Source organism: Mytilus californianus, unplaced genomic scaffold, assembly GCF_021869535.1.
Source record: "Mytilus californianus isolate M0D057914Y unplaced genomic scaffold, xbMytCali1.0.p SCAF_6, whole genome shotgun sequence".
Taxonomy (NCBI): Eukaryota; Metazoa; Mollusca; class Bivalvia; order Mytilida; family Mytilidae; genus Mytilus; species Mytilus californianus.
In genome coordinates, this window is record NW_026262712.1 from 103,833,833 (window position 1) to 103,905,921 (window position 72,089).

Here is a 72,089-nt window from a genome sequence, read left to right on the forward strand (position 1 = left end):
AACAAATCCCATACACTATAGGTCACTATATGACATCTAACAATGAACAAATCCCATACACTATAGGTCACTATATGACATCTAACCATGAACAAATCCCATACACTATAGGTCATTATATGACATCTAACCATGAACAAATCCCATACACTATAGGTCACTATATGACATCTAACAATGAACAAATTCCATACACTATAGGTCACTTTATGACATCTAACAATGAACAAATCCCATACACTAAAGGTCACTATATGACATCTAACAATGCACAAATTCCATACACTAGGTCACTATATGACATCTAACAATGAACAAATCCCATACACTATAGGTCACTATATGACATCTAACAATGAACAAATCCCATACACTAAAGGTCACAATATGACATCTAATAACGAAAAAATCCCATACATTAAAGGTCACTATATGACATCTAACCATGAACAAATCCCATACACTATAGGTCACTATATGACATCTAACAATGAACAAATCCCATACACTATAGGTCACAATATGTCATCTTACTGACATCTAACCATGAACAAATCCCATACACTATAGGTCACTATATGGCATCTAACCATGAACAAATCCCATACACTATAGGTCACTATATGACATCTAACAATGAACAAATCCCATACACTATAGGTCACAATATGACATCTAATAACGAACAAATCCCATACACTAAAGGTCACTATATGACATCTAACAATGAACAAATTCCATACACTATAGGTCACTATATGACATCTAACATTGAACAAATCCCATACACTAGAGGTCACTATATGACATCTAATAACGAACAAATCCCATACACTAAAGGTCACTATATGACATCTAACAATGAACAAATTCCATACACTATAGGTCACTATATGACATTTAACCATGAACAAATCCCATACACTATAGGTCACTATATGACATCTAACAATGAACAAATCCCATACACTATAGGTCACTATATGACATCTAACAATGAACAAATCCCATACACTACAGGTCACTATATGACATTTAACAATGAACAAATCCCATACACTATAGGTCACTATATGACATCTAACAATGAACAAATCCCATACACTAGAGGTCACTATATGACATCTAACAATGAACAAATCCCATACACTATAGGTCACTATATGACATCTAACAATGAACAAATCCCATACACTATAGGTCACTATATGACATCTAACAATGAACAAATCCCTTACACTATAGGTCACTATATGACATTTAACAATGAACAAATCCCATACACTATAGGTCACTATATGACATCTAACAATGAAAAAATCCCATACACTATAGTAAGTTATAAAAGGCGCAAGCATAACCAAATGTTAAACACTTCAAAATGGAAAACTAATGGCCTGGTTTATGCTGAAAGCAACTAGAGGCTCTAAAAAGCATGTGTTGTTCACCTTGGACTATATGCATATTGAACAATGGATACTCTCCAACATTGTAGACTAGAACAGAATTCATGACAAAAATCTCTGTTTTGTTGATCTTGTGCAGTTGACATTTTTTTCTGTTTAGTTTCTCTCTATCTTCTTAAGTTTTTGCAAAAAACATAAAAGGAACAAAAATTGTCATTTAAGGGCAATCACTCCCATAAAGAGTCTACTAACATTATCAGGAACATTTGACTTATTTGTAGATCTTGTTTTGCTGATCATTTTTGCTACTACTATTTACAGTGTATATCCATCTTTAATAGTTTTCAAGATCTTAGACAAAAACATAAAAAATAGGTAAACATCGTCATTAAGGAGCAAGACCTCAAATAATGAGTCGAGTGACGATTTCAGCCTAGTTGACATATTTGTAGATCTTGTCTTGCTGATCATTTTTGTTATTTAAAGTGTCTAAGATATGCAAATAAGTCTTATGGCTGAATTCTTCAGTCGACTCGTTTTTTCCTATTATCTTGAAAATTGTAATATAGGTAGACGCCTTACATTGAATTAGCCACTCTTGTAGATATGTGAAAGTTAAAAAGGACAAATAAGGGAATTATGTGCACTTATGATATTACTTATATGTACAATTACTTAACTAACTTAAGACGTACTGGAAGCAGTAGACAGAGCATGGTACAAAATATGCGGTAATACACATGAAAAACCTCTACTACCTAAATATTATATATGATAAGGACTTCTTATTCAGACAAACATGTGGAATCCCAATGGGAGCCCCAATGAGACCATCCCTCAGGCTGGCTGATTCAAGAATATTTGAAATTATTGCAAATATTCTTGATTTATTTCCTTTTAAGCAACACTTAGCACTATTATCTATATACAAAGATGATGGATTCATTCTTTTCAATTCTAGTCGGGATAATCGTAATGAATTGTTCAACATTGCAAATAATATACACCCGTTTATTCAATTCACACATGAAATATCAAATTCGAGCATTCAGTTCCTTGACGTCACAATTTTTAGAGGTAACAGATTTCTAAACCTAAATATATTAGACGTAAAACTATATCGTAAACCTACTGATAATTTTTAGTATCTTGAACGAATATCAGCTCAACAATCTTCGGTGTTCGATGGATTCATTACTGCTGAAATATTGCGTTTTATGATGTCATCAAATAACAAGGATGATACAAAAAAAGAAGTTGAAACGTCCAAAACAAAACTTTTTCTGAGGGGATATCCTGAAAAGGATAATAACCCCATTATAACAAAGGCATTACATAAGGAAAGAAAAGATTGTCTAAGATACAAACTTATAAACAAAAACAAAACAAAATTGGCACCCAATTGAACAAAATGAAACAACAAAAAATATGTTTTCAACGCCTCCAATCATAGCATACAAAAGACACAAAAACTTGAAGGACCTACTGAAACAACATTCAAGGGGGAATTATATAGCTACCATGAGTGGCCGGTTCTAAATTGGTACCAGTTCGAGCATAACTGTTTTATGATCTAGAAATTGTTAATCTTCACTCCCCTGAAACCAGGAGGTGATGCGAATATGAGCCGAAGTATTTGGGGATCATGGCCCTCGTTCTCTTTAGTATTTATCCTGGAGGAACTTGAGCATCCATTGTCACCAATGGTGCACAGAGTGAGACTTGTCAATTAAATCAATTACGTCGGCATTCTGCTATCATGTCAGATCTCGACATTCGAAGTGAACTGTGGGCGCTATTTTCCACATAAATTGTTTGTTTGTTATGCTTTGTCCTAAACTTGATTCTTTAATTGACTACATTTGTACTAATGTATACAAATACAAGCAGCAATCTAAACACACAAATTACCAAATTAAAAGACACGGAAAGAGCAAACTACAGCCTTGAACAGTTAACAACACCCATGATCAAATATGTCAAGCTTTTCTCCTGAGTCTAAAAAATTATTAAGAATTCAGCAGAAACTATCAATTCCAAATTCTTCAAATAACCAAAGACAAAACTATACTAAAACAAAGACAACGACTAACGACATACATATATATATGGCGTTGTGAAATCTAGACTAAGTTAGTATTATAGCGATAAACATTTAAATATAGTATGACTTAGTTCAGAGGAAATACTAAGGCTATAATAAGTTAGGATCATCTTACAACGAGAAGTGTCATTGACATGTAAATACTTTAATCTTCTAATATATCTGACCAAGCTATTAAATGCAAAATTCTACGTCTTCTCCCAAGATTTATGAAATATAAAAACCGGATAATCGTCTTTACTAGGCTCCGGACATATTTATTTTTTCTATCAAAGGTTTAAGCAAAAACACATTTGCATAAAATACTTCATAACATATACGATGAATCATATTTAAGTTCCCAATTAATAATTTATGGGTATATTTGTAGTCCTTGTGGCATATATTACTATAGACGCTGATAATTAACACTTGACATGTGAAGTTTTGCTTCTAACTTCGAAGTGAAATATAAATGGTATTAAACAATTGGCCACGTTTTGTTTAATTGCAGAATCGTGGAGTCTTTTTGACCATATAATAGTTTAATCTCCTTAAAACAGCATATATCTGACCGGTCTTTTAACTGCAATTAACTGGGTCTTCTCCAAATTTGAATAATACCATCATCGTTTAATCCTCTTACCTCAGTAGATTCGACTCCAATTATCGGATTTTGTATTAGAAAAGTTATATTTTTCTTAAACCTGGAAGTTATTGTAGCTTCAAGTATTTATGTTTTGCGTTTATTCTCTACAATCAGTTTAACTGAAGAATTGTTCTTAACTAAGTGACTTCTTAGTGAAATTCAAGTTTAAGGAACACTTGAGTTAAGATGTTTAATGCATACAGGTTCTGCTCATATAAATTAATATTATAATATTTAGATATTGACTTGAATGTTACCATTTTCATAAAGTAAATGAAAATCATATAAGGATATGCCGAATTAACTTCCTACTGTCAGTCAAATCTCTTGTAAAAACAAAATAGACAAAAAGACAAAAATATATATTTCATTCATGTTAAAACAACAACTCCCGAAACGAAAGTTGATTTTTATCAGCTATAGTAAGAGGAGGGGGTAAGACGGTTGCGCAATGCTAGGCGGCGTTCTCATAGAAGTTAGAGAAAAAATTTCAGGTTCCAGCCCGGTTGGGGAAAAGTTAAGAATCGGATCTATTCTAACATTGGTAGATTGATTTCTAGGCACTATAGGTATACATACAAATAAGGAGATGTGGTATGACTGTCAATCAGACAACTATCCACTAGGGTTCAAACCACGAAGATAAAAGCAATTAAAGGCCAACGTACAGCCTCCAACAATGAGAAAAAACCCATACAACATAGTCAGCTATAAAAGGTGGCGATACAGCACAAAAAAAGAACAACTTGACTGTAAAAATCAGTTGCAAATGGCTTAACTCAACAGATCAGTCCTGTATATTTATTAAGTTGTTTGAACTTTTGATAGCGTCCTTTATATGAATGAATAAAGGAGAAAGTCGTAGTTAAGCTCAACGAACCTTGAAGCTTTTAATAAGTAAACTGCACAATTTTAATATCGACCTTGAATTCGTCGACAACAAGACGTTATATTGCACATTGCAGACAAGGTTGAATAAACTCGTAGGCACGCCATGTTAAAGTTCCCTCAGTCCATCACACCTACAGTGGGATGGGGGGAGGGGGTATGGTTTTTTTCCTTAAAAAATATTCTGATCCCCAATTGGATAAAAAAAATTATATTCTGGTCAAGCAGATGACAAAAAAAAAATTCCTCATACCTTATAGTGTTAAATTTAGAAAAAAATAATTTGATTGATAGCGTCGAAAAACTAAATAAAAACCACACCCCCCTTTGAAGTTAAATAGTTGCTCCCTAACACGAACACATACTTATGACAGGAAAGGTAACATGCAGGACTAAAGACATAAATTGCTTCCAATCATTCAAACCTTTTAACCAGCGAGACGGGAAAATATAAAACCAAATTGTCGAAAATTCATTCATTCATTCAACCAAGGGGTCTATATAATGAAGTTGAAGTCATTTTAGGACGCCATAATTTTTTGGTTTACAGTAACTGTTATGGAATATCTGTGTTACAGATAATCATGAATATATTATAATTGTTGTAGCAACTTTTTAGCTCACCTGCCCTCAAAGGCCAAATGAGCTTTTCTCCTTACTTTTACAAAAGTCTTCTCCTCTGAAACTGCTGGGCCAAATTTAACCAAACTTGGCCACAATCATCATTAGGGTATCTAGTTTTAAAAATGTGTCCGATGACCCCTCCTGCCAACTGGTCGACATGGCTAAAAATAGAACATAGGGGTAAAATGCAAGTTTTACATACTATTTTGAAAACTGCTATGAATAGAGAAAATCCAACAAAGGCAAAAATGTTCAGAATGTTGAGCTCTACCTATTGTTCGTTACGTCAAAACTGGCAGACGACTTCTTGTAGGAGTTATTGCCCTTAGATGATGCATTTTACCATTTTTTTAAATTTGCCTTTTATCTCGAAAATTATAATAGATAGACAGAAACTTTGAATAGAAAAAAAAATATCTGCAAGACAAGATCTACAAATAAGTAAACATTGCCGAAATTTTCAGTCGACTCCTCATTAGAGTGATTGCCCTATAATGATGAATTTTACATTTTTTTTGCTTTGCGTGTTTGTCTTATATCTTTGCAACTATATTAGGTAGATAGGAAATTTAAATAGCAAAAATGTTCAGCAAGACAAGATCTACAAATATGCCAACACGACTGAAATTGTCAGTTAACTATTGATAGAGATATTCCCCTTAAATGATGATTTTTACTCAAAAGTGGCCATTGTTGAAAATGCAGGCGAACGACACAGGGCTAGTTTTCTTGTGCGAGTAGTGCACCGGGAAATAATTACCCTTCCCTGAGTACCCTGGTTCATACCTTCTTTTTGCGGAAGTCCAATTGCTGTATGCGTTGTTTTCTATGTAGTGTTTTTTTTTTTCTGTTTGTCATTTTTTGTCATGGTGTTGTCTATTTTAATTCGACTTGTGGTTTTCATTTACTCTTTTATTTTTTAATCTTTAGAAAATCCACATGTTTTAGAGGCTTTTAGTTCTTGCTATGATTTATGGACATTTGTTCATTTGATGACTTATAATAGCATACATACATAAATAGAAAGATTTTAAGGGTATAACGTCAATAAGACAACGAAACCCAACAGCACGAATTATGAAAACACATCTTTAGATCATTGCAGTGTTCAACAATAACAGGGATTCTATTCATAAAAAAATCTCCCCACTAAAATTGATCGTAAGTGAAACCGAAATGTTTATGACTTATAAGTATTTTACTCGTAACATTTTTTGTGAAATGAGTCATATGTGTCTATACAATAAATCAAGTCCTAAGACATGACTAGTCAGGTTCGTTCAAACTGATATTTTGTGAGTGTCACTGTCTCAATAAGGATCACATCACACATCTTTATTAGTGTTCAACCCGAAAGTAAAGAGCCACCACATTGTTATGCCATACTTTCGATACATTACAAAGCTAATGATTAAGCTTTTGCTGAAGCTTTATTTAACGCAGCTTTATTACGCATTGTATGTAACTCTGTATGAATAAAAGAAGGCAGCAATCCAACGACAAAATAAAAGACATCTAACGTTAAAGAGGACCATGAAATACAATATAACAAGCTCCAAATAGGTCATGGTCTACAGAACATAAGTTAAACAGAATCGGCCAGGGTCTACAGAACATAAGTTAAACAGAAACAATTAAAGATTTGCCATCAACATCTTATTCTTCAAATAACAAAGGACTAAGGGGGGGGGGGGGGAAGAAACATAAAGACATGTTCGGTGTGAGCCAAGACTCCGTGTTGAAGACCGTACTGTGACCTATAATGGTTTACTTTTATAAATTTTGACTTGGATGGAGAGTTGTCTCATTGGCACTCATACCACATCTTCTTATATCTATGGCATAAGACAAACATCGACGAGGTTACTCACTGCTTGAAAGTGAAGTCTTCAGAATTGGAAATGAAAAGATTATTCATTCGCTTTCGATAATATTTAAATTTACTGTCTTTATTTGCGATTTTCCAATTAACAGTCAATATTAAATTATTAATAGACATAAAATCCAAAGAAAAAATCTTGTTCTACTTCAGAAGAAGAAACTTCCATTATTTTCTGTTAACGCTATTACAAGTTCTAATACAATTTTTTTTGTTCTGACAACAGTTCGTATGGACTAAAATTCAAATTGTAAATGACATTGTATAATTTAAGCTGTTTAAAATCACACGAATCAATATCTTCCAAACTTTGTCTGAATAATTACATGCGTTATTATGTGAAAAATCTCCTTTTTACTGAATATGACGCACTCGATCCCTAAGTTAAACATGATCAAGTATAACACTTTTATATCAAAATAGTTTATCAAACTAGTCATGGATATAATCATTTAATTCACCGGTAATAATTTACTTAAGTTTTTAATTCATTAAACTATTATTCTTAACTATTGGTTCGTTCTAATTCGTCCACCAAAACAGACTTATTTAATGAAACTTAATAAATACATTACTTCATTTCGATTAGGCTAAGTATCAGCATCGCTTTTAGTTCGAAATTGTTCCGTGTTTTATAACACGAAGCCAGATAAATAATTCATGTTTATTTCACAATGAAATAATTTTGACCACTAGGATTACAAGTTCCTGTAAATGGTATGATATGTAAATATATTTAATTTATTGATATGTTTGAGTACTTTATTTTCTTTTAATTATTTTCAATATAAAAATAAGGAGATGTGGTATGACTGCCAATGAGACAACTAGTAACCACCTAAGTGCAAATGAAATTGATGTAAGCTAAATGTTTATTTAGCAATTAAATATGTATTTTTTTGTTTCAATTATACATACACTCACATAGTTCGGTTGTTCAAGCCACGTAGTTCAAACTAAAGGAAATATATAAATAATGCCAGGAGAAAAATTGGAAAACTCTTTATGCAAACAAATATTATCAGTTCAATTTTTTTTTTAATCAAGATTTCTTCTCCAAAAAGTTAAAGCAGGGCTTTTTTTAAGTAATCATGAATTTTACAGAAAAGAGAAACGTTTAGAAAGCAGCAGGCTTCATATGGTTTAACAAAATAACAAGTAGTACATGTATAATATTCAAATTATACATTTAGACTTAAATATCAACATGGCGAAAGTCTGTACCATATATTGACTAAAATAAAACAAAACAATGTCGACTTCTTTTCAGGATAGACCCTTATCATCCCTTTCTACAGCAAGCATGCGACCCATATCATCCCTTTCTACAGCAAGCATGCGACCCATGGATATCAATTCCGCTCACTACTATGAAAAAGTAATCAGTGTTATAACAAAGGAACCCAGTGACAGATCAAATGGTGATATAAACCAAATCAAATCATGGTTTCAAAAGAAGTCGGATTTATTTAACCAGCTGAATGACGGTAAGCAATACAACCTTCAGAGACCATGATATTCAGTACATCATCATGTGTGATTGTAAATGTAAATCCCCTTTTCACTTGCATATGCCCATTTTTCAACATATTTTACACAAAATATTTACAAATTATTATAAGTTATTAAAGAGGTATATTTGTAGGGGTAATTTCACAGTAACTTTTTTAAATAAATAGACCATTTTCAAAATGGCATTGAATCCTTACCAAACCAGACATGGTTAAAAGTGTTATAGCTTCTGACAACATTGTCCATATTCTAAAGATTCGATCGAACTGGAAATGCTTGTAAATAGCTTAAAGCTGAGGTGTTGATAAATAATGGTTTCTGAGTATTGGTAGAGAAAAATGGCAGATCATGCCGATTTGAAACAATATTTCCATCTAAGTTTAAGCCACGTATTTCATTTAAGATACATGTTAAATAATTAGGTTTACGATCTCCTTCAACGTAAAATTCTACAAACATTATAAAAATGGGCAAAAGCATGCAAAATTTGCAATGTTTTATCAAAATTGTCTTCAAAGAAAAAGTATGGAGCTCCATGGTAAATTAAGGATATGTTGCATAATTGCCAATGAGAAGAGAAACTAACCCACCAGCGACCAAAGGACATGGATATAAACACCTATAGGTCACCGTACAACATCAATAATGAGCAAAAACCATACCGTATATACATGTACTATATATATATAAGGTCCGGCATGACTAAATGTGAAACGAGAATGTAGGCTCGTTATTCCTAGATCTCTAGGTTTCATTAACCTTCCAATAATTACTATGTGAGTGCAAGCCATATATCGTATTTTCCTATTCAAACAGCTTCTTCTTATTTTATACTTATTTGATGAGCTGTGTATGGCACATGTCAATATCTATGATGATGTTATAACGCATTCATATCAAAGCCCATATCAATCATCGACAAAAATCAGATTGAACCGTTGAACGTCTCGAATAAAATATATAACTTAGAGTGTGAAAAGCTCAAATTGATGTTCTGTATATTTCCTTCCAGAAATAATCCACGATTTGGTGAAAAATTGTGACTTTATGAAAACTGAACGTGACTTTCTTCTCATCGAGCAAGGTGAAAAAGGCGACTGGTGAGTCTATTTTTGTGCTTTTATTAAATGCATCAACATCCTTACTACTTGCACATTGTATGTACCCGTATAATGTATGTATAGTTGTAAAAATATTACTATAGTAGCTGCTTTGATGACATTGAAGTAAATTTGAGTTTTTTTTAACTTCATCTAAATAGAACTGTCGTATTGTAAAAAAATAACTAGACTTGCATGGATAATGCTGTAAATAATTTACATTAGAAACTGACGAATGTGTGGTTGTAAGTATTGTAAATAAAAGAAAAAGTAACGATGATATGTTCCATTTTATGTTCAAAATATTGAGTAATTGTTTTTTTTCAGCTTCTTCATTATATTAAATGGATCAGTATCTATATATATAAATACAACTCTGGAACTAGAAAAGGATTTACCAGATGTCTCCAGAAATCCGGACCCACTAGAAGAAAGGAGAGCAAGCATGGGTAAATTAGATGACGAGAAAATAAAAGAATTAGATCGATCAAAGTATGGAATATACGTTGGAGAAATAGGTAAGGAACTACTAGTCAGAGTTAAAAAAAATATTTGTATTGTAATTGTTATATTCAAATTTTATCTATGGCATTTCACAATTTTACCATAACACCTTTATGAATAGCCAAAGACAAAACTTAAAGATAACATAATTCTTAATATTGATAGCCTCAATGTTTGGAGAGAAAGAAAAAAGTACGTTATTTTACTATATTTTTAAATGAAAAAAAGACAAATGATACGATTTCCATACCCACAATACAATTTTATGGAATAACTTTTATCAGGTACATGTACAATGTATGCTCTTTGTTATAAGTTTGGAGAGCCAAAAATATAAAATAAAACAGCCAAAACCTTAGTTTAAGAATTATTACACACTAAGAACATGGATTAGAAATTTACAAACAAACTGTTTTTTTTAATTAACACCAAAACTAAATCACTGGCTATGCTGGAGCGGAAAGTATCCTCGGGGACTGATTGCCCTCCAGGAGCAGTACCGACAACGTGATTTAAACATATATTATTTGCGTGCACACAACGTATGTTTTTTAATTATTTTCATTAGATGAGCTCGAGACCAAAGTCTAATGAATTGCTTCGCTGAGCACAGCTGGATACGACCGCAGATGTCCAACCCTGAAAAGTTGGGGCCAAAATGGACACAATATTCACGCTTGATACAGGTCTGAATTTGGATTGTAATTAAATTTTTGACACAGCATAGGTTTCTGACACAGAATAACTGTAGTCAAAGAACTTCAAATTGGTTATAAAATTTGAACTTATATTCAAATATTTGCTTTTGTGCAATACACTATGCGAATTGACCCCCCCCCCCCCCCCCCCCACAAAAAAAAATTACCCCGTTTTTTGGCGTTTGTGCAATACACTATGCTGTTGAATATTAACCCCCAAAAAAAATATTTGAAGAAATTTTCTTTTAATTTCTGAAATCTGAAATGAGAAAAATAGTCCCCCTCCAATTTTTTTCACCTCCCCCTTTCCCTTATTCCAAAAAAAAATCTTTCCCTCACGTTATGGTCAGTATCTCAGACAATCATCATTTCTTAATACATAATTTACAAGCAGTGTAAGGGAGGTAATCAAACATTGTTATTTAAATTGATTTTGATTTTGATTTGGATTACCTCCCTTACACTGCTTTTAAATTGTCTCAATTGTCCTTTAACCAGAAAAACCCTTGTTTTTCCCCTTTTTTGCCCCTAATTCCTATATGGTTTGAGCCATAACCCCCCAAAGTCAATCCTAACCATCCCTTTGTAGTATGGAAACTTGTGGTATAATTTCAGAGAGATTCATACACTTTAACACAAGTTATTGTCTGGAAACTACAAAAATGTTTATTTGGGCCCCTTTTTTGGCCACTTATTCCTAAACAGTTGGGACAATAACCCCCAAAATCAATCCCAACCTTTCTTTAGTGGTTATTAACCTTGTGTTGAAAATTTATTGATTTCTATTTACTTATACTAAAGTTATTATCCGGAAACCATCTGTCTTCGGACGACGCTGACGACGACGACGACGACGACAACGTGATACCAATTAATATACGACCAACATTTTTTAAATTTTTTGCGGTCGTATAAAAACTAAAAGTGCCTAAATATTACAACCAAAACCTTTTATACCAATCTTGCAAAAGGGAGTTGCAACCTTCTTTTTATAGCAATTACATAATTTTATTATAACCAGTTGATTTAAATATAAACTGCATCATCTAAATCATTTCAATACCGAAGCATTGGTCACTGGGCGAGTGAGGCACCATGGACTGAGATGAACATTAACAACGACTCTGTTGGGGAAAACAAATTTCGATTCCCGAGCGAATGACAAGTATTTCTGGAATAATCGTCTGATTTGCAAGATATTGTTTTAAAAATAGTGACGATTAAAAAATAGACTTTAACCAATTCAACGAAATTAGCTCTATTACAGAGTTTTAATATGTTTGCTAAAAGCATTACTTTAACCAGAACTTTTGTTTCCTTTAGAATGTGGCAAAAGCTTCGGAGAACTTGCACTTATAAACGCTGATTGCGTTAGAAATGCAACAATAATTGCAGATGAGACTACAGACTTGATTGTGATTGGTAGAGATCTCTATAACAGATGTATAAAGTCTTTCCATGCTAAGGAATTTGCGGAAAGGAAACAGTTTGTCGAAAGTAATCCTATATTTGACAAATGGCATCCGAAGTACAAAAAACAAATGGCAATGAGCTTGAAGAAGGAGAAATTTCATTTTGAAAGCGTCATAATAAAGCAAGGAACACGGTTTGATGGTTTACGCTTTATAATCAGGTAATTATTGCTGTCAATATAAAATGATTGTATGTGGTATGATTGTCAATGAGACAACAATCAAACAGACTCCAAATAACGCATATTTAAGCACTTATAAATCACCGTACGTTTGCTACATTTCAAAGCTTGCAATTGCAGCTTATAAAGAAGTTATTGAACCTAGGGTTTCAGACTGAACATGAACGAATACCAATACATATGAACGGTTTTATTTGCAGAAAAACAACACGAAATATGCATTCGTTATAGTACATAAGAATCAATTACATACTTTTTATGCCGTACACTATTTTTTCAGTGGACAGGCGAAAGTCATATCAGATCCATACCAGCATTCTACGCAATATTCTCACTACTATCCTTTACCAGATATTGAAGACTTGAAGAAAGAAGAAGCACGTGAATCACTCAGAAGGTATATAGAGCTTTAACTATGTTACTTAATTATATATCGTAAAAAGGACAATACTGATCAAAATTAGCCATAGCAGGATTTAAACTTAGCACATACTTACAACTTCTAGTCCAATCAAATTGCTTATATTTGCCTTCTAATTTTCATAGTACATACTTTTCCCGTGTACTAAGTAACTACACATGAATGACCACAAGGGTAAGATTTCATTGTATCATAATGAAGATATTTAAATCAAAAATTGCCGCTGGCTGTTTTGAAATAAAATGCTGTGTTCCAAATTAAATTAAATAGTTTGTAATTAGTTTTCACGTTGATTTTTAAATATCCTGCTATTAAAATCTTTGGATCTAAAAAATGTTTTTGATAATTGCTATTTCTTTCATTTAAATAAAGGGTAATACATATGGTTCTTTATACCTTGATTAGAGTACAACGATATCTTAAAATTATGATAATGTAATAATGTATCATCCATGCAATTACTTTGTACACAAAAAAGTGTGTACTATGAAACCTTGTGAAGGGAAATTAAAGCAACTTGGTGATAATTTTTTTAACTTTCTTAAGGTAGGTGATCTATTTCGTCATGAATTGATTGATTTATTGATTATCGGTTGCTTAATTTCCAGTGGCAAATATTTCATGCATGTTCAGGACGATGTCATGAATTGAAAAATTGTGATTATGTCTGAAGATAATGTGCCAATTATATATATAAACATATTCTGATAAATCTTTTAGTTTTTACTTTGAAATAATAAAAAAAAAAAAAACACACAAAACCTATAATCTCTGATCTATTGATAGTTGCTTTTTAATGCCTATCTGCTAGACTATATCTATGGGGACAAACTATCTATATGTTTCAAATTTATTATAGCTTTAGTTTTTAGTGAAATTAAAAAATGTTTTCAAAACATGTAAAGCTTCCACTGCAATTTAATTATTGCCTGCTTTTGGTCAATTTATTTGGTCATCTTACCATGTAAGAAGAACATGTATAGTGAAACACCACTTTATATCAATATACATACTTACACCAGCAGCTACCATCTTTTCATTCTGGAGTCAAGGGCCTTTTGAAATCACATATTTTACAATGATACTAGTGAGTAGATTTACAAAACTTCGTTAATGAGCTCCGTTTTACAAACACCTGTGATACAAGTAGTCAGCCAAAATAAACTATCAATAGACCAATTAAAAGATTACTCGAGTTGTAAATATGTGCTAAATTGGATAGTCTATGAAAAGGTATATACTATGAAATTAAGAGCTCGGGGCAAGCCCCTCGCTCTAAATTTCATAGTATATACCTTTTTATAGACTAACCTAGACATATTATATTGTGGATACAATAGTTGCAAGTAAAATCATTTGAAATACGTGTTTGTTTCACAATCTTGACCAATTCTTTTGTATTACATGCCACTAACCAATTATATACGGTAAACGTATTTTAGTGAGAACGACAAGTGTTTGACGAATAGTAATCACTAGATTAGCTTGGGGCTAAGTAAAACAATCTATGAAGTAGGATCTACATGTATATAGCAAAATGTTTGCCAATACTGAGGTAATGGCTTCTGGTCGGTATCTACAAATAACTTTTTAGCGCGGGCATGACATGTCAATATTACATACAGATTTTGATGTAACCATTTTAGAACAAGACGCATCGACATGCACATTCGCACATTAAAAAAAACATTTTGCAATGAAAACATTTTCGTTTAGATATAAGGTAAAAATGATTTCCTCTAACTACAGGTTTGATTTAATCCTATTGGTGGTTTAGTTTTTCTGTTGTTTCAGGCGGTGGTATACTTCTGTTTAGTTATAATTACAACCCGAATCTGAACCTTCCGTCGGAACTGAGATCACATCCAGTTCTTGATGAGTTTTGTTCATTGTTGAAGGACGTACGGTGACCTATAGTTATCTCATTAGCAATCCTACCACATCTTCCTATTTTTATATTGTGATATAATTTTGTGTTTAGCAATAGGCCGTTGAAAACTGTTTGAAAGCCTAATGTTTGTTAATGTTTTTGTTAAAAGGGAACTAAGTGCACTTTCACGTGCCGATGTTTTAAACCAAAAGGGTACAAGCCGTCCGAAATCGTCTCTTAATGTTGTAACGAACAGCGAGTCCTCCTCCCCAAGAACGAGAGCAACGAGTGGTAGACGATCACCAATACCAACACGTCGTCAACTAGAATTCTGTTTGATAGCATCTCAAGAAATACTAGGTAAGATATTAATATATTGTGTCTAAGTAGTCATCACAGACTTTATATTATAACGCTCATTTATTATCTATTCTTTTTTTTTTTTAGTCATTTTCCCCATTTTTTTATTTTTTGTCTGTTATTCTATATTCTGTAAACTCCATCCAAATCCTCATATCATGCTCATCAGATATAATACTATGATTATAATGATCTAACGTTATTTTAGGCTGACATTTATTGTTATGTGAAACCTGTGTACTCCTTCACACACTTTGCGTTGAGCGTTCCAGATGAAGGTTAATCCAGAAAAGCTCTTCGGACTTACAAAGTGTTATTTTCATTTCTTAAGACAAAGTAATATATTTTACTTTGTTTTGAAGGAAATAAAACGTCTTCTTTCTAATCGCACGACACGTGTCAACGTAATTATTGTTTAGAATTCATATTCAAAAGAGACAACTTAGACTTTCGAAAAGAAAATACAACAAGGAACTATATTCCATAGTAATGAAACTTCAGCTTTTAAAACCCTTAACTTGATTCCTACAAGTACAGTAACTGAAAATGATATCAGACTCTAATTATGATTCGCAAGACGCATGTGCTCCTGTTAAAAATCACAAAGAACACTGACATCAAATGTTTGAAATAAAAACACAGGAAATCATACAGAATTTTCACAGTAAGAACGCGTACAAAGTATTAGCCTGGTATCTTTGATGAGTATTTTTTTTATACCTACATACTGTAAAAACCACCAAGGACTCACAAAGAGAGAGCACATAACATTCACAGGACAGTCGTATGGAGTTGGACCGAATTTTATTGAACTGTTTTTTATACCTACATACTGTAAAAACCACCAAGGACTCACAAAGAGAGAGCACATAACATTCACAGGACAGCCGTATGGAGTTGAACCGAATTTTATTGAACTGTTTTTTATACCTACATACTGTAAAAACCACCAATGACTCAAAAAGAGAGAACACATAACAGCCACAGAGCAGCCGTATGGAGTTGGACCGAATTTTATCTAACTGTCTTACTTCAACATAATATGTTCTACAAAGAAACTCATCTTAGATACCGAGATTAAAACTGTGTACGTCAGATGCGCTTTTGGCCTTTTCGTCTACAAATGACTCACCAGTGACGCTCGAATCAAAAAAGTTAAAAGGCTCAAATCAAATACAAATTTGAAGAGCATTGGGGACCCAAAATTCCGAAATGTTTTCCCAAATACAGCTAAGGTCATCTATTCCTGGGGTAGAAAATCCTCAGTATTTAGTATTGTTTTTTAATTGTGTTATGTCTATACATATACATTGATTTCCAGTTAAGTTTGCTTTTATTTTCAGGTGATTTTGAAGTTGCTATGAATTTGAATACATTTTCATATTCTGTTACATGCATGGAGGAAACAGAAATATATGTTTTGAATCAGAAAAATTTTGAAAGGTTAATCGAAAAACGAAATCCTCAAGTGATTAAAATGATCAAGAATTTCGTAATGGAGAAATACTCTGTTCGAATGACTTGGATGAAAGAAAAGAAAGATATTCCTTTGTTTCGTTATTTACTGTATAAGACTGAAGAGACAGAACGAAAAAAGAAACTAAGAAAGTGAAAGACACATGATTATGAAAACGATTATAAATGTTCTAGGTCTACATTAAACATTTCATTATACTTTTACAACATACTTCTTATAGTTTGGAAGAATGCAGAGGATGAATTATAATAAATTACTATTACTGGACTCTTTTTAGTTTAGGGTATCTTTTGATTTAAACAGTACATTATTTTACAAGAGAAATATCGTGACCAGTATGATGCGACCGTAATAAAAAAGATCCTAAATCTATGCATATTTACTACAGTACTATACTTTGATTTTAAACTATAATGTTTTTTTTTTATTTCCATACATACGTTAGTATTAACTAAAATGATATTTTTTTAGTTTACATTATTCTATTTCGAATATCCTTATAAAATGTTTTTGTCAATGGATTCATTTTCAAGTTACAGATTGTGCCTAAGACAGATAGTCTTTATGTCTCTGGTTGTGCTAAACTGTCATAATTTGTTAAGATTTAAAAAAATGGGGAACACAAAGATGTAAAAAAGAAGATGTGGTATGATTGTCAATGAGACAACTCTCCACAAGAGACCAAATGACACAAAAAAAAAACAACTATAGGTCACCGTACGGCCTTCAACAATGAGCAAAGCTCATACCGCACAGTCAGCTATAAAAGGCCCCGAAATGACAATGTAAAACAATTCAAACAAGAAAACTAACGGCCTAATTTATGTACAAAAAATGAACAAAAAACAAATATTTAACACATAAACAAACGACAACCACTGAATTTCAGGCTCCTGACTTGGGACAGGCACTTACATACAGAATGTGGCGGGGTTAAACATGTTAGCGGGATCCCAACCCTCCCCCTAACCTGGGACAGTGGTGTAACAGTACAACATAAGAACGAACTATAAAAAAGAGTTTTCAAACAAAACACGAGAAGATATTTTTTTGAAATACATTCAGAAAATGAAAAGAAAATATGCGGTGCATGGCAATATAAATTAAGTTACAGTACAATATATCATAAAATTAATATTCATCCGCGTTATCTTTCTTTTTAAGTCAAACTGAATTTATAAAACAGTTATTTTAAGCCCTTTATAGCTTACTGTTCGGTGTGAGCCAAGGCTCCGTGTTGAAGACCGTACTGTGACCTATAATGGTTTACTTTTATAAATTTTGACTTGGATGGAGAGTTGTCTCATTGGCACTCATACCACATCTTCTTATATCTAATTACCATAAAACAAAGAAGATTTTTTTTCTTTTAGACAACATTTTTACAAATAATAATAAGTTTATCGCATTTTACTATTCAAAATCAATTATATAAGACTTCATGCACAATATGTGTGTTCGTTAAAGATATTTCCTTATTCCATTGATATTCACAATTGACAGCTTAACAATTAAATAAACTAATGTTATGTAAATATAAATAAAATAAAAGTCAGTCAGAATTGGTTGAAGAACATATATTCCAGTTAAAATGCTTGTCAATTCATAAGTTTAATATTATAGCTAAGATATAACATTTCTGCAGTTTTTATTTCATTGTTATAATAGTTCCGTCCAAGAACTGTATCAAATGACCATGACACTTTCCGGTGACACTTTCCGGAGAACAAATATGATCGGAATGATCATTCGATAAATTTTTATAAACCTTTTATACCTCCGTGATTAGCGCTAGTTGGTTTTTAGTCAAGTAACACAGATACTGAAAACTGTGGCTTCAAAGTTCTTCAGCTTTTTTTTTTTTTTTTTTGACAATTCGAAATTATGTTTAACAAATGAAAGAAATGATATTTGGGGTTACATTGTCAATGAGACACCAACCCAACGACTAAAAAAACCAAAAGACATCTTGAGGTCAAAACATAGTCTTCAACAATGTACAATGTCTTAAGAGTGGCTACACTAAACGACTTTGAAAAGTCAGCTATCAACACCAATTATCCAAATCAAAACTTAAGACGACAACTTATGGTGCATATGAACAAATGGCCAGATTAAACTAGAGTCTTAAAAATTATACTTAATTACTCCAAGGTGGCAACTGAATATAAGATATACGGGAACTTTATATAAAATAAATTTCGCCGAAAATAGAAAATAAAGCTGTGCTGAAACTTTTATACGTAGACAACGCTTATAAAGACAGATATATTATGTAACGAGTTATATAAAAATAAGGAGATGTGGTATGATTGCCAATGAGACAACTATCCACCAAAGTTCAAATGAAGTGGATGTAAGCAATTATACACAACCGTATGACTTTTAACAATGAGAAAAACCGATACCATAAAGTCGGCTATAAAAGGCCCCGACATGAAAAATATGAAACATTTCAATTGAGAAAACTAACGGGCTAATTAATAATAAAACAATTTACGAAAAACAAATATGACAGACATGAACCAACGACAACTATTGAACTACAGGCTCCTGACTTAGGACAGGTACGTATAGAATGTGGCGGGGTTTGACTAGTTTGCTGGCGCCAAACCCTCCCCCTTACCTGGGACAGTGTTGTAACAGTACAACATAAGAACATATATAAGGTCTTTTGTTTGTAAAATAATGATTTATTTTACTTAAACAACTTCATTTAGTTATAAAGGACAATTGATAGGATCATGTATATATTTAAATGTCATATTGTGATGAAATGTCTTTTGGATATCTTTGTTTATTTGTGTGATTTGTCCTTGATATTCGTTATTGATTAAGGACAATTGTTCTTAAGAACAGAACATTCTGTAGATGTGAATGTAAAAGGAGGTGTATAAAGGACGAAATGGATAAAAAGTCTGTAAGTATGAAATACATATAAGCAATGGGTATTTGGAAAACGTTTTATTTTTCTTGCATATAGTCAATATTGTTTCCAATTTTATACTTGGCTGAAAAGAACAAAAAAATATGCTTTTTCAGATGGATACCATTCAGCGCTACACATTCATAGATTTTATAACAATAACTTTCTGTTCATATTAACATCAGTAAAATAAACGAGTATTGTGTGATCCCTACACGGGTGTCTAAATACAGATAATGTACACAGAGAATGAGCTTTATAACAAGGCGACAAAGAATAATAAGAAATGACGAAATAATACGAAATATATGTTTACATAGCACTAGATACGGACATATTCCCGATCTGTAATACCACCATTACAGTTTACGCCCAATTTTTGTGAACAGTACTACTTTCCTCGGAATGTTCTTTCGAGGAGTGATAAAGATTTTGTATTACCCTTGTATACAACGGGTGCTGATGAAAGTACTTAGATAAACATTATTCGAATGCTGTTTAGAATAATACTGAACAAAGCACGAAATGTAAGTTTTAAACACCAAAAAAAATGGTATTGGTATTTATTCAATACTTGATGATCATGTACTGTTTTCAATCATGACAAAATTATGTATTTGTGAGTAAAATACTGAAATTACTGCTATAGAAATCGTAATTTATGATATTATATATTCAAGACCACCTCAACAAACATACAATAAGCAATTGCAGTCAATTTTCAAAACAAAAATTACAATCTTTTAACATGAATTCTTGGAAAAACAATAAATCCATGTTAGTTTCGACAAAGAAACTATATGCTAAATCTTACATTTAGTACTTTTATATCTTGTACATGATTCTATTCAAGCTTATAAATGTACTCGATATGATAAATTAAAAAATATTTTTGTTAAGACCATGTATCCATGCCGAGATCGGCTGCTGATTATTTCATGATTTCATGTAAGATATGAATAAAGCGGAACGGCTTGTTGTATTCATACTGAAAAACGTTCATTGTCCTTCTAGTTAATTACAATATATGTATATGTAAATGGATTATTAACATACTACTGGACTTAAAGAGGGAATATCCACTTCCGACTTCAAATGCTTGTAGGCTGGTCCTCTCTCTCTCTCTCTCTCTCTCTCTCTCTCGATCGATCGACAATAAACTAAAGTTAGTTTTCTCGTTAGAATTGTTTTACATTTGTCATTTTGGGGCCTTTTATTGCTGACTATGTGATATGGGTTTTACTCATTGTTGAAGGCCGTACGGTGACCTATAGTTGTTAACTTCTATGTCATTTGGTCTCTGGTGGAGAGTTATCTCATTGGCAATTATACCACATCTTCTTATTATTTTTATATAACAACATTATGGCAAAAAACGAAAAAAAGACCAAAAGACAATTAAATAATAGTATGCAAAATACAACATAGAAAACTAAAGACCAACCAAAACGAAGGATATGCATAACTATAGACATATATCACGTTTCCGTATTCAGCTGTTGTAAACATTATTTGTTCAATGAATTTTAGTGTGTAAACATTGGTAATAAAACATATATATCTAACTTGATTGATATCCATGCACCTAGTTATCTACAATGGTTATGAGAATAAAGCTACAAAACAAAGATATTGTATTGCTTTTATAAACTAAAATTTAGTTCTATGTAGTATGTACATGTTTTCAAACTATCAATTTAAAATCCTTCCAATCGAACAATATGTTTCTGTCTTGAATGGCATCTGATTATCTTTATGATAGCTTTATGTGATATGTCAATAAACAGGAAGTTCATGTTTTATTCCTACTTTAAGCACAAAGACAAGACCCGATGTCCTGAACGTACGCTAAAAATCTTACATATATATGAAATAAGGACATGAAAAAACAAACATAAAAGAATTCAACCTAATTCATATAAGGCTTGGAAAATATTCATTGCTTACCTAAATTGATTTCAATTGATTATAGCTTGCATAACGTCATAGCAAATATGTCGTGAATATTCATAACGATGATATATGTACAATCAATACGATAGACAGTAATTTTGCCTTGCAACTAGGTACCCGCGCACCCATTATAGAGTTGTTGCATGGGTTCTCTAACTTGCAGGGAGCTAGTCACTCTACCTAAACGTGGCATTTGAGTTAACAGTTGGAAAGCAGGTCTATGCATCCTGCAAAGCCAAACAGATGCCACACTTTAGCCAGGGATATACAGCCGGATAGGAGAAGTCTAGGGATTTTTTCGTTTGAATTGTTTCACATCTTTTCATTTTTGGGGCTTTTATAGCTGACTATACGGTATGGATTTTGCTCAATGTTGAAGGCCGTACAACGTCTTTTATTTCATAATGAATGTGTTTCTATATCAGAGTCAACATTAGGTGTGATTACCTGGACCTTTCCATTGATTTATACCCGTGCCGAAAAAAAAACGTCAAGATGTATATGCACTGCCATTCTTGGTCTAATTCAATGCATTGTGTTGGAAGAAATCCACCGCTATGTACACGTTGAGAAACATTTACAATGCATCATTGGGGTATCTGAAAGTGACATTTTGCATTGCAAGATTTCTATTTTTATCTAACAAAACCCATTTATAATATCAAACAAAATTTCGTGCATGCATCCATCACTGCTCGACATTGATTTGTTGTTGCATTTGCTTTAGTTCTCAAATTGCACGAACTTATTGCATCTAGACGCTAATTACGTAAAACTACCAATTGAAACTAACAAAAGAATAGGAATTTACAAATACTATTGTACTCAACTCCGTTGAACTTCCAAGGAAAGGTCAATATACCTTGGCAATTCTTAGGAAACAGTAAAACATTCCAGGAGTAGGAATGGATAACAAATGAAAATGTTAACGGCGGTTATTTTTTGTAGTGATGTGATCATATATTGACTAAAACAGTCTTAAAACTAAAATATTTGTTGGGGATACATCTTACAAAGTCTAACCGAATTATTTTGCAAAGAATTCCACTGAAACCGGTGCTAGGGACCGTCTTAAACTTGCAGTGAGGTGAGAGATATTTTTTACTCCATGTTGAAGGCCTCACTATGACTCTGAGATGAAGAACAGCAATAAAAGCGCTGTTCCTTTGCTTTTTGTGTGTTTTTTTGCTGTGCATGTACTGATTTTGTGTCATAGATGGATACCCCATATTCTGTGTTTTTCTAATACAATGTATATGGTTTCATGTTTGAAAAACGAATAAATTATATATTAAGATATTTGAAAAGAGAACGCGTATATAAAGCATAATTATATAAAAGCTACTAGTAATCATATCCTTTAAAATTACATGTTCTTAGAAGATCGTATCATTCTTTTTATAAGCGTTGTTAATAATTTTAAACATCTTCAATATGTCAAAAACCACGCCAAAGTACACTCCACTGGATTTTGAAAACTTCAATTTATGATACAAAATCATTCAACTAAACTTACCAAAAAACCAAAAAGAAAGGAACTGCAGCTTTATTGCTGTTATTCGTCTATAGATCCAAATTCATACAGTCAAAAATATATCATATGTCAACTGATATTCTTATATTCTATATAAAGCTATGAAAAGAATGTATTTGTTATTTTCACTAGAGAATGTCAGCTTCTAAAGACGGAATTTCACGAAAGTTCAATCATTTTGAACTGACACGACCAACAGATCTCGCTGCTGCATATCATTATGATAAAGTTTTAGGGGTCTTAGCCAAAGATCCAAAAGAACGTTCGGATTCAGATATATACCAAATAAAATCATGGTTTCAGAAGAAGTCAGATTTGTTTAACCAGTTGAACGATGGTAGGTTCATTATTTTACGTGTCTTATATCGCTCTTATATGGAAATTGTCATTCAGTCAAAATTTAACCCTTGAAACTTACGTAACAGTTAATGAATTTATTTATTTAGCTTTAACAGTTTTGTTTTATTTGCTTTATATTGTTTTTTAAATCTACGTTCTATAAAAAAGCTTAAATTTAAGCGTTTCGCTGTCTACACACTTTCAAATGATTTATTGTTGTAGTCCTCAAAGAATTCTCATTCTTTTGAAACATCCAGATTTGATTGTTCGTTTCAAAAATACAATAACGTTTATCTTAACCAAGATCTATATCTATATTTTACTTCTTACATGCAACTTTAAATACTACATATACAATAAATGTAAAATCACAAAGGATAAAGTTACAAAGAGTAAAGTTATTGCTTTTAATGTATATTAACTTATTTGGTTTTCATTTCATATCGTCTCGAATTTCGAATAGAAATGCAAAACTGTCACGTAAATGTCCAAACTCACTTGGCTTTTTTTTTAAATGATACATTTTATATGCGGCGGTGACCCCACGTGTTTCAGGAATAAGAAATTTTCCAAAATATAAAATATATAAAAGAACCAAGTTAATTTAAATTTCATCAAAGGCGTTGTATTTATATTTTACCTATTATCAACTAGGGATCAGTATCTTTTATTCACATGTTCACCTAAATAAACGACTGAATGCTGTAATAGATCAACACATTCAACCTTGTGAAGTAACACAACGTTTAAAATTATCCTGATATAAGTTTGAGTTCGTTTTCCCCTGACTGCACTAACTACTAAATAAATAATCATATATATAAAAATAAGGTGATGCGGTATGATAGCCAATGAGACAACACCAGAGTCTAAATGACGTGAATATAAGCAATTACAGGTCACTGCAAGGCCTTCAATAAAGAGACAAAACATCCTGTATAGTCGGCTATAAAAGGCTCCAACAAGAAAAATGTAGAACAATTCAAACGAGAAAACTGACGGTTTTATTCTTGACAATTCAATTTACCAAAAAAATAAAAGACAGATATGAACAAAAGACAACCACTGAATTTACATGCTCTTGACTTGAAACAAGTGCATGAAGAATAAGGCGGGGTTAAACATGTTTGTGAGCGTGCATGATCAACACTCCCGAAACCTGTCCATGATATCTTTTTTTTTTTACATTATTTGTATTATAATTCTTGTAACTAATGAAATATGTCCCTGAGTCATAAATGTTGGGTGTTTTGTTTCCTTTCAGAAATAATTATTGACCTTATTAAGAACTGTGAATTTATAACAGTTGATCGGGATTGTGTTATTATCAAACAGGGCGACAAAGGCGATTGGTAAGTTTAAATACTGAAGATAAAAACTTATGATACGAATGATGTATAGAATGATACATAAAGGTTGACCAGTCTTGAATATAATAAACCTTTATAGTTACCTAGGACATTGAACTGCATGCACCAACAGGACAGTTAAAGTTCATGACTCATAGGCGAGGAAAGAAGATGAGACAGAGAGAGGAGAATGGCTACATGGTAACAGTCGAACAAATAAACAATAGCAAAACATAACACAATGTTGAAACCAGTTGATAGTGAATGGCATGACTGACTTTGTATTTATTTTTGACCAACAAAAAAGGTCGCCAAATAGAAGATGCCACTTGCATTCAATTTTTTTTTATTAAAATGGAGGTCAGGTAATACTATTGCCAAAGGAGAAAACACAGACAGACAGAAAAAAAAAAACAGCTCGCAAAACTCTACACAGAAAACTAAATAGTGAGCAACCAAAAACTACTGTGCGTTGTTAAGGTTAACAAGTAAACATCTACTTTTCCACTAGTGTCATTTCTACGATTTTAGTCATAACAATTAGCAACCATTGATTGCTACAATAAAATAAACAAAATAAATCTCGACATTGTGGATATATCCTTCATTAGTTTTAAAAATCTGTGTTGTAGATTACTAATACTAAATACTAAATGTTGTTCTCATATAAATGCACATCCCGACTCAAGATCAACCATGTAAAAATGTCAAGAACAGTTAAATTTGTCGGTATCCACATTCTTAATGCAAATTTGAATGTAATTTCATAGCTTCATTATTTTCAATGTATTTCATAGCTTCATTATTTTCAATGTATTTTATAGCTTCTTCATTATTTTGAATGGATCAGTAAGTATCTTCATCGGTTCAACTATTACAGCGGAAGATGGGCGTCAAGAAGGAACTTTAGAAGAATCTGAATCGTTGAAGAAAGACGGGGAAATAACTGACTTACAAGAGGATTTTAAACAAGGGGTGTTCGATCGTTCAAAGTTTGGAAAATATGTTGGAAAAATAGGCAAGAAATTACAACTGATTAAATATTGAGTCGCATCTACAACTAGTTAATACATTTTAGTCTTAAACGGTCATTTTGATCTTAACACAATCTGAAAAGTCTGAAGCTAAAAACAGTAATTCTTGTTTAGATTTTTAGCTATTTTTCAGATATTTTCTTCTTGTAAATTCAGTACTGTTCAGACTTTTTTGTTGCAGTCAATCCAGTACTTATCAGCACCTTTGCCATACAATTCATTATGTTCTTGTTACTGCTAAACAATCTGAACATAGACTGAACAGGACTTGATTGACTGAAAATGAATTGTCTGAACATTATTAAATTTACTATATAAAGTAAGTCTGAAAATTGACTGAATTACTGAATATAACATAATACTTTATTTTTTAGTCTTTCAAGAGCTGTTTAGATCGAAATGACCGTTTCAGTTCGAAATTGGTTTCCTAGTGATATATATATTCAATAACAAAATTCATGGCTTAATACTACAAACTAGTTCAAACTGAAAAGAGAAACTTTAAGGTGCTGCATTTTTACAGTATTTGTATTATACAGTGACGATAAGTTCAATTGAGACCTCTTTCTTATTCTATTATGCGTTTAAAAAGTATTATTTATAATTCCAAGGACCTAGGAGAAAGTATCAGAACTGAATACGGAAAACCCTGCTTTTTCGGTAATGCGTCCATCTCAAGTTCAGTCTGTGAATGATTTTGTTTCTGTCTTTTATTCATGAAGGAATCGTTGTTGAACTATGACATATGTGGAATTATTCTTAACTTATCCTGACCCTAGCTGGTTTAGTGTTCGACATGCTGAAAGGACTATTGTCAATTATGGAATATTCCGTTCATAATAGCATATTGTGTTTTGTACTTATTGCCCAACACGGAAGACTCCCTTATGTTGAAGATGCCTGTATTTCAGCTTAACAATCTTTTTCGCAGAAGCTTATTTTATCAAGAAATGTAGCTGTGCCGATGGTTTATTTAAGAATTCGTACTCGACGGAAAATCTTTTATTGCCTTAGATTTAATCATTCTCAACATATGTAGACTCCAGTCTGTTTATAGCTTAACATGTGGAAAGGGCATTTTTCAAACATCGAAGATAATATTATGACCTCTAGATGTCTATTACATTGTAGGTCAACATCGAGTGATTTTATCTTCGGTTATTTTTAGCTCTTTTAAAAAGTGAGCATGGTATTATGTTACTACCAAACCACTAGACGACCTTTATAAAGTAAAAATCAAACCCTTAGAGAAAACTCCTTTCAAGTGTGACATGTATTCATTGCAGACAACCATTATAAATCGTATATAAGGGCTGAATATTATTTCACTCAATTTTATTCAGAACACAATTAAAATACCTGCTGCATGTTTTCAATAGTTATATAATGATTGTTAGAGTTCTACATAATCTACCGACTTGAAACCGTATGTGTTTTAAAAAAGAAAAGACTAAGAAGATATTTAATTAATTATAATTTCAAGGAAAACACCTTATTTACTGAAAACACAATGAATAACGTACATAAACATATATATAGACATGGGCATTCATATGGGAGACATTTGTACCCTGAATACACAATGAATAACATACATAAACATATATACAGACATGGGCATTCATATGGGAGACATTTGTTCCAGACACTTATCGCCCCATTCAGTGGAGGCACTCTTTCAAATTTCAATGATCCGGAATATTCACATCAAACTTAAAATCAGATACAGAAAACTGTACAAATAGACAATATTGACGTCATGCATGCAGGTTTTTATTTGAAACTCCTGTTGAATCCGGCGTAGTTATGTTAATCAATGTACATTGAAATTTTATATGAACTATTTTTTAGAATCCGGTAAAAGTTTTGGAGAACTTGCTCTTTTGAATGCTGATTGTGTTCGAAATGCTTCAATTATTGCAGACGAAGCTACAGACTTGATTGTTATTGATCGAGAATTATTCAATAGATGTATCCGTTTGTTCCATGCTAAGGAGTTTGAAGAACGAAAACATTTTGTTGAAACTAATCCCTTATTTAAAGGATGGCTTCCTAAGTTTAAGATACAAATGGCGATGAGCTTGCGGAAGGAAAAGTTACATTTTGAACGTGTCATTGTAAAACAAGGAGATCGTTTTGACGGTTTACGTTTTATTTTGAGGTAATGTTCTTATCATAAGATTAAAATTATTTGCAATTCGATATAATAGTATTTGAACTTTGGAAGTGCAGTATAAACCAATCAAAAAGTTTTAGAAAGATATCATATATATGTTAGGTTAAACACAAAAGTACAATAGGGCAATGAAAAAGTGACGAGGGGAAAGACTGATAACACTATGTTTAAGAGAGAAACCAAACAGTCCATAAAACCCAAAGAAGGTTTAAGGTTGGACAATACAAAGTGCATCAAAAACAGAGAATTAACTAAGATACTCTAAACTCCGAAAGGGTGGATGGTTCTGCTCATTTTATGACACTCGTCGTGTTACGTCTATAAATATCAGACAAGAAGTGACTCTAAAAGCATAATTTAATATCAGATGGGTAAATGTATCTGGTCGCACATTTATACATTATCATATTAAAAAAAAACCTATTGATGCATGTAATACAAGTGAGAGGTTTAGCTAGCTATAAAACCAGGTTTAATCCACCATTTTCTACATAAGGAAATGCCTGTACCAAGTCAGGAATATGATAGTTGTTTTCCATTCGTTTGATGTGTTTGAGCTTTTGATTTTGCCATTTGATAAGGGACTTTCAGTTTTGAATTTTTCTTAGATTTTTTCCATTCGTTTGATGTGTTTGATGTGTTTGAGCTTTTGATTTTACTACTTGATAAGGGATTTTCCGATTTGAATTTTACTTGGAGTTCGGTATTTGTGTTATTTTACTTTTTCTACATAAGGAAATGCCTGTACCAACTCAGGAATATGATGTTTCTCATTCGTGTGATGTGTTTGAGCTTTTGATTTTGCCATTTGATAAGGGACTCTCCGTTTTGAATTTTCCCTGGAGTTCGATATTTTTGTTTTTTTTACTTTTTCTACATAAGGAAATGCCTGTATCAAGGCAGGAACATAACAGTTGTTTTCCATTCGTTTGATGTGTTTGAGCTTTTGATTTTGCCATTTGATAAGGGACTCTCCAATTTGAATTTTCCGTGGAGTTCGGTATTTTTGTTCTTTTACTTTTTATCTATCTGCTATATATGAGGGGGGTAGGAGGGGTCCTGATCCCGAAATCCCGGGCTTAAAAAAAGGAATCCCGAGGTCCCAAATTTAACAAAATTTAAATCCCGACATCCCAAAATTCGAAAAAAGAATTCCCGGATCCCGAAAGGATCAATCCCAAAATCCCGAGCTTAAAAACACCCGATCCCGGAGTCCCGATAAAGGTCCTATCCCCCCTCATATATCTCGACAAACGTTAACGTCATGATTGCGTACGTAAAATGTCAAAGAAATGACGTCATTCAAAACCCTTAGTTCAGTAGTTTAACGTCATCAGGAACCCTGAATCAAGGACATATTGTTAGAAAACACTGGCTTACATTCCCGAAATTATGTAAATACATTAATCGATGTTGTTTCGAAATCCGGAAAGGTATTCGAGAGAGGTTTATTTGTCCTATCAATGCTTAATTCTCAAAATTTTGACTCTGTTTTTTTTTTTATCTATAAAAGCACGCTCAAGCTTTACGATATGCGTATTTCATGTACACAATCTCTCTGTACGAATTCTCCTGAAGCCTCCATAATTGATATCTGTGGATTTATTTCAGTGGCCAGGCAAAACTTACATCTGATCCACACATGCATTCCATGCAATTTCCAGGCTATTATCCTCTACCGGATGTGGACGAATTGGAGAAAGATGAGGTACGAGAATCACTCCGTCAGTAAGTCTGGTTTACAAGATAAATCTATAAAAATGTTGCTTTAATGTTCTTTGTTATGCAGTATATAGCAATACTTTTATATATAATATACAAAATGAACAGAAATTCGATTTACAGTAATTGTTTGTAAAAGAGAGGCAAAAGAAATCCAAAGGGACATTCAATCTCATCGAAATAAACTGACAACGACATGGCTAAAAAAAGAAAAATAGCAAAAGACATCTAACTGTACATAAAACACAATTTCGAAAGCATTAGTGTAACATTTGTCTTTAAGACAAACTGGTTCTTTTATAAATAAACTAAGTTTTATATGACTTTTAAGTTTCAATGTTTGAATTACGGCACCTTTCTACGCATTTCAAAAAGGAACATGACAATACTTATTTTAAGTTATAAATTCATTAAATCTAATGTCATAAGTGATATACTGTATGTATTTAGGGAACTGAAGATGAATGATACCAAATCAGCAACAAAATCCCGTCCGAAACTCTTCACAAATGATACAGATAGGAGCGAAAAACGATCTCCAAAACAAAGCAATCGTAACATAGAACTTTGCTTAATCTGTTTTCAGGAAATCATTGGTAAGGCATTCTCTTATTATTAGACTATTTCAAATAGAAAGTATGTCTGTAAATTGCCGATCGTCCGTCCGTTTGTTCGATTGTGCGTTTTTTTCTAGTACACTTTGAAACTGTTTCTTGGAAATGTTTAATCATTGTCCCTTGCTACAAACCGCTTTTGAATGCCTCAAATATAAATTTTTGAAAACATAAGAACCCAAAGGGTCTTCACCCATAGACCTTGCCTGAAGGGATGAGGTTCGTTCTATCATAATAAAAAATATCATGTAAAGGAACTTTAGTCTTACATACATGATTTTTTTTTTATTAGTTGTTATTATCTTTGAACTAGCTGTCAGTAACTACGAGTACTCTCAAATCTGTACTTAGCGTCTTTTTTGTTGTGGTGGTCTATAAATTCCCTGCCATATCCGGTCTGTGTTTTTGTTAGTTGTATTTTAGCTTTGTATCGATGTGTGTATCAAACATGTTTAACCCTGCCACATTCTGTACCTGTCTGTCCCGAGTCTAGAGCTTGTAATTCAGTGGTTGTCGTTTGTTGCTGTATATCATATTTGTTTTTCTTTCATTGTTCTGTATATAAATCAAGCCGTTAGTTTTCTCGTTTGGATTGTTTTACATTAGTCATTTCGGGGCTATTTATAGCATACTATGCGGTATTGGTTTTGCTCATTATTGCAGGCTGTACGGTGACCTATAGTTGTTAACCTCTATGTCATTTGGTCTCTGGTACAGATTTGTCTCCTTCAATGTCTGGCTACTGCGCAGATTGCACTTTTGAAGACTGATGACCATCAAGCCACAGAACCGATTAAGTAGTAGCAAAATAATAGAATACAACAAATTAATTATAAAATTTCAGATAAAAAATACCGTGATATTAACATTTATTAAATAAAATAGTTTTATGATAAAAATAATGCTCTAAAATGAGACGGTATACAAATGCAAACACATGCATTATATATATGGGTTGTGAAAATCAATCCCCCAAAAATTAAAAAACACGCTTGTAAGAAGCTAGCTTTCTCCTTTAACTTCACGTTCCGTTATATTGATGACGTCCTCTCACTGAATAATTTAAGGCACTGTCAGTTTGTTTTAGACTTATAAGTTTGATTATCTCTCTGGTATTTTTGTCTCTCCTTTGTACTTCTATAAATAAAGACAATACAATTTCCCATGGGGACTCTTACGGATAAAACTGTGTCACTTGTACTATGAAGTTTCTTAAAAAATCAATCCTGGAAAGGAAAGTTCACATGCACTACTTTTTTTTTATAAAGGTCAAAACATACGGTTGTACGGCATATTTTCAACATGTGTAAGCCTCGAACTTCTAAGAGTTTAGACTTATACTAAATATTCTGTACTATCCCTACCTTTTTTTAGTCTTCATGAGAATTCAAGTTGACCGCTATCAAACTGTTTTTACACTGGAATAATGTCCAATTTGTGTATCTTTGAAACATGGAGTTCATACCTTGGAACTATTAGGTAAACCAAATACTTTTTTGTGCGAATCAAATTTAATTTATGCATAGTTCAATGGGAAAAAATCTCGAAATTAACGAAAGTCATTTTTTTGTTCCGAAATAATTGTCATCTTTACGAACCTACGTACAGATAACTTACCACCCCCCTCCCATTAATATACTGTTGAAATATGTACATGTACGCTACGACATAATAACTATTGAATAGCAGTCAGACTGTTCATCATGTAATAGTTGTTTGACGGAATTAATCAACGAAAAAATATTTCAGGTGACATGGAAGTTGCAATGGAGTTAGATACATATTCATATACCGTAACATGTATACAGGAAACAGAAATGTATGTCCTAGACCAGAAAAATTACGAAAGATTAATAGAAAAACGACATCCTCAGACTATTGAAAAGATTAAAAAATCAGTGCAAGAGAAATACTCTTTAAGACTATCTTGGATAAAAGATAAGAAGGAAATTCCTTTATTTCGATATTTGATATACAAAATTCAAGAGAAGGAACGAAAGCAGAAAATTAAGCAAAAAGAAACAAAAGGACAGGATAAAAAGATTTCAGACGATTGGATTACATCTAGTCTCAAAACTGGACCTTTGGTTGATATGTTCGGACCTGGGAGTGTATTTCATATAATACGAATGAAAGCAAAGCAACGAAATATGGAGAAATTAGATTATAAATCTGGAGTAACTAACAAACGCATAACCAGAGAATGCAGTAGACATAATAAATATCAAGCTTCATAACAAGTATGATGTCATACAACATCATGTCTTGTATTAAAAAAAAATCAAAATGTTGTCATGTTTTTTTTAAATATGTTTGATATGTCGTAATTAATTGTTCCTTTAAATTGAAATTAAACTGCTTCGGTGGTCAAAACGAAGAATGCTCGCCAAAGTGCTCCCTGGTAAAGTTATGTAGTCTGAATCGGTCACCTGAACATTAAAATATATGTCATGTTTGTTAGCATTTTGAGAGTATAGTATGTACCGCAGCTGAAGAGGATAGAAACTGACTAAAAGACTGGAGATGACTTAACTTTTTATTTTCAAGTCATTAAATAAAATTGAGAATGGAAATGGGGTATGTGTCAAAGCGACAACAATCCAACCAAAGAGCAGAAAACAGCCGAAGGCCACCAATTGGTCTTCAACACAGCCAGAAAATCCCGCACCCGGAGTCGGGCTTCAGTTGGCCCCTTAACAAAAATGTGTGTTAGTTTAATGCAAATGGACGTCACACTAAACTCAAAAACATATAAATGAACTAAAATTAAAAACATATAAGACTAACAAAGGCCAGAGGCTCCTGACTTGGGACAGCGCAAACATGCAGCGGGGTTAAAAATGTTTTGTGAAATCTCAACCCTCCCCCTATACCTCTAGCCAATGTAGAATAAACAAACACACAGCCATACGCACAGTAAAACTCAGTTTAAATGAACTCCGAGTCCAATGTCAGAATAGGCAACAAAAGAAACTAAGCAAAATGACAATGATACATAAGTTAACAAAGAACTACTAGCAGTTACTGACATTTCGGATCCAGACCTCAATTAAACTGATTGAAAGATTATGTCTTCATCATATGAAAATCAAGCACAATCCCACCTGTTAGGGGTTTAGTATCATACCATCATAAAATATATGAGAAGAACATAACCCGTATCATGCCAACAACTGGTTTTAGAATAAATGTGTTTATTTCCGATGCAAAGACCCTATGAGTGAATCAATATTAATACCAAAATATGCCATCTTTAATGACGTGACACCAGTATCGTAACTATATCCCTTCTGAATAAGCCTGTTTAAAGGTTTGGTTAGCTTTTGAGGTGAATGTCGACATTTTTGTGCTTTATATAGAATATTACCATAAAAGATTGGATGTGAAATACCTAAACGTTGTTACATACACAAGCGAATCGAACAAGTTGAGATTTATAAACACCAAAAGATGGTGACTAGGGAATGTCACCACCTAAAAATGGATAATTAACAATAGGAAATGAAATGAAATGGAATTATCATAAATTTTGGTATTAAACTTCCCGTTAAAGATCCAGGAAAGGGCAGTGTCCATTGTTAGTATTAGCTTTATTTAAATTCAGTTCAGCAGGATAAATCTCTTCAGTGTACATACTTATCATTATTGAGAGCCAATATATCATCCAAATATCTAAAAGTGTTATTAAATTTTTGAATCAGATGTTGTTTCGATGGGTCTTTGCTGATTTTAGTCATAGATTGTAACTCATAACAATACAGAAACAGGTCCGCAATAAGTGGTGCACAGTTATTCCCCATTGGAAGTCCGATAACTTGACAACATACGGAATCTCCATAGCGAACAAAAATGTTATCTAGTAAAAATTCAAGGGCAGTTATCGTATCAAATTAGGTCCAGTTGCCTGCTTCCGACTAAATTGGCTCTCTCGGTTCATAACAGGTTTATCAGTATTTTTTTGTCCTGAATGTTCTTGCATTTATTTGTACTTTATTCCTGTCACGTAATGTTATCATTTTAGCGATATTTTTAACATTGCTATATAAGCGGGATGTTTGGCTAGCCATAAAACCAGGTTCAATCCACCATTTTTTCTTAAAATGTCCTATACCAAGTCAGGAATATGGCAGTTGTTATCAAATAGTTTGTTTCTATGTATGTTAACGTTTGTTTTTGTTGCACTTCAGTGTTCCTGTTGTTCCTTTGTTATCCTCTTATAGTTGATGTGTTTCCCTCGGTTTTAGTTTGTAACCCGGATTTGTTTCCTCTCAATCGATTTATGACTTTTAAACACCGGTGTACTACTGTTGCCTTTATTTATCAGTAGTAAGAAATAGTCAGTTCCAGACAAGATCACAAAAGACAAGTTAGTAATTATTGCTGCTATAGCAAGATGTTGATTATTTTTCAACAGGAACTGTCATTTGAGCTAATCAGGACGTTAAACATTACAATACGGATGTCAGTTAAGGTAGATTGGGGGTCTAAACTAAAGTTCATAGATTTGTTTAATAATTTGTCAAAATGTAGTTTATATCATGCTTTTTTCAAAAATATCATAAAAAGTATGTGTCAACGGGCTTTTTTCAGATTTTGTATAGATTATGCATGGAAACCCCAATTTTGTATGATAAAAAGAAAACTAAACCATAGATTTTTAAGATAAAATATAAGAAGATAGCTCTTGTAATATGCTTTCATATAAGAAAAATAAAAAAAATTGGTCACTGAACTCATTGTCTTGATACATAATGAAATATGTAAATTCATAACACATTCTATTATAAAGATTACTTAATCTGTTACAAAATTTTGAATTATTCAAAACATTTTTTTCTATCCCAAAGTATATATGGCCTAAGCCGTAATTGGCACAATGTTTAAGTATTTTTGGTTGTCAATGCTCTTCAACTTTGTATTTAATTTTGCCATCCAACTATTTTGATTGGAGTGCTAGTGGTGAGTGGCAGTTGGTTTTTTTTACATGTTCCGTTGATTGATAACCATTTGATTTTGTGAGTTTTTATGGACTTCCTCTTTTTGAATTTGTCTTGGAGGTCAGCATTGTTGTTATACCTTATTAGACGAAACGTTCGTCTTAAACAAATTATAATCGTAGTATCCTTGACGATTTTTTTCATATCACATTTAAGTCCCTTAAAAGTCACTTGCATGTTCTCGTCTTGAATGTCGTTTGAATATTTTCCTCTCGTTTTGTCTTCATATGTAACTGGATGCAGCATTTTTTTTAAGAAGAAAGATGTGCCAGCTTAGAGTCAGAATAATGTATTCCATAGGGATGACAAGTCTCACTTATAGGATGGTTCTTATACATCCTTGTCTTTCAAATATTCGGCTTTGAGCGTTCCTGATGAAGGTAAATCTAGGAAAGGGCTTCGACTGCATGAAATTTATAACGTTTTGTTTTATTTTTTGCAGCACTGGGTCGTTACCTCTGCTGGTTGACTAACAGTCCCAGATGGTATCATCAGCTTAGTAGTCAGTACTTCGGTACTGACATGATTTACAAAAAACCTTTCTAAGATTGACCGTTAATAAATTTTGAAATTATAAGAAACTAAGGTTTCCTATCCCTCAGGCAAAGTTGACCTTAGATGGATTTGGCTATTTTTTAGGATCTTTTTGGTCATATAGCTCTTTAACTGTTTCGGTTCTTATACATCATTGGCTTTCAAATATTTGGCTTTCAGCGTTCCTGGTGAAGGTAAATCCAGAAAAGGGCTTCGACTGCATGAAATTTATAACGTGTTGTTTTTATTTTTTACATTGAAAGCAACAATTCTTGCGTAATTATTTAAGAGACCATTGTTATGTTAATTTTCAAAGTCAAAGGTAGAAGATCTTGCAAAGGATAATGAACAAGATTACATTTCGATAGACTAAATGACTTGGTCAATCCCCGTTCAATTTATGAACTTTTTAAATGATGAAAGGAAGGTTTCTTATGATTTATAAAAAAGGTCAAAGATGAACTTAACGTCAGGGGTACTCTAGTTTATCTTGAATCCTGTCAAAGTGCTAATGCAAAATAGTAACATTGGTTTTCCTATAGCTTGTTAAATATCAACATGACATGACATGATTTTGTAGATATAAGATCAAAATCCCAATCCGGAGCTCAAACATTGTCAGTGCATTAGAGAATCGTACGTGTTTACACACACAAAGAGATCATTCTATTGATTTTTCATGTTAAAAGTAAATTCCATGTCCTAAAAAGTTTTGGTCTACTCATTGATGGTAAAATGGTTACTAAAGAATTTTCTAAATGACACCTCAAAGATTTATGTGTTGTAGTAATTTAAATGAAAATACGTTTTTAAATTTTTTTTATAAATTATAAATCTTGTCCTATAGAAGTGCGTGCAAAATAATTATCTTCTGTTGGACGAATTCTCCAAATCGGTAGAGAGTCGGGTGTACTCTACTTCAGTAGAGACATATGTCATTATGTACATTAATCTTGTGTAACTGGTATTATATGCATTAACATTAGGGATATTGATGTCATTTTAAGGATTACAAGAAATTTGATTGGAACTTGGTGTAAAGTTTAAGCACGATCTTAATAATTATTACACATGTATTTGCCCAAGAAGACTACAAGTAGTTGACCTTTGTCTTATCACTAAATAAACAAGTATAAGGATATTGAAATGTATCTTACTTTGTAAACATTTTTATTCTCGTTTTAGATAGATCAATATATTTTTTTTCGTTGTATGAAACATAAATCGTTTTATGATGTATCATGAAACTGCCATTTCCAACATGATTTTGTGTTACAAGTTGCAATTTTAAGGTTAAGGGTGTATTGTTCTAATGTTTCAGTCTCGTTCAGTCGGAAATTATTTCCAAAACATGCGATCAAAGGGGAAAATATTTATTTCAATGGATTCAAAAACATCATAATCAAACAACACTCTTTGAAAAAATTGCGTACTTACAATAAGTAGTTTTTGAGTAATAAAATATTCAAATTTTATAACCAATCCGGTCAGTGTCATCAGCCAAACTGTTGAGAAAATGGGTGAGTTTACAAATAAGGATTTTATCAAAAATATGTACATCCCATATCAATTTTTTCTTTTCAAAATTCTTAGATATGTATTTTTTAATATGTCATTAATAACAAAGAAGTAGAAATAATATGCTTTTTGTTCTATAAAAAGAGAAAAATCCAAAATTGACAGCATGATAAAAAAAGCAACAAAATTTTATAAAACTTTCTAATATTAACACCAACCTATAGTTTTTAAGTTAAATTATTCAGATTGGTCAACTTCATCTTTAGTGAAAGTATGAAAAAAAGTTTAATTGTGAAACTATACTTTTTTTCATGATAATAGCCCAAAAATGGGTAAAAATTGATGCAAAATTGGAAAATCATTAAAAACGGGGTACTTTCAAATGGCCGTAGCAAACAAAGAAGTGCACCACCATATGATTTTTTCATCATCATCTACTTTCTTACAGCCATTTAAACCCAAAAATCAGGTTAAGAAAAAAAGTTTAATTCTAGAAATTTTTGGCTCCTCAGAGGTGTACATCCTTAAGAAAATGACATTTGTTGGTTCTTTGAAGTTTAATATCAATAACGATAATACATGCGCATAACATGAACAATAATGTGTGTTGCCCGTCCGCGAGGTAAACTTAAAGGTAAATACCAAGAAAATGTACTGTCAAAAATAAGGAGTACATGCAAATAATTAGATCGACACTACATCTCCACTTAGTTTACGATTCGCTTCACGAATAGGCTGGCCTATACGATGGGTCTATGTCTCAACTCACTATTGACATATTTTCCCGGTCTTAAAGTCTTTGAATATCCGAATAATCGTCTAATCTGTAATGTTACCGATTCTGTCATATTTCCGAATGTGACATTTTGACTAAAGGATACGCTTGGCGGGTAATGATTGCATAGCATGTGAGACGCATACCCTGCCACCACACATGGTCTCGCTCCATTTTTAGTTCATGCCATTCCCTCGATTTTAGTTTGTTATCTTGATTTGTATCTTGATAATCGATTTATGAAAATTGAACTTCGTTAAACTACTAAACAGATGCTTTTATTTGCAATGAAAACGTGTCCATAACAATTAGGACTATTATTAGAAAACGAAATAATAAACATTGTTTTTGTTTATTTCAAAATATTTTTTATGTTATACCGATTTGAAGTGGATATTATGTTTATGAACTATTATGAAATGATCTGTTTTCTAATAGTAGTGGTTGTATTCGTATCAGAGACTATATATATCTGGAAACTGTATGATACACACAGCTAAACTTGTTTATCTTCCTTAGAAAATATCATATCAAAATAGAGGCTGTTGTTTCTGCCCAATAAACCCACTCCCTCCATTTTCTTCGAAAAATCCGTACCAAGTCAGGAATATGACTGTTGTTTTGCACTCGTTCCGTTCGTTTGATTATGTCAGTTTTATGGACTTCCCTCTTTTTGAATTTACCTTGGAGTTCGGTATTTTTGTTATAAGAATATTTGACAACATATGATAAAACACGGTGATGTATGATTGAAACGAATAGCTCAACGTAAAAATGCATCTCTTCACGATAAGGCTAATAAATTTCTTTATATTATTGAATTGATAACTGGTTCATTTTCATCAATATATACCTTTTGAATTATGCACTAAGTATTCAATTACTGGGCAACTGAATATACGTGTCCTACCAAGTATCAATATAAACATTGTTATCGCAACATCTAAGTATAAAATAGTTGTGACAAAGTTTTAAATGCATTGTTTACGTGTTAGTAATGATTACGTAATAAACTTTCGTTTTCACATTTTTTACATGGTAACATTGAATACAGAAATATCGAAGGTGTCTGGGGACCTTTTATTGGAGGTATTGCACAAATGATTCTTCCAGATTTACTGTAAATACCTACGACTCTGCCATCGACCCCATTCCATTAATTCAATCCAGCTAGCAGGCTGCCTAGCTGATCGCCTTACTCTAAACATGACACTTAATAAACCTTTTCAACAAATAAAAAGTAAACGGTCAAGAAATATTGACAACTAAAAGTAATACTATACAGATTATTTTGCGCCTCAGGTTTGTGAATATTTTCAATCGTTTTGAGTGAATAGTTGACATTACGTCACGTCTTTCGTTACAAGTGTTCACAAGAGTAAGGTTGTGCTTCTGTATTACAATTTAAAAAAGAAAACACACACAAGACTGAAGTTATGCGAATATGTAGTTTGCTTTTAACTCCTCTAGTTGTAAAACCATGATTTTTTTGTCATCTCTCACTTTCTTTTTCTGTCGATCGATTGATCGACCTCAAACTCGAATGAATACTCAAATTTTGGATATATGAATGTATACGCCTGTCCCAAGTCAGGAGCCTGTAAATTAATGGTTTTCTTTTGTTGCTGTATAACATATTTGTTTTTGTGTATTATTTTGTACATAAAGCAGGCCTTTAGTTTACAATTTTCATTTCGGGGCCTTTTATAGCTTACTATGTGGTATTGGTGTTGCTCATTGTTGAAGGCCGTATGGTGACCTATAATTGTTAACTTCTACGTCATATGGTCTTTGGCAATCATACCAAATCTTCTTATTTTTATATAGAGTACACATTTCTATATATGAAAGAATGAATTATTAGATTTTATATATGTACTGAGCTAAAACGTAGTGTAATAGAACGACTAACAGATTCAAAGTGTAACAGTTCAATGGGAGACGTACCAACACACTTTCTTCCGACTCAGATGTGCCTTGTATCAAGACAGACGCGTTTTAAATTCATCGAACTTGGTATGTTGATTTTATAGAGAAATGAGTTGCATTTCTTGACAACATTAAACATCAATAAACGGTTGCGTTCGATAGACCTGATATGCATGTGCTTGATTTTGAATACCGAACAAAATTACTTTCAGTATATAAGTTAAAAGAATTGTTGTTCTCACAATGATTTAATGAATTGTAAAATACCTCCGTTTAAAGGATCAAATCACAGTAAAACGGATATAAAAGCAAAGAAGGAATATATTTAAATGTAATACAATAACGAAACGGATGAACGCTCTAAAATTTCAATGATTATTGTGTGTAATTGTGGTTCGTCTTTACAATAAAGACTGTTGACTTGTGGAATCAAAATATTAGTGTGAAAGTTACTTTGGCGGATACGGAACTAAAGACAAAACATTAGTGTGAAAATTACCTTGGAACTAAAGACAAAAATGGCTAAGAATTCTGCTAATACGTCTGTAAGTTTAATAATTAATGTCGTAATGCTTATAATAGATCTTATGAATATGTATACATGTTTCTATTGTTGTTTGACGTATATCTGATAAAACGGTAGTTTTTTCTATTGGATATAATAATGTTTGACTTATAATCGGATAGAAATTTCTTTAGTCTTTATATGTCTACTTGTTCATTTCCTTATTCCTGTGTTTTGCTGAATTCAGATTTGAAAGTCATTCCATTGTTTTGAGTATATTTTCAACAAAAATTCCAAATGATTCAACACCAATAAAGTTTTATTTTTTTTAAAGTGCAGGTTTTTCAAAACCATAACATATCAATATTATCATAAACCAGAAAAAAGTAATTTTTATTATGGAAATATGCTTACCTTTTTTGAAGCACACTTAAGTCATAGTATTTAAAATTTACAGCCATCAGACTTTCACTGAGTTGTTTATTTGACGTTTTAGACACTCCATTGTATGGTATCGGATTGTTTATAATGTTGTGATAAGAAATCATTTGATTTTATAGACGATAACTTGTAAAAAATAAAATTTGAAAAGCTATAGAATACGAGACTAGTAATTTTCATTCGGAATCTAAAATGTTGTTGGACTTTGTTACCCAAGTAGCTAAAAGTGGACAGTTAATGCGACTGATGTTTGCTGGAGTCGATTTGAAATTTGTATGGTGTTGATGATATTTGTATATATCTCCGTCTAAATATTTCACACTGAATTCTTATTTTGACTTAAAGTGTTAAATCTACGTATATCTGCATTCCTTACACTTACTGTTCTGTAAGTTTGTTCATGGTGCTAAATTATGAATAAACATGAGCTGTACGAAGGGGGAGATCATTGTGACTGAGTCGCCTTATACTATAAGTTACATGCGTCTTCTTCGTAGTTCAAAACTTTATTTTTATTAAACTAAAGATACTTCCATTAAGTAAATAATTTAAGTAAGATAGAAATCTCATCAGTGGCGCTCGAAGCAAACCTGTTGAAAGGAAAATTAAGTTACGAAAAGGAGTAATGAAAACCTATGATTTCAAAATGTTGTGCAAACTAATATTCTGACTAAGGCCAACCTTTCTTAGAAGAAGTAAAATCTGAGTGTTTAAATGATTTTTATGCTTTATGAACAATGCATTTTAAAAAATACCCACATTAATGATATTTTATATCAGCAAATGAACGCTGACTTCTAGGTTGCTAATAATCTCTGATAAGGATAGTATACACGCTTAAATTGTGTAAAACAAAGCTGCTACTGTTAACAATATAATCAATAGGGATAAAAACAGTCCATGACTTGATATAAGAGGTTTTTCCCAATATTGGGATATTGTTTTCCTTTGATTTCAAAGTACCAGTCAATATCAACCCTCATACTTTTACCGTTTATGGAATATCAGTTCATAAAATAGCAAAGTTATGATCATTAATCAGCAATTAATTTGCCTTCACGTTTGTAGCGATCGATTATTGGGAAATGACGTAAAAACTGCAAAAAAAACCCAAAAGACAAAGAAAACGATGCAAAGAAATCGTCCATTCGTTTAAAATTTATAATCAGTGTAGTATATTTTGGTATTACTTAAGTTAACATGAGACGCAAGTAAATAATGGGTGTAGCAAATGTAAGAATTCCAGTTTGAAAAAAAAACAACCATGATAAAGTTTATCATTTAGTTATATCTAATGACTTTGTCGATAAGAATACATTATTTTTATAACCTTTTGTAAACGCTGAAAGGCAATAAGCCAGCATGTAATGTTTGTCCTAAACATAACAGTGAGATAATCAATAACTTTACAGTGCGCATTAACAAATACATGCTTGATTTAAATATTGTATGTAGTATTGTTAAAACAACCGTAATGCAATATGCATAAAGATCTACAATGCCATCAGATAAACAACTGCACATTTGAGTAGCGATTGGACAAAATAATGATCCGAGTACTAATTAATTCGTCCGACAGATTTATTTAACACACCAGGATCACAGCCTTAATATTGAATGGATAGCACCCTGTTTTTGTATTTTAAGTTAACACGTTCTTTTAGATAAAATAATATATTGTTTACACTTTATGTAAACCCTTTAACATCAACTAAACGAACAGTACACTTGTTTTAAGAGTATCGACTGACTCCAAGGCCCACAGCATTAAAAATATATTACTAAAATAAAAAAAATTCTCATTCTACGAGTACATATCTTGCAACGCCATTAACGTCTCTTGTCGAGTTGTCTTCAATTATTTTAGTTTAATGTCGTATAACTGTTTTCAACTGATTTTTTTACAAGCTGAACTCAAGAACAATTCTGCTTTTCAGGAAGTTCTTAATAATTCATTCAAAAAATAATCCAAGAAACGCCAATTGCATAAACGTAGACGTAGATTTTTTATTCACCTACTGCACAAAACCCATTTTTACAATCGATCGTCGAAAAGCGCGAACTATCATGGTTTACACCAATCCATACGTTCATTCACGTGTCTTACAATCAGCCAAGGCTACATTGACTGATTTTTTATGAAATTGTAAAATAATATAATAATTGAAATGTTACAGGTCTTTCAATAAATCAAACTGGTCGCTGCGACCTATTTTACTGTTAAGTTAAACACCACATAAAAATAAGAGGATGTGGTACGATTGCCAACTAGACAACTCTACACCGCAGACAAAATGACGTAAAAGTTAGCAACTGTATGTCACTGTACGGCCTTCATCAATGAACAACACCCACACCGCATAGCCGGTATATGTATAGATTGGGGTTTATTTTGGAGGGGATTTCAATTATAAGGCAGGCTAGTCAACGAGATAACGTTTCATATATAACGGTATTTCAAGACTTTTTTTATTTTTTTGCTAGACAGAACATGGGCCATTTTTTTTTATCTTTTGTTCTCTTGAATCTTGGCTAGACCAACAATATAAGAGAAAAGATTGATAAAACATATTGATAAACGCGTCAAGTAGATATGAACACAATATTTGACCATATTCTTTTCAATAATGTATAATGGACAAAATACAGAGGATAATGTTTTTTTATCCTCTCAAATATTGCGCTATTTCCTAGCCCAATCTCGTCTGAGGCTAAATGTATACATGGACGTGATAATAATAATGAATAATACTTATTTCATTAAATGCTGTTTAGTTAAGTTTGAAAATTTGTTCATCTTTAGTGTCTGTTAAAATCACTCATTTTTAAGACGACAAAAAGTTCAAACCCGGACAGTATCACATTGTAAAACATTTTACGGTAAACCAACTGTGTATTTACATATTGGATTTAGTTGTAATGGGTGATTTACGATTTTCTTTTTCTATATTCTAGATTATTGTTCAATTTGAGGTTATCTTTGTAATAAGCTTATTCATAAATCTCTAGCTTATATATCAATACTTCGTCAATTTATTTTGAAAACATGTTTTAGTTGCAATACAACTGTAAAAAAACGTGTTTAATTATATGATATTCAATTATGTGTCAATCTTCATATGGATAAAGGTAGATGCTTAGATCATGTGTACATCAATTAGACATAAAAATGCATATGAAAATTGCTTTAGAGGTCAACAATCGTTCGTCAACAACGAAATGTGTCTAATATACATTATGAAAATAAAAATAAGGAAATGTGGTATGATTGCCAATGAGACAACTATCCACCAAAGTTAAAATGAGGTGGATGTAAGCAATTAAAGGCAACAGTACGGCCTTCAACAATGAGAAAAACCCATACCGTATAGTCGGCTATAAAAGGCCCCGACATGAAAATATGAAACAATTCAATTGAGAAAGCTAACGGCCTAATTTATAACAAAACCATTTACGAAAAACAAATATATGACAGACATGAACCAACGACAACCACTGAACTACAGGCTCCTGACTGGAGACAGGCACATAAAGAATGTGGAGGGGTTAAAAGACTTTTTTTAATGAAAATACAGTTCATGATAGGTGATCTGGATTACTTGTATTGTTCTGACTTAGGGTTATAGTTTAGATAAGATTGCAAAGAAATCTCTTACAGACGTTATGAATGAACGTTCTTTTTTACTCAATAACATTTAAAATTTATAATATCATGAACTGTGTGTGCGAAAGTTTTCGATTTAAAGTTTTATTTTTATGTTTTTTTATAGATGATAGACATATTTCATATAATATATAATAGATATGAACTTGATATTTCGATTTACTTTTACCACAAATGTAATAATTAGACTTTTAAATATGTGTAACCATCCTGTTACATGTTTTACTACAATTATATAATGTTGTATGTACATACTTCAATATGATGACGCGCTTGTCGGTAGCCTGCTGGAGCTTGTCCCCCGTTGTAAAGATATCATATGGACAATACATAATTCTATCTAGAAATTCTTTAAAGTTTCTGTAACTTCTGTACATACAATGTATATGCTATTTTTTTTAATTTCACTGAATCCGATCTAATGTAAGTGAATATTATAGTACTAAAATAATCGCAACATCCTAAATCTGTATTGTATATATCACTCTATAAATGATATAACGATAATAACAGTAAGTGTTTTATAAATGGTTTTATTTTCCAAATAAAGATCAAAGCTGGAAATATATTATTAAAAATTTGCAATTTTAGTACTGGAGATATACACGACACAAAAAATTTCAACATACAGATGCTGTCATTTTATTTATTGGGGTCAACTTCTTTCTTAAATTCATATTGCTTATAGACTTTAATGTCCCTTAGAATGTGTATTGCGTTCCGTGAAATATTTCTCCATTCAATAATTCTTTTGTCACCTTTTTTTATCAGGATGGACAATTAGTTTCTGGAGAAAGTAATAAACAGAGTGGGAAGAAATTCAATCATTTTGAAATAACACACCCGACAGATCTTGCTGCGGCATACCATTACGATAAAGTTGTGGGTGTAATAAAAAAGGATACAACTGATCGATCTGACGCTGAGATAAACCAAATTATATCATGGTTTCAAAAGAAATCTGATTTATTTAATCAATTAAACGAAAGTAAGTTTCAGAGATTGATATTTTGTTTTAGTTTGATTTGGCTCTTAGCTTGATATTACATGATATCGATACGCAATGTCCGGTTGATTAAATTGATTGAGCTATTAAGCCTTATATTAGGATAGTTGTCATGCTGTAGTCTAAAGCAAAAGGTAAATTATTGTTTATTTATGATATTAATGATTTGTAAGACCATATTTTCTTAAATGTCACCCTATACTAAACTATACAGATTACCAAAAAAACAAAATACGAACAAATGCACAAGGTTTCATATGTTCACACAATGTGAACCTTCATATCAATTAAGACATGCTCTAGCTGTATCAACTCTAAGTTTATGTAATAATATGTTTGTCGTATTTCCTATAACTAACAGATTTGAAGTATATTCTCAATCGCTATATAATTTTATGCATACACTCAGACGGTACATTTTATGAGCCCCAAAGTGAACAATTATTGCGGACCTGTTTCTGTATTGTTATGAGTTACAATTTATGACTAAAATCAGCAAAGACCCATCGAAACAACATCTGATACAAAAATTTAATAACAATTTTAGATATTTGGATGATATATTGGCTCTCAATAATGACGACTTCAGTATGTACACAAAAGAGATTTATCCTTCTGAACTGACTTTAAATGAAGCTAATACTAATAATGAACACTGCCCTTTCCTTGATCTTGATATCTATATCTTTAAAGGGAAGCTTAATACCAAAATTTACGATAACAGAGATGATTTTTCATTTCTAATTGTTAATTATCCATTTTTAGATGGTGACGTTCCCTTGTCCACATCTTATGGTGTTTATATATATCTCAACTTGTTCGATTCGCTCGTGTATGTAACAACGTATTTGATGTTTACGAAAGAAATCTCTGTATTACTGAAAAATTGTTACACCAGGGTTTTCGATATCACAAACTAGTTAAAACATTTACTGAATTTTATCATCGGTACAAGGACATCATTCGTAAATATAAATCAACATGCAGACATCTTATATGTTCAGGTATTTCACATCCAATCTTTTAATGTAATATTCTTTACAAAGCACAAGAATGTCGTCATTTACCTAAAAATTAACCAAACCTTTAAACAGACTTATTCAAAAGGGATATAGTTACGATACTGTTGTCAGGTCATTAAATAAAGGCAACAGTAGTATATCGCTATTCGAAATTCATAAATCGATTGAGAGAAAAAAAAAACAAATCCGGGTTACAAACTAAAACTGAGGGAAACACATTAAAGAAGGCATATTTTGGAATTAATATTGATTCACTCATAGGGTATTTGCATCGGAAATAAACACATTTATTCTAAAACCAGTTGTTGGCATGATACGGGTTATATTCTTCTCATATATTTTATGATGGTATGATACTTAACCCCATAACGGGACGGATTGTGCTTGATTTTCATATGATGACATAATCTTCCAATCAGTTTAATTGAGGTCTGGAGCTGGCATGTCAGTAACTGCTAGTAGTCCTTTGTTAATTTATGTATCATTGTCATTTTGCTTAGTTTCTTCTGTTACCTATTCTGACAGCGGACTCGGACTTCTTTTAAACTGAGTTTTACTATAGTATTGCTGTGTGTTTATTCTATTATTGGTTTTTTTTTCAATTTTAGTTCATTTATATGTTTCGGAGTTTAGTGTGACGTCCATTTTCACTGAACTAGTACATATTTTCTCACTGTGTTGAAGACCCATTGGTGGCCTTGGGCTGTTTTTGCTCTTTGTACGGTTTCCCCATTTCCATTCTCAGTTTTAATTATTCTTGTTCAATACCACGTTTATATCATTTCACAATTACAATTGTCGAGCCATGATGCTGTTCTCACTTTCCTATTCATAACATCATCGAATATGATCGGATTTGTCATGCGAAATATTGCGGGTGCCACCAGTGGAAGAGGGACTGCTTTATTGGCTTGTGTAAATTATCTTTTTTAAGAACGAATGTTACAAGTCCGATATTTTTTAGTAAATGGCAGACCCTTGACATCTTTTTGATTATTTACAAGTTTCTAGACTTTATGCGAGTAATGTCGTTTGTATATGCTGCTTTTGCATTGTCGTTTACCGCACACATATGTTCATCCTTATCATATAGAAGTTAACATAATAAGCATACTGTCTTCAACAAAAGACAAATTTCAGGGCTTTTTTTGGCATGTGTATAAGCACACAATATGCTTTCGTTCTATTTATTCAATTTGTTAAGCACTTATTCGTCCCCAGCTATTACATGGAGTAGAGAAATCTAATGGTAAAAAAAGAATTATGTGCGCGCTTAAAAATATACAGACACGAGACCAAAACGTCTAAAAAAACGGAAAATCTTTAATTGGAGACAAACCTGATAAAGTATATTAACAGCATGCATTGTCTCGTGCTTGCCTCGTTTGCAGAGGTTATATGGTCGATTCATGGCCGTTTAAAAAAAACAAATTCTTAAAAAGTGGTGTTTAATGCCTACATCATTTAAGAAAAGCAAAATCTGGCTGACTCGGAGTCAGAATCATGTGTACAGGTAGGGTGACATGTCTTCCTGTGGTTTTGTATTTGTGAACGAGCATGTTAGAAAATAAATCGACTCAAGTCTAGTACATAGTAAGGTTCATGATCATATCCCATCAACATATTTTGTTCTGATATGCAAATAATTCTCCACTGTACACAATACATCAATCCATCCACCCATCCATAATATTAGATATACATTTGTAGCTATTGATAAAGGGGTGTACGTCAATGAGACAGCAATCCAATGACATCTTTAAGTCAATATATTTTCAACAAAAGTCTTTACAATACACTCTTGGTCTTATTAAAGCCCCTCTCATGAAGAGACAAGTAGACAATCAGACTCACTCCCATAACAATCAATTACATACAAAACAGGCAGTTACACAAACAGGGAAAAAACATCTATAAAAACAATGGAAAACAAAGTCAATAATATTATATAAAAATTAGTATGAAAGAACTGTAATTATATTAATTCTTTTTCTTCGATTATATTATACAAAACAATTAAGCTAATGCAGATTGAAAATCGTAATGCTTTTATATATTAAAATATGACTTATGTTATATTATGGATAATTATAACCACACAAAAAGTCAATGTTTTATTTGCATATGAGTTCTGTATGAGATTTTCATATTTTGTAGAAATCATTCACGATTTGATTAAAAACTGCTCTTTTACGACAGTAGATCGTGATTTTGTGGTAATCAAACAAGGTGATAAAGGCGACTGGTAAGAATTACTAATTAAAAGTAATACTTCTTTCGTCTACTAATAAACATATTGCATCACCCACAACCATCGCAGCTGTCTCACAGCAATCTGCTCTCCATTCCACAAGACTGATCAAATAAAAAAAAAAATGAAACTACGGGGCCAAATTTAACCAAACTTACTTAGCCAAAATCATCAATGGGGTATCTAGTTTTAAAAATGTGTCTGATGACCCCGCCTGCAGACAAACATGCCCGACATGGCTAAAAATAGAACATACTAGGTTTTTCCCTATTAAACCTAAATAATTATTAAGATTATTATTGATAAGTATATTGATGCATAAAGGTATGATACAGACCCTTTTATACGTCTGTTTATCTCATAGAACTATTTAGATGTTCAGAAACTTAATAGATAGACTATAATGCATAAAACTTGGTATTTTGAATATGTTAAAGGTTAATCATTATACAGTAAAGGTCTAGGGTTGTACTCATATAAAAACAGATATGTCCTGATTTTACATAGTTAGAAAAAATACTTTATTTTTTGTACACATTTTATGTACAACAGCTTATGTTAATGTTCGTTTTATGTGCTACAGAAAAACCTCACATTTTTTCAGTTTCTTTATAATTCTAAACGGATCCGTGGCTATCCACATTAGTACAACGTCAGGATATGAAGATGAGCGAAAAGAATTTTCAAATAAAGAGGAAGGATCGACAGAAGGACAGGACGACAAGGGGAAAAAGGAGGAGGAAAAACCCAAAAACTTAGTTCGATCTAAGTTTGGAAAATATGTCGGCAAAATAGGCAAGAATTTAAATAAAGATTTCATTGACTGTCTTTTCAGGTTCATTGAATGTCTAGGTGTCTTTTGTTTTACCTTGAGTTAATGTCCTACTGACACAAACCATACTTCTCCATTTATTCAAACTAATTAAACTACCTATATAATTTGTATACGGAAGATATGAAATATATGTTTCCATAAAAATAATACGACGAAGAAAAGATAATACGAATCCCCGAGATAATGGACAGTAGACAACATAATACACCAACCATCAACTCCGACGACAAAATATTACAAATAAAGACAAAATGTAACGTTTTAAAGATCATTATAGCTTTTCTAGGGAAATTTTGCATTTGCCACTTATTTTGTGTACTCTCATGCTTTTAAAAAAAAAAGTTTGTCTTTTGCATAGCTGCATGTAACGAAACAAAACTCATGTTTTGTCTACAAAAGACTCATCAGTCACACTCGAATCAAACAGTTAAAAGGCCAATTTAAGTACACTATTGAAGAGCATTGAGGACCCAAACTTCAGAAAGCTTTTGCCAAATACAGCTTAGGTGATCTATTCATAATTGTATTTAAGAATAACCATTCCTTCTCTTGGTGATTGAAATGCCATATATCATAAACTTGTTTTTATGTTTCAAATATTCCATATTTTAAACCTTCTGACTAAATATATGATTTCAGAATCTGGTAAAAGCTTTGGGGAACTTGCTCTCATAAACCCAGATTGTATTCGAAATGCAACAATAATAGCAGATGAAACCACTGACTTAATTGTCATTGACCGAGAGTTATATAACAGGTGTATTCATTCCTTCCATTCTAAGGAATTTGAAGAACGGAAACACTTTGTCGAAACTAATCCCCTGTTCGATGGCTGGCATCCAAAGGTCAAGAGACAATTGGCAATGAGTTTACGGAAGGAGAAATTAACTTTTGAAAGTTATATTGTCAAACAAGGATCTCCATTTGATGGTTTACGATTTATTCTCAGGTAAATTCATGATGGAATGGTTCAGCATATTCATATATTATTATTCAAAATTTGAAAAAAAAAATATTTCAAACAATTGGTGTCCTCTTGAAAGTCAATCGTCTGTAGGAAACCCTGTCAATTTTTAAAAAACGAAAGATTCTATGATTCTTATAGGTTACTCGGCGCGCATTTTAATGGAATTAGGGTCAACCAAAGAGGTTATATCTCATATAACCTCCTTGGGTCAACGGACCCTGAAAATTTTCTCTGTCATTTTGTTTTGCAAAGGGTTGATGAATTTTCAATAGGATATATATGAGGATATCTGTAAAAGTGGGTTACGGTACGGATAGACGGTTGTATAGACTTGAAAACATAAGGCTCTCTACTGTCGTAGGCAGGGCGTTCATATTAATATAAGAACTCTCTCTGTGTTTGTTTCAATCATATACGTTGTGGAAACTAAAACAAATGCTAAAACATTGTTGATACCTGCATGTGCATTAGGTTTTGATTTTTTCAGTGGCCAGGCAAAAATCTACTGTGACCCACACATGCATTCTATGCAATATCCAGATTATTATCCATTACCGGATGTTGACGAGTTACAGAAAGATGAAGTCAGGGAATCACTAAGAAGGTATGTCGAAGTAAAAGTTTGATAATACAATACATCATTTAAAGCAGACCATCAATTCGCCTTTTTTTTTAGATGTGTACATTAGAACATAAAAATTGATTCAATCGATCTTAACCTCAATTGCCAATTTTGCGTGTTTACGTGTACTCCGATGCCAATGAACCAAGTGACGCTATTTATATGACAAAACAAAAAAAAAATGAATTCTTTTGAAAAAAGCAAAATAACAAAAATACCGAACTCCAAGGAAAATTAAAATCGGAAAGTCCCTTATCAAATGGCAAAATCAAAAGCTTAAACACATCAAACGAATGGAAAACAACTGTCATATTCCTGACTTGGTACAGGCATTTCCTTATGTAGAAAATGGTGGATTAAACCTGGTTTTAAACTTTACACTTTTTACATTTTAAAAAGACGTTTAGTGTGGTTCGTGTTGATTTTACATGCACTGAAAGTTTATGATTTTCTTGTAATGTCTAAAGGTTACCCAAGATTTACAAATATTCTCTGGTATGAAGCCTGATCACTTGCTATTTCTAACCTTTTTGTAACATGGCCAACGTGACGGGTGTCACTAGTAGATCAGGAACTGTGACTTTTCTGAAGCACCTGCTTTTTTGTTGGGTTTAAGTTTCTCTTTGATTTTGCGAGGAGTTTTGTCTCTTTGTCTTTTATATTTTGAACATTTAGTTCTATGTCTTTCTTCAATTTATAGTTTTTGCTTGTCTTTCGGTTTTGTCTCTTCTTTTTAATTATTTCGCAACTGTTATTTTTGCAATATTATGTTTTTCTATTTTTGTTTTTATCGGGTATGGTCTAGTCTATCAATCGATCAGAGAAACTTTTTGTATTTTCATGTCATGATTAGCGTTTGATATGTGCAAATGTCTGAGGGTAGGACGGACGAAGTTTGTTATTATTATAATGCATTATTAACGGTGCCTAAGAACAATAGGAGAATAACGTCGTTTACTAACTTACACCATCAATAAATCGGTGTGTGACATATATAGGTCAGAAACTGCCACATCAAGAGGTTTGTGTTTCTAAATTCTTCACTTTTCTGTCACTATTTTAAGCGAATTACGTGTTGTCCTAAAAATTTCAAAATGCCCCTCGGTGTTTCTTTTTATACATTAAGTATTGCAATTAAAAGTTATTACTTAGAACAAAATGTACGACAATAACATTCAAACCATTGCTTTGAATCGGGTTGAATTAATTACCTAATATCTTTTTCCCCTGTATGGGATTTGATTACATTGATATACATTGTAAAAATATCAAAAACATATAAATCAATCAATTAAATGTCCGGTATAGAATTACGGGTTGAAGTTAAAATGTATGTATATGAATACATGTAAAACACATTTTCATATAACATTTGATTGAAGAGGGTGAATTATTTAAGTTCCAAAGACAACAATGTTACTAACAAAACAAGCATAAGATCAAGACTCCATCATTGCATTTGTATATACTGAGCGCTCGTGTATGGTCAATCCGTAGGTATGCCTTTGTCCGTCGGTAACACGACCATTTACATACTTTGATTTAATTTATGTTTTATATGTATGGATTTGATTCGATTCAAGTTTAATTTGTTTGGGGTGAGAAATATCACAGGATACGCTGAGATATTCAAGTCAATGATGAAATTGTATCCTTCATGTTTTGACAACAAACAAACAAAATAAAAAAGAAAGCAATAACATGTCTAGTATAGATTCGTAAGTATGTACTAGTATTATTTCAGTAGGGTATTTTAGAAGCACGAACAAGATGCATGGAACTCATGATAATTATATTTTATTTTATAATCTGTTTTAATAGGGAACTAGGCCTAGACACGCATTCGCATAAGCCCGATGGATACAAGCCTTTGGTCACAAATCTTCATAAACTGTCTACACAAGACACAGAGAAAAGCGGAACACGTTCTCCACATCTTCATCATATAGAACTATGCTTAATTTGTTCACAGGAGTTAATAGGTAAGATACAAAGTTTTTCTTGATTTTATTTTTTAAAGTCTTATTTAAAATGCATTTGTGATGGGCAATGACACACGATTTAAATTGGATTGTCTACCGTTACATAACAAATTCATGATCATGCATTATATTATATAGGTTAGAAACTTAAATAAGTTATAACTTATGTCAAAAATTTGGACGTCTAGCTTATAGAAATCATGATCTTGGTCATGAAACCAAGATAAGACAACACCATTAAGTCGTAATCATCGCTAAAGTATAGAAAAACAGGGCTAGCTTAATGCTGTGAAACCAAGCTTAGTCTCGGAAAGTTGTTCGACATTATAGACTATTTGTTTAAATTGACTCTGTGATAAAACCATTATATTACATGAAGTAAGTCATTTTTCAAGAATAGAAAGTAAAGGGAACGTGTATGAAAAAAGGGACATGACCAAATCAAATTCTTATTACAATGTTTCATTTTTATTTATGACTTTCAGGTGATATGGAGGTTGCTATGGATTTAGATACATATTCATATACCGTGAATTGTATACAAGAAACAGAAATATATGTACTGGACCAGAAAAATTACGAAAGGCTATTTGAAAGACGAAATCCACAAGTTGTTGAAAAGATCAGGAGTTCAGTGCTAGAGAAATTTTCACTAAGACTTTCTTGGATACAAGATAAAAACGATCTTCCTTTGTTTCGCTATTTACTGTATAAGATTGAAGAATCAAGGCGACAGAAAAAATCAAAGAGAGACAAGAGATTATGAGAGATGATGTACATGCTAAATATCGCTTGGTGATAAACAATTAAAAGCAGGAACCTTTATAACTGGAAACTCTAAAAAAACATTTAGATACAAACTGACACAAAAAGCAAGAGTACTTATATATCTCTCGTATTGCTGTTTGTTCAAAGCAAATAACAGTGTAATCTTGTAATATGGGAGAATAAATTGCTGAAACAAACTTATAAAAAAACGTCTAAAAATTAAGTTGTATTACCATATCATTCCATTAACTAGTGTTTAATGGTCTCTTTATAAAATATTGTGCAAAAATAATTTATCATCTCTCAATTTTCAACATGTCTTTATCAAAAAATATTTGATCCAAAGTCACATTTTTTGTTTTTCTATTTTTATATATATCTAAACTTAAGGATCCAGATCTGCCAGACAAAAATTACTTTAAGTGTTTCATTCATGTCGCCATTTTGTTCTGTTGTGTAAGGGTGGCACATATGTGCATTTTAATAATCAATAAATTTCAACATTACAAATATGTTCCTTTATAAAAGAAAGTTGAGTCTCCTCTTATTCAAAGATTCAATGACAATTAAGATTACCAAGGAAGCATTATTCAGTTTGAGTCATAACTCGATCATTTCCAAAAATGTTCATATTTGAGTATTGCAATTCAGATATATAAAATGTCATTCGGTGACCTATATTTACTTAGATTCGCTTCATTTGTACTCTGTTGGATAGTTATGTCATTGGTAATCATACCACATCCTTCTTACTTGATATTGATTTTTTTTTCCAACTTGACAACTTTGTAACCATAAATTAATGGTGCAATAAAAGTCAACCTTAATCGCAGTTAGAAAAGACCTTATAAATGCAAAAATGTCAATAGATTGTGTTGTTTTGTCCCCTATGTAACAGTTTGAAAACTTTAAAAAAACACACAAAAGAAACAATTTGCAATTGTAACCACTCAAAAATAGATGATACACCTTTTATACAATCAAAACAAGAAAAATATTTCAAATGGCCATATAATTTCAAAGATTGAAAATATTTGTATATGTATATTACTTATATTAACGTTTCAAGAATATTAAAATAGAAGGCACTTCATTTTATAATTAAACTTGTTTCTTAACTACTTAGAAATAACTTGTTTATTGACTTAAATTAATGCGACAGTAGTTGTCTTAAATGAAGGCGACAGTAGTTGTCCTAAATGAAGGCGACAGTAGTTGTCTTAAATGAAGGCGACAGTAGTTGTCGTAAATGAAGGCGACAGTAGTTGTCCTAAATGAAGGCGACAGTAGTTGTCGTAAATGAAGGCGACAGTAGTTGTCTTAAATCAAGGCGACAGTAGTTGTCCTAAATTAAGGCGACAGTAGTTGTCCTAAATGAAGGCGACAGTAGTTGTCCTAAATGAAGGCGACAGTAGTTGTCCTAAATTAAGGCGACTGTTGTTTAGTGATGTTCAGATCTCACTAATAGATTAAGAAGAGACAAATCAAGGTAACAAACAAAAACCAAAGGAATCCCATGAACTCCAAAAGGAGCGAGACCGGGTACGTTGACAAGGTAAGGGTTTCCTGCTATACATGCATCACCCGCCATGCGAATTCACACTCAGTAAAACTGTCACAATCGGAAATAGGATACTGTTGATATTGAAACAGTTCATAATATTCAACTACTAGGTGCAAAATTGCATGCTTCATGTTGCTATAGATATGTTGATTTAACACTTTACAGAGTGGACGGGTTGCACAATCATGATGACACCAAACTTTATCAAATAAAAGTTTGAATAGTTTTGCTACTTTTTTTTGTTTCGGTAACTAAAATGTATGTCTTAAAAAGGTTGTAGTGGTGGTGACAAAAAAAGACAACGTTCAAATAAAACATACAAGAAATGTGGTTGAGACACAATTGTGCATATTTGAGAATTGGACACCATCTGTGTTTCATCGGGTTATACAAGTTACAATTTTCACTTGCAACTTTCAATTCTACAACCTTACATTTAGCATTATATTCTTTTTCCGTAAAGCTGCAAATAAAGACAACAGTTACGGCCATATTCCATTTCATCGCTATACCAGATACTAAGACAATAATATATCTTAAAATGTCCTTCTAAAAACATATCAGGGTTATGTACTAGACTGCTTCATGAACTTGTAAAAATTTGAAAGCTAGAAGCTGAATCAAAGACCTTTTTGTGCCTGTTTTTTTTTTATCAAATTAATATGAAAGTTACAATTAGTGCACAACATATATATACATATATATTTATAGATCTGTTCGTATCTTTTAATTAACTGGAATGCTGATGAACGCCTTACTGGTAAGGGCTTTCAAATAGAATTGATCAAAGTTTGATAACTCTAGTTGACTTACATGGTTCAACCTATCATTGTTCGTACAAAAAAAGAACGACGCTTTCTTTTAATCGTTCTTGAACCACAGATAAGATCATGAATGCTTATTGTCTTTAGTTGTTATTTATATTGATACTTATTGTTGGCATCTATTTATGATAGAAGTACTGTCGTAAATAATATACTTATGGCCAGATCGAATAGTCTGCCCTTATATGTGACGTGCATCACTAAACAATTTCGTTAATCTTTTAAAAAAAAACACAATGTGATTAACTTTAACAAACCTGCAACAAAATTTGACGAGTAGTCCTTGACATGACTACCGAAACCCTTAGTTTTACAAAGGAACATTATACATGAAACAATGTTACACTATATCACATATACTCAACGACCTTAAACTATAGGAAACAATGTTACACTATATCACATATACTCAACGACCTTAAACTGCAGGAAACAATGTTACACTATATCACATATACTCAACGACCTTAAACTACAGGAACCAATGTTACACTATATCACATATACTCAACGACCTTAAACTACAGGAACCAATGTTACACTATATCACATATACTCAACGACCTTAAACTACAGGAAACAATGTTACACTATATCACATATACTCAACGACCTTAAACTACAGGAAACAATGTTACACTATATCACATATACTCAACGACCTTAAACTGCAGGAAACAATGTTACACTATATCACATATACTCCACGGCCTTAAACTGCAGGAAACAATGTTACACTATATCACATATACTCAACGGCCTTAAACTACAGGAACCAATGTTACACTATATCACATATACTCAACAACCTTAAACTACAGGAAACAATGTTACACTATATCACATATACTCAACGACCTTAAACTACAGGAAACAATGTTACACTATATCACATATACTCAACGACCTTAAACTGCAGGGAACAATGTTACACTATATCACATATACTCAACGACCTTAAACTGCAGGAAACAATGTTACACTATATCACATATACTCCACGGCCTTAAACTGCAGGAAACAATGTTACACTATATCACATATACTCAACGGCCTTAAACTACAGGAAACAATGTTACACTATATCACATATACTCAACGGCCTTAAACTTGTTAGATCAATAGATATATGAAAACTTGTTTTTCAAAGCAATGTTATTTCTTATTGTTCTTACTTTATAATTAACAGAAGGTCTTAGTAAGACCTTAGCATTCTTTAAGCCCAGTCAGGATTATTTTTTTTGTTACATTTGAAGGGTTGAACAAGGAATATATGACAGATATATATTTGCTTTAAAGGCCACAACAAGGAAATGGCCGCGGAATACATAGATCATTATACACTGCACAACTTCATAGCATTATTATTTCTGCTATTTCTGCTATAGGTTTTAGAGAAACAGGCCTAGTTTTAAATCAGGAGGTTTTCATTATAATTAACTTATGTATTGAATCAGCGGTAAACATTTTTTTCTACAATTGTAGAAGCGCCCCTACAACTTTTAAGAGAATACGGATACTGTGATTTCCGTTTTAGATATAGATAGAATTTCGCATACCGTTCCATACCATGAATCCCATAACAATCTTAAATGACGATATAAAAGAAATATAAACATTTCCTTTCAGTCCTTTCTATGTAAAAGATATAAGGATTTAAGTCTGTTACGTCAAACATGCAATTCATCTACACAAGACTCATCACTGGCACTCTAAAAAAAATTGAAGGTCAAATCAAACATGAAGTTGAAGAGCATTCAAAGCCCCAAAAATTTCGCCAAATTTTGCCAAATAAGTCTATGGCCAACTATGCCTAGGAGAAACAAACTTTAGTTTTTCGTATAATTCAAAAAAATTTAAACAGTGATATTTCATGTCAAGACAAAGTGCTAACTACTGGGGTTGTTATACCCTCGTGGACAAAATGTCCTGCAGTAGTGGCAGCAACCCAGTGGTTGTAAAAACTCATCAAAGATATCGGGCTTCTGGTGAAAAGTTGTCGCTTTGGCAATTATACCACATCTCTATATTAAAGTTCGTTACGCCATACGCGCGTTTCGTCTACATAAAACTCATCACTGGCACTCTCATAAAAGTTAAAGGCCAAATAAAACACGGAAGTTGAAGAGCCTTTAAAGTCACAAATTCCGAATTGTGCCTAATACAGCTGAGGGGATCTATGCGTAGTGGTAAGAAAAACCTTAATTCTTCGATTATTCTATAAACAGAAAATTAAAAATAATGGCCATATCAATGATCTTTTGTATCAACACAAAGTGATGCCAACTTGGTTGGTGATACCCTCGGGGTGAAACATCCACCAGCAGCGACTTCGACCAAGTGATTCTTAACTCATCATAGATACCAGGCTTTCAATTTGTTACTCAAGACACGAATTTTGTCTACATAAAAATAATTAGTGGTGCTATAATATAACAAAGTTAAAGCGTCCAATCAATTACGAAAGTACGACAGCATTTCAAGCCGAAAATTGCGAAAAGTTGTTCTAAATACTTCTAATGCCTTAGTTTTTCGAACAATTCAAAATTTTATGAACATGAAATTTACAGAATATGAACTTCATGTCAACAAAAAACGGTAAAGTATTCTAGAGTTAACTAAGCTTTATATATAGATATCCATTATACATCTATTTCTTAACCTGACTATGCTAGAACTAGACCTCTACGGAAATTGACCGGCCCTATAAACGATTAAGGTGTAAATCTTATAGTATAATACTTCAAGTACAAATGTGACGACTTCCTTCCATGTAGAATATCTATTGCTGACGATTTTTAACTGGTACAAACGTGATGTCGTCTGGCTAAGACTTAGCATTTCATATATTTTCCTAACAAAAACCGAAATTTATCAAATTGATTTCAACTTCATCAGCGACGGTTTTTCAATGCTACTACTCAAACTAGTGCAATCAAAAGTAGTCAAAACACAAAACGGTGACCTAGAGTTGGTTTCTTTCTTGAGCTGTTATCCTTTGATGTGTAGTTAGCTTGTTTGCAATCATACTTTACATTTCCTTATTGTATATAAAGCAACAATTTTATAATCTTCATCCCTTGATGAAGTAGTGTATCGGCAGTCTTGCTCAAAAGATCAAAGTATTCACCAGAGAAATCATAAGCGTCCAAAATCCCCGGGGGCGGTAATTACAAAATTTAATTATTTTTTTATGATTAAATTAACAGCAATAACTTTGAAATTCTACATATAGTTCGTCATTTCTTTATTTAATACTAACGATCAATGAGTTTATTCCATAGTCTAAAGTAACTTTGTTTGAAGGCTAAGATTAATTGGATTCTGTCCTTTTGAATATGAAATGTACCGTCCGTGTTGCTAGTGAATGCTGATACCTTTACAGATATAACACGCACAACCTGCTAACAAGCAGCAACAACGACGTCAACTATGACGATGAACATTTGTTCTCAGATTTGATGTTCTCGGATTATTTTTTCTTTTGACCATTAAGCAATAAAAATGAATGGCATTTACATTACATGTTAAGGACTATCTGGACGAGTAGTCTAAGTAGTTCATCTAAAGCGATCACTAGCCTGTTCGAACCCCGCTCGTCTTAATTGACAAGGATTGCCAGTTTTCATGCCAAGAGTCGATGGTTTTCTCTGGGCACTCCAGCGTCCTCTACTAATAAAAACTGGTCCCACGATTGGCTAAGAGTGCTGAAAAGGGGTTAAAAACCATATATCAATCAATCATTACATACGAATCTTCCTTGAAAACCTGATGTGCCTCAGGTAAAGGAGAAAAAACAGCAACACAGGAAAAAACGGGGAAGGGGGAGGGGGGACTAACAACGTAATCTATGCTGTGAGTGCGTAATAGATATACCCGACGTCTGTGTTTCCAATCAGGATGTCAGTTCGTCCAGTCTTGTAAGCGTTCTCACGCGTATTATTCTTGACAGATATTTGTGTAAATTATATCAAGGGATTATTCAGCAATGTCTTAGACGAGTTTGAAAATTAGTGCCGATCAACTTTTTGCAAATGAGTCCGGTACCTTGAAATTTCTGTTAGTCCGTCCGTCCGCACGAGAATAATTCCTCCGATAATGTTTTTGGATCAACTATTTTTGTAATATTTATACCCCTTTGAAATAGAAATTTGTAGTTTTGGGTGTCACTACCGTTATTTCGCATTATTGTTGTTTTCGTTGTTATTTCGGCTACGACGATGAGACGATGAGACGATGATGATGATGATGATGATGATGATGACGACGACCACGACGACCACGATGACCACGACGACGATGATGATTATTATAAATATGACGAGGACGATGATGATGATGAGGAGGAAGACGACGATGATGATGACGATGATGACGACGACGATGATGATGACGATGAGGACGACGACGAAGAGACGACGGCGACGACGACGACGACGACGACGACGACGACGACGATGATGATGATGATGATGATGATGATGATGATGATGATGATGATGATGGTGATGATGACGACGATGATGATGATGAGGAGGAGGATGACGATGATGACGACGACGACGACAACGATGACGATGATGATGATAATGATGATGATGATTGTCACTATCCTGGTTCTAATATCTTAAATTCAAATCATTTTGCTTATCGTTTCCAAACAAATGATAAATAGTGTTGTGTATAAAATAGCCCGTGCAATTATACATTTTTTAATTACCATTGTAATTCCGTCATGTTTATAACACAGAAGTATATACCAGTGTACCTTTTCTATGGTTTATATGCTATCAACATTCACTAGAAACTCTCGTTTTGTATGCTTTTTCATTAGTGATACACAGACTCTCAAGTCTTGAGGTAATGTATATTAGTGATCCAGCTAAAAAGCCAAAAACAATCATTTCAGATTCGAAATTCAAGATTAAATTGTAAATTTTTCTCCAAATTGATTTTTCAATATCTTCAACTCGGAATTTAGATCATGAATAAACAATATCGAAACCGGAACTTCAAATATAGATAAAGATTTTTTTTATTTCGATTTATTAACTATAATTATTCAATCTCAAAGTTTGAACAGCAAGTTTTTGAAGATTAATTTTCATTCAAGCTATGATGATATCTCATAACACAACATTGAAATTGCTTAATCGTTGCAACTTTTAGATATTAGCCTACACTGATGGTAGACGACACTGAGAACCAGCCTGAATTAAAGTTAGGCTTAAGATCAATTTTGAACCAGATTACATATGTATAATCTTTTAATCTTTATTCTTTTAACTGTCCATAGCAGGCGATAGTTAAGAGGGGACTCTAGTGTTAAATGACGATGATAGTGTTCGATAATTGCATGACCTTCTACTAAAATGATATACACTGAATACTAGTATGTCGAAAAAAAAATTTAATATTCTAAAGTTGATAGGCATTTCTTGCTATGTACACCTTAATAATTTTTTTATTGTGAATATTGTGTTAATCGGAACTTTTTTTTTTTAACTTTTATTCGCATTTTAAGGCGTCATTAAGTTATAAATTGTTTATAATCCGTAAAATACCATAGATGTTTCAGACAAAGGGCAACATATAGGGCTTTTGTAGTTTATATGTATTGTAAAATCACTGTTATAGCTGAGCTAGAAAAGGGGACAGACCCTATTTGTTTGCTGACCAGACAGCGTAAAATACCTAAGATGTTTTCAGACAAAAAATTACGAAAACAAAGATGCTTTTATACACGTCAAATCCTTTTAATAATTGCGTGATCTTCTTACACTAAAAATGCTCTATTTATTTTTCAAGAATCGACCATTATATTTACAGTGCTAAAACATCTGCTTTCCATATGTATATTTAAATAGGTTACATAGTTTTTAATCATGTTAAGATTTACAGAGTTAATTGACGTTTTGGCATAATTATATTTTTACTAAAAGGCAATTTCATTACATACTAAACAACCAAGTTTTTATATAAAGTGTTGAAAAGCTATCAAAATATAATCGACATCAATTAAAAAGTCAATTATAAAATATAATGCAGGTAAAGATGTAGTTCGATGATTTCATTTAAGAACAGAACTGAGTACAGTACGAATTAGAACTATTCGATTTATTTTCTAAAAAGGAATAAGGAAGAAATAAAAATAAAATGAAAAGAAAATGTGAAAGAGGAAATCATAGTTTTTTCTTTCTTAACTAAAGTGTTTTGAAATATGTATGCTTAATGGAGTGGTTTGTGAAAAGGCATTGATTTTTAAGCTTTTGATTCGAGATTGTCAACTCAATAAAGTGCATAACCAAGAACTCCTCCTTCTTCTTCTATGGTATAGTAGTTAAACTCGTTAATCAATATTAAATACTTTTTGTATGCGTACAATATAATATGATAAAAAGTCAAAAACACGGTGCATGCTGTACAGTTGGTGCAGGATAAAAATAACATTCCATCATCTACGCAATCAGTGTCTTGAAAGCTTCCATAGTGGGAGCTTTCAGTGTCGAGTCCGATAAATGTAGTCCAGTTCATTTTTTCTTGGAAAGAATGAGAATTTGAAATAGTCATGTCTTGGGATGAAGATAGTGTATGCTTATATAGTATTGTAGTGTCTATATGGTCTGTTGGGATGAAGATAGTGTATGCTTATATAGTATTGTAGTGTCTAGATGGTCTGTTGGGATGAAGATAGTGTATGCTTATATAGTATTGTAGTGTCTATATGGTCTGTTGGGATGAAGATAGGGTATGCTATAGTATTGTAGTGTCTATATGGTCTGTTGGGATGAAGATAGTGTATGCTTATATAGTATTGTAGTGTCTAGATGGTCTGTTGGGATGAAGATAGTGTATGCTTATATAGTATTGTAGTGTCTAGATGGTCTGTTGGGATGAAGATAGTGTATGCTTATATAGTATTGTAGTGTCTATATGGTCTGTTGGGATGAAGATAGTGTATGCTTATATAGTATTGTAGTGTCTAGATGGTCTGTTGGGATGAAGATAGTGTATGCTATAGTATTGTAGTGTCTATATGGTCTGTTGGGATGAAGATAGTGTATGCTATAGTATTGTAGTGTCTATATGGTCTGTTGGGATGAAGATAGTGTATGCTTATATAGTATTGTAGTGTCTAGATGGTCTGTTGGGATGAAGATAGTGTATGCTTATATAGTATTGTAGTGTCTAGATGGTCTGTTGGGATGAAGATAGTGTATGCTTATATAGTATTGTAGTGTCTATATGGTCTGTTGGGATGAAGATAGTGTATGCTTATATAGTATTGTAGTGTCTAGATGGTCTGTTGGGATGAAGATAGTGTATGCTATAGTATTGTAGTGTCTATATGGTCTGTTGGGATGAAGATAGTGTATGCTATAGTATTGTAGTGTCTATATGGTCTGTTGGGATGAAGATAGTGTATGCTATAGTATTGTAGTGTCTATATGGTCCGTCGGGATGAAGATAGTGTATGCTATAGTATTGTAGTGTCTAGATGGTCTGTTGGGATGAAGATAGTGTATGCTATAGTATTGTAGTGTCTAGATGGTCTGTTGGGATGAAGATAGTGTATGCTATAGTATTGTAGTGTCTAGATGGTCTGTTGGGATGAAGATAGTGTATGCTTTAGTATTGTAGTGTCTAGATGGTCTGTTGGGATTAAGATAGTGTATGCTATAGTATTGTAGTGTCTATATGGTCTGTTGGGATGAAGATAGTGTATGCTATAGTATTGTAGTGTCTATTTGGTCTGTTGGGATGAAGATAGTGTATGCTATAGTATTGTAGTGTCTATTTGGTCTGTTGGGATGAAGATAGTGTATGTTATAGTATTGTAGTGTCTTTATGGTCTGTTGGGATGAAGATAGTGTATGCTATAGTATTGTAGTGTCTAGATGGTCTGTTGGGATGAAGATAGTGTATGCTATAGTATTGTAGTGTCTAGATGGTCTGTTGGGATGAAGATAGTGTATGCTATAGTATTGTAGTGTCTAGATGGTCTGTATAATGAGATCAGATGGGTTTCTGTTGGAATTGTTTCGAGTCCATTAACAATTTTGTAGAATTAACATAATCTGATGTTAACTTTTGTTGGTATAGAGGTGTCCATTTAAGCCTGTCTATCATGCTAGTGAACTTGATTCGTTACTGTAATCGTTGAAAACATAGCGAGCTGCTCTTCTCTGAACTATATATCTATATTTTCCTGCGTGTAAGGATCCATATGGTTTCGCTATATTCCACTTAGTGTATTAATAGTATTGGTTTTTATTTAATTTGCTGCAGAGTTTTTGAAGGTTTCTACTGAGCATCCCATGTGCTTGCTTTTCACGATGTTGTTAATATGTAGGTTACAGTTTAGGCTCATGAATATTTGTACTCCACTAACAAAAGTACTTTCGGAGTAAATTACTAAACAATATTCAATGAAAGTGTACTTCAGTTTATAGTGTTACCTCTCTCAATCAAATGCAAAAGAATAACATTCGAAGCTGTAAAATATCTATAGACAATGCTACATAAACTAAAAAAATACATATAGAGCCAACTTTTACTGATATTGATTTATATACGAATTCTTATGCCAGACGATTTGTCCATATGCATGTGATAAAAAGTTATAATTTACCGTGGCTTTCCAAACCCCAAATCGTAATTCCTTAAATATTTTCAGATAATTGTTGCTATAGAGCACTTTAGTACATATTAGTGAACCCGATCGGACACATTATACTGGATGAAGTGCATGTCCATCAAATCATTTCGTTTAATGAACTTTTTAACCGAATGCAGGTAAATTAGACTCACGATTTTGTTTGATTAAAGACTATTGGTCATTCTTATAAGGAGAATATTAGAACAAGGATATGTGGTGTAATACCACTAAATCAAGCTACGTGACATCCGGTTTCATACGAAAAAGAGTCGAAAAGAAATATTCCCTTGAATTTGAAAGCTATAGGAAAATAACCCCTGCATTTTATTGCAGAAAAAAAATTCTGAGTCATAAACATATATCTTGGGTGTTTTAAAGCACCATTCTGTTTTTATTTGGTGTTTCTATAAAACATTTTGGAAACTTGAGATTACATGGAAGGGGTGAAAATTTGATTGGTTAATTTCCAATGATGGTTATTATCTTATATGCAATAAAATGTTATGTAAAATTTTGTCTGTAGTACTGGAAAGGATAAAACTTTACTCATGCCAAGTATTTCTTTATTTGAAAAAAAGCTAAATTCTGCACAAATTTTTTGAAAAGTGTCAATTCTACAAAGACTAATTGGGGAAAAACAATGGCGGTATTACTCCTATGATTGCCTTTCAATCATCTACAAACTACAACAGAAGGAGATATCAACACGTTTATATTGCAAGTCTTTTATTTTATATTTTCTTAACAATATAAAGAAAAGATATAAAACAAACAAAAATTGGTTGCTTCATTCGTATTTGAAATATGACAGTCAAAATGTTGAACTTACAGTTAAGATAAGCAAAAGATCAACCTTCTAGACAACCATATCAATTTTACCATTTCTGTGTGATGCTGAAACACCGAAAAAGTTTCTATTCAGAAGTCATGCTATATGGCCAATGTGATGTTTGATGCTATTTGTCTTTGGGTTGAATGTTTTTTTTTCGGAGGAGTTGTGTGTTCTTGGTTGATGTGGTTGATGTGTTGTACTTTTAGCTATTTCATGTATTATTTCTTGTTTCTGCTAACGAAAGACGGCTTTGTATAGAAGAAAACGTCGACACCACGACATGATCTTATGTTGAGTGTTTCCATTGAAAATATGTAATACACTTAAATCTTTTTAGTATAAATATTAAAACATCGTGCCTTGTCATATCTACATAACAAGTTAAGAAAGTTTATAGCAACCAATCAGGTTTGTTCTGTTACCATATTGATTCGCACTCAAATTGTAGGCGCATCGTTACATTGCATGTACTTCTCTGAAACAAATGATTAATTTGTGCATTTATATTCTTTTGTCATGTCTAAGAGAGATCAAATCATAACTATCACTGAGTGCACTCGATTATTACTTCATAAATATTAGATTTTAATTATCGATTTCACTTTAATACTACTATTACAAGTAATTGTTAATAAAGGAAACATAGTAAACGATGTTGATAGTGTTATAATACATGAAGCTGATTACGCAATAGTAGGAAAAAATAGTTCAGTTATCGGAGAAACTATGTGTTGTAATACAAAGTACACGATATCATACCAATATTTCAAGCTTAATGTCCTCTTTAATGGCTACATTAACTGATTTTGCTTGTCGTGATTTGGTCTGTGTAATATTGCTGCTGGATATTCAACTCCGTTCTGTTTATACAAAATTTTAAAATTTCAATTAATCCGACCCAACCGTCATATTTGGAAGCAAAGTATATTCAGCATTATAAACCTTGATTTAGTGTTATGTTCGTATTGGTGGATAAGCTAATAGAATCGTTATGTACTATGCGTAGAGAAATCAACATGCTTCATAAATAACTTCAATTCATACATTCAATTCGCAATATGTTGTAAACATGTTTTCCAAAAACATCGAGGTATCCAAAGTTGACCTGTTCTCATGTAATATTTGTCTTACCCAATAAAGTTACAAAAAATGTAGAATCAATGTGCAGAGCGATCTTGTTTTTCCTTTTTGTCGTAGCATTCTTCTATAGGATCTTCCAATTTGTTAAAGAGGTTCTTTTTCTAAAGTTGTGCCTACCTCGGTGATCATGTTGTAGCAAGCTGGCATCGAGTGCAACGGTCGAGCTTTTGAAATTGGTAGTTGCTGCTTCTCCGCTAAGTTTGCGGCATTCAGGCGTTAGGGCAAAGACTGGTCGACTTGGAGTCAGAATAATGCGTTCAGGAAGGGTGACGTGTCTTTCTTTTGACTATTACATTGTGAACCAGCACATTGAAAATTCGACACAGCGTGTCGTTCTTTTACAAAGCAGGGTTCATAATTATATCACATTTGCAGATATGTATATTCATGTAATATTTGTTACCTGATGTTATTCCAATGCATCCATCCATCCATCTAAAATTACTTTTTCACTGGCACATCTGTTAACCTCATTATTCAATTAACAAAGCAGCGTTACGCATTTTAAACTTATTATTGTCATGAGTTGCGATCGATACAACTGATAACTTGATGTTTGTCATCTTCGTGAGTAATGCACTTTTATATTTGTACTACCCCATAAGTTCATTTATTTTCTTATAGATAAAAACCAACAATGTATTCAATGTACAATTTCTATGCTTGAAATGATTCTAAGCCTTTATAAATCTCTAAATGGGTGTTCCTTTCCATATATGTTAATGATAATGTTTTCAAACCATTCTATTATTAGTACAAGAATGTATTTAGATCATATGTAATTAAATCGTGGACACACAGCTAAGTAATCATCAATCAAACTACTAAACAAATGCCTTTTTGTTATCGATGGGGACAAAAATTTAAAACATATCTTTTTCATCTTTTTAGTTTAACAATGAAGTTCTTCTAACTTTGCTTTCCCTATTGTAAGTTTTACTTTCACTGATAATGATGGTTCGTTCCAGATGCAGTTTATATATTTTCACTATAAATGTGTTTATGTTAATATCTAAGACTTATATCAATATTGAATTTTATTGTAAAACAGTTTGCGTCACATATATCGATATAAAAGAAATGCGAAAGATACCAAAGTGATTGATACTAAAACTCATAAGTCGAAAACAAACTGACGATGCCATGACAAAAAAAGAAAAACGACCAAAAGACAAACAACAGTACACAAAACACAAAACACAACATAAAAAACTTAAGACTGGGCAACACGAATAAAAAATAATTCTTCAAGGCACTCGATGTTCTCTATCACTTTAATCAAGAGAAAATAAAAAAAAAACAAAAGTATCTCACACTAAAGATTAAAGTAATGTCGTCACAAAGGTCAACAAAGTTAAAAGATGTCCTTAAAATCTTCCTGATTGATTAAATGAACATATAAACGTAAGAAACAATAATGTTTTTGTTGTTTAAAATTAATAATTTCGTCTTGTATTTAAGAAATGAATGCTTCTTTTAGTTATTTTATTGGTGTGTAAAAGTGTTGACCGAAGCACATTTTGTATTCCGCGCTTCATTCTAAAAATGTGTGCACGATCAACACTTTTACACTCCAATAAAATTACAAAAAGAAGCATTTATTTCTTATAATTACATTGTTATGGTAATAAGACCATGAAAAAAAGTTTTATCAAGTTTTTCTTTTATTTACCTGTGGACTTTTTTGTGGAAGCACGTGTCATCACGAATGTAACATTTCATTTTGATATGAAGGTTAATTTTTGAATGACGCGCGATTATTGTTAGCCAATCAAACTAGCGGATTCTCGTGAAACATACATGTAATATAATTATTAAGGGTTATTTGTATTTGATCAGTTCATATAAAACACTTTGAAACGCCATTTATATTTTGTCTCTCTCTTTTTCCTCTTACGACGCTATTGCCAAATTGACATATATATGTTGCACTGCATATGGAGTTGTGTGAAATCTACGTGGAAGTACAGCGGTAGATTGACATATAGAAAGTATAGCTATGTCTGTGCCGTATCATTTAAGATTTTAGTTTTAAAAAAGTATGAGTGCAAAACGCTGATAGTATATATGTGTCCGATATCATGATTTTTGCCGTTAACTTCATACAATAAGAACATTGTATAAGTTTTTAAAAAAAGACATGTCAAAATTTCTCATTCTTGTAGGACTTGGTTTAAATAGATTTGTAGTAACCATAAAGTAACACATCGTGTCAGAAATCCTTTAATGGTTTATTTATTTTTAAACATTTGTTTTCTAATACTTCTAAAGATTGCATCACCAAAAAATGTGTGAAAAAAAATCTTTTTTCACAATGAAGGGCTGTGTAAACTGTGCAATTACTCTGCAGAGAAAACATTTAAACATATTTGTAAACAGATTTCTCATTAGTATACGTTTAAAAACTAAATACCAACCTGAAAGTACTCTTAAAATCATTGCAGTATGGAAATTCAATAAACAAATGTATTCAAGGAGTGTATTTTAAACAAGCTATACATCATTTAAAAGAATTTAAGTAGATAACAAGTATAAGTTGAGTATATTACTGCACTGAGTAAAGAGACGGAAACATGCTATTAAATATTTGTTTGTGGACACTGCATATGCAGTAAAGAACTGATTTACGAAAAGGTGTTTATTCAAACTCTAAAATATAACATTTAAATAGTACATAATAGTGCATAATATTTGAGAAGAACACACCAAATTCATAACAGTATCTATACCACTGTTATCACGAAGAGAGTTCTTAGCCGACTCCCGAAGGGTTTTTCACTTTATATAATCAACTTGTGGTTAGCTTGCCCCTCATTTCTTCATTGGTTAAATTCAATTATGACGTTAACTTTTTTCATTCCTCTGAGAAACAAATTCCACCATCGTATCTCGTGCGATAAAATATTTCTTCACAGCAAAGTTCTAAATTGAGAATGTATCATCGAATGGAGAACTATCGCATCACACTTGACGCAGTCATGGTAGGTATATTGTCTGACTGAGATCGTTTTTTTTTTTCTAGTATAGATCAGTTGTTTTTTTCGAGTGATATTGCATGCGATCAGATCGATTTTGTGCTATTTCGAAAGTATAAAAGTTTTATTCGTGTCTGTTCATCTTATTTTGAATACTTTACATGTTTTGTAAAGTATTTTGTTTTGCACAAAAAAACCCGATCGAATCACTCGAAAAAACACGATTCCGACCGGACACAATACCTACTGTGGCAGTGATAGAATCTATATATATCTTATATTATGGGTCAGCTAAACACTGCGAAAATAGACTTGCCTTATTATGATATATTACAATTTCATGGTATGCTTATTTAGATGGGAGAAGTACAGGGATGACAATTGTTCTATACTCAAGTCAGGTCTTCGTCAAATTAGGAACAGTAATAATATTTAAAATAAGGAAAGAAGTGATTTTCCCCTTGTTCAATATTAATGATTGTAAGACAGACAAATATTAATAACTTTATTTCACAATGACATAATAGTAACGTTTTTGGTATTCGCAAACGAGAACGCATGAAAACAATAAAGTCATACATAAAACGTCAGGAACGAATAAGGGTCCAGTTACAATACTGGCAATTTATTTTATGGTTTCTGGCTATATCGATTTAAATGAATTCAATCCTCAAAATGATAGAAAACTTTGAATGAGAAAAAAAAAATATTTGAGAAGCAACAAATCAAACGAAATGTGAAATAGCAAAATGTCATGTGTTCTTTTTCTTCTTCTGTATTGAAAGCAGTATAAAGCAAATTGATGGGTATTGAAAATATTTACATCAGATTTATACAAGTACACGGAAACATAATATAAAAATAATGCCGAATTTCTGCTTCATGTTGTTAAAGTGACAACTGATAGATTGCGTAGCTTGCTCCAGTATGCCCTCTCGAATAAATAAATATATTTTAAATTTCAACTAAAGACATGTTGTGATAATGATTTATTTTGAAACATTTTCAAATAGTATTTGGTATTTTAAAGTAAACATGTTTTAAAAGTTTTTGAAGGTCAGATGACTATCACGGGGAAAATCTAAACAATCACAGGTCAGCGTGTTTAAAAATGAATCGTTAAAGGGTTCTCATTCTAAGATAGGTCAATTTTAATCAGTAATGTTATGATATAGTTTCCTTTAAATAAACCGTAAGTTATTTTTGAAATAAACTCGATCGACGATGCATTGAAGATGAGTTTTTTTCTGAGTTACTTTGAAAATTGGCAGTCATGTAGGTACACATATAACTGATTATCAGAAAATTATTTAACTTTCAAGTACAACATAAAATTGAGAATGGAAATGGGGAATGTGCCAAAGAGACAACAACCCGACCAAAGAGCAGAAAACAGCCGAAGGCCACCAATGGGTCTTCAACACAGCGAGAAAATCCCGCACCCGGAGGCGGTCTTCAGCTGGCCCCTTAACAAAAATGTGTACTAGTTCAGTGAAAATGGACCACA

At 32.3% G+C, this 72,089-nt stretch overlaps 3 protein-coding genes across 4 annotated transcripts; all 3 read left to right on the plus strand.

The window, feature by feature from the left end:
* Positions 1-8,809: 8,809 nt before the first annotated feature.
* Positions 8,810-17,392, plus strand: LOC127706242 (uncharacterized). The gene is made up of 7 exons (XM_052210741.1): positions 8,810-9,016; positions 10,054-10,141; positions 10,469-10,659; positions 12,667-12,976; positions 13,278-13,394; positions 15,458-15,648; positions 16,992-17,392. The coding sequence occupies exons 1-7, from the start codon at positions 8,833-8,835 to the stop codon at positions 17,258-17,260; spliced, it is 1,350 nt and encodes a 449-aa protein (XP_052066701.1). The 5' UTR covers positions 8,810-8,832; the 3' UTR covers positions 17,261-17,392.
* A 2,294-nt stretch (positions 17,393-19,686) lies between these two features.
* Positions 19,687-33,062, plus strand: LOC127706239 (uncharacterized). 2 transcript variants are annotated; one of them, XM_052210737.1, is made up of 8 exons: positions 19,687-20,045; positions 23,671-23,875; positions 25,142-25,229; positions 26,051-26,244; positions 28,112-28,421; positions 30,048-30,164; positions 30,609-30,754; positions 32,522-33,062. In XM_052210737.1, the coding sequence occupies exons 1-8, from the start codon at positions 20,031-20,033 to the stop codon at positions 33,007-33,009; spliced, it is 1,563 nt and encodes a 520-aa protein (XP_052066697.1). In that variant the 5' UTR covers positions 19,687-20,030; the 3' UTR covers positions 33,010-33,062. The 2 variants fall into 2 exon arrangements, with proteins under 2 accessions (XP_052066697.1, XP_052066696.1); XM_052210736.1 differs by lacking the exon at positions 19,687-20,045 and adding an exon at positions 20,455-20,578.
* A 7,580-nt stretch (positions 33,063-40,642) lies between these two features.
* Positions 40,643-55,709, plus strand: LOC127706240 (uncharacterized). The gene is made up of 8 exons (XM_052210738.1): positions 40,643-41,070; positions 45,907-46,123; positions 49,321-49,408; positions 50,019-50,209; positions 50,889-51,198; positions 51,704-51,820; positions 53,660-53,820; positions 54,306-55,709. The coding sequence occupies exons 1-8, from the start codon at positions 41,044-41,046 to the stop codon at positions 54,584-54,586; spliced, it is 1,392 nt and encodes a 463-aa protein (XP_052066698.1). The 5' UTR covers positions 40,643-41,043; the 3' UTR covers positions 54,587-55,709.
* The last annotated feature ends 16,380 nt before the right edge of the window (positions 55,710-72,089 follow it).

What these genes read in the sequence shown, in the direction of transcription:
- LOC127706239 (XM_052210736.1), top strand. Translation starts at nt 20,543, where the DNA reads ATGCTGTTTAGAATAATACTGAACAAAGCACGAAAT. An exon ending in GGTTTACGTTTTATTTTGAG is followed by an intron (nt 28,422 to 30,047) that starts GTAATGTTCTTA and finishes GATTTATTTCAG; the next exon opens with TGGCCAGGCAAAACTTACAT. An exon ending in GTACGAGAATCACTCCGTCA is followed by an intron (nt 30,165 to 30,608) that starts GTAAGTCTGGTT and finishes GTATGTATTTAG; the next exon opens with GGAACTGAAGATGAATGATA.
- LOC127706240 (XM_052210738.1), top strand. Translation starts at nt 41,044, where the DNA reads ATGGCTAAGAATTCTGCTAATACGTCT. An exon ending in AGAATTCTGCTAATACGTCT is followed by an intron (nt 41,071 to 45,906) that starts GTAAGTTTAATA and finishes TTTTTTTATCAG; the next exon opens with GATGGACAATTAGTTTCTGG. An exon ending in TTGTTCACAGGAGTTAATAG is followed by an intron (nt 53,821 to 54,305) that starts GTAAGATACAAA and finishes TATGACTTTCAG; the next exon opens with GTGATATGGAGGTTGCTATG.
- LOC127706242 (XM_052210741.1), top strand. Translation starts at nt 8,833, where the DNA reads ATGCGACCCATATCATCCCTTTCTACAGCAAGCATGCGACCCATGGAT. An exon ending in CAAGGTGAAAAAGGCGACTG is followed by an intron (nt 10,142 to 10,468) that starts GTGAGTCTATTT and finishes GTTTTTTTTCAG; the next exon opens with CTTCTTCATTATATTAAATG. An exon ending in GCACGTGAATCACTCAGAAG is followed by an intron (nt 13,395 to 15,457) that starts GTATATAGAGCT and finishes TTTTGTTAAAAG; the next exon opens with GGAACTAAGTGCACTTTCAC.